Below are 72,089 nucleotides of genomic sequence, written 5' to 3' on the forward strand. Positions count from 1 at the left end.
CAACTCACCGGAGCTGCTCCAACGACGAAACCGTCCATCACAGTGGAGCAGTACCTCGGGCTCCATCTCCAGACGCCTAAGATCTTCTTCCCCTCCTCCGACAGCAAAGTCAGCCGGAGCATCCTCACCGGCCAACCCAATCACGCTGAGATCGACATGGTTTTGTCAAAGAGGTTGTACACTTGTTGCATCTCTTTTTTACTCTACATGTTATATATATTGTCCACTGAGCACACGGATTTGTTCCTTTAGTGTCTCCTTGAATGAAAAAACGTAGGAATTTTAATTTTCACTTGTCCTCCTTTTCAAATTCCTATTCATGAAGCACAAGACTAAGAGATAGTAGCATACTAGCATTATAACCGTACATTTTCCTATGGTTTGACTTAATCTCACCATGCTTCTTTGCATCCTGTGATCTTCCAATTGTTGTGAATCAAACACCCAGATTGGCAGAAATCCTGTGTTTTTAAATTCCCTATTTTGCACGTGCATTCCTACCCTATTACTGTCTATTTCCTATCCCTGCATTGTTGGAACCCTCCAATTCAAACGAGCCCTTACAAAATTACTTCTCTTACAGATAGTTGTCAAAGAAAACCTTGTGTGGTTTGTACCGCTCCAGCTGCGCCGTCATCCACCCCAGCTCAGCTGCTCCAACGACAGAAGGGTCCAGCACAGCACGGGATCCGGCCTCCAGACTATCTTTCACCGCCTCAGATCTTCTTCCCCGCCGCTGGCAGCCATGAAAACTGCATTACCATCATCAACCGAGCAGATGACCTCGAGGACTACACGGGTCCGCAAGAGAGGTCGCACTCTTTCGTGTCTGCTTACGTTATGCATCGCTTAATATTACATGCTACTTTATCGTCCTGTTCACCGATTAGACTCTGAGTTAGCTCCAAACTAATGGTCAAACTTGAGTTTTTAAATGGTTGTGGGGTACATATCGGGGCCGTTATCAATAGTATCTATCTACTATCTGGTTAATCTCCGGTATCTACTATTAGTTTCATGTAGGGTGGGAAACAAATAGTAAAGAAGCCATTATCTGTATTTTTTAACTGAAGCCATTATCTGCCTGCTATTATTGGTTTTGGGTCTATCCACAAGTTGCTACCATCACTCTGGATTTCTGCATGCACTCCTTACATAATCTCACTATGTTTTATTCCTATGCATGACAGTTATTGTAAACAATGGAACTGAACATGTAGAGCAAAAGAGACGAGCCTTGCGTGGTAACAAAATTTCATGCAGACGTCGATCCATGGTAGGCGCAAAGGCAGCGCCCCTCCACGCATTTCGGATTGTAATCGAGAGAAAGATATCTGTTCTGAGGGGGATTCAGAAGGAGAAGATAACTCCTATTTACCCCTTGAGGTCTTTGCTCTAACTTGGCATGCTGATGTTGGTTATATCATGCATATGGTGTCTTGCATTGCTTACTTTATACATCAAATATGTCATCTGCTTAGTTTAGACATCCTTTGTGCGAATGCCATCTATTTAGTTTATTCATCATTTATGTGAATTATGCAACGCCATCTTATTTAGCCAGGCATCATATATGTGAATTTTGCAATGCCATCCTGCTTAGCCAGTCATCTTATATGTAAATTATATCAGGCCATCCTTTTTTTGTTACATATTACATTTGTCAACAATGTTAGTACATTCAACTGCTCTTCGTGTGCATCAGCCATTTGACACGGTGATGGCAAATTCTGGAGTGAAAACAAGGTCTTCAGAGCAGATTATGCTATCTGACGAAGCGCACATCTCGCTGGTTACGGGTAGCTCCTCAGAGGAGGATTCAGAGACAGATGGCCAGTCCTATCCCCCCCCGAGGTGTATGCTCTAACTTATCAGGGTTATGTTGCTCATATCGTGCGTATGGTGTCTCGCATTGCTATGTCATTTGATTAGTTTAGACATGCTGTGTGTGAATGCCACCTGTTCAGTGTCTAATTACCATATATGTGAATTATGCATTGCCATCTTGTTGCAAGACATTATATATGTGAATTATACAATGCTATCTTGTTGCAAAGGCATTATATATGTGAATTATGCAATGCCATGCTGTTTAGCCAATCATCATGTATGTGAATTATATCATGCTATCATTTTTTATGTATCACGTGTTCCATTTGTCGACAACGTTTGTATATTCAACTACTCTTCCTATGCATCAGCCATTTGAAGCGGTGATGGAAGTATCTGGAGTGAAAACAAGGTATTCAGAGCAGACAATGCTACCTACTGAAGCAGACATCTTGCTGGTTACAGAGAGCTCCTCAGAGGAGGATTCATAGACTGATGACCAGTCCTATTTCCCCCCTGAGGTCTATGCTCAAACTTGGCAGGGTTATATTACCCATGTCATGCATGTTGTCTTGCATTGCTTAGTTTTTACATGATATATGGATTGCCATCTGCTTACTTGCTTACTATATAAATCATATATTTGAATTATATCATGCCATCATGTTTACATAGTACATACACATCATCTATCTGAATTATGGCATGGCAACCCATTTAATAAAGACATCATATAGTTATATCATCTCATCCTGTTTAGTGTTTATAGTCATCATATTTAGAATTATGGCATTCTATCCATGAATGTATGTGAATTATGGCATGCCAACCTATTTAATAAACACATTATATAGTTATGTCATGTCATCCTGTTTACATAGTCTCATATTTTGAACTATGTCTTTCCATCTTTTTTAGTTAGCCATCATAATGTGAAATTGTGTCATGCTATCCTGTTTGGTTAGCCATCATATATGTGAAATTGTGTCATGCTATCCTGTTTGGTTAGACAACATAAATATGAATTATTTCATGCCCTCTTTTATTCCCCACTATCCATTGCACCTATCTATCATACAATGTCTATACCTTCAATTACTTTTCTTGTTTATCAACCATTTGAATTGGACAGCGTGATGGCAGTATCTAAGGGAGTAACAACACGATCTTTAGAAAAGATAGTGCTAGCAGTTGATGCAGATAGAACCACGGTTGTACTTGCCCAAGGACCAGATCCACCACACATAACCCAGACTCTCGCAGATTGTACCCCTACCCAGTTGGACAGAGAACCAGCTACACCCCTTCTAACCCCAACCCCGGCAGATAGTAACCCAGTTCTAGTTGACACAACACCGTCTCCACCACAGAGCACCCAAACACGAGCAGTTAGTAAGGGAAATGCAGTGCCCAAAGCACGAGAACCACCACTCTGAATCCCAACTCAACGCTTAAAGGATAAGAAGATTTGTTCTCAGGTTAGGTTCTGTAGCTATGGTTCATACTCCTTTGCTCTTGCATTACTGTATTTACTCATACCAACTATTTTCAAATTTGAAGGATGGAATTGAAACTCCAATGGTGCAACAGGTATGTTTTAAACCTGTTTCTTTAACTGGTTTGCTGTTGTAACCTGCTCTATGTTGATTTCAGTTTCAATTGAATAAATAGTTATGTTCTCAGGTCATGCACATTACAAGTGTTGTTATTGCTCTATAGTTACCCACACTTATATTCTGTCTATTCTGCTTTGTCTTGAACAAATATTATTTGAACTATGTCTCTATCTTGATTTGGCAACAAAAACTAGAATGATATAGACCATAAAGTGACCATGGTACATAGATATATGTTTGTTTCATGCTGTTATCCTGTCCACTTTACTACTGAACTCATTTACCAAAATGAGTTTCATATACAACATGGTAAACATGTGATGTGTCTGCTTGTTTCTCTTTTAGAATGCAGACAAAATATTGGAGAACAGTACCGCGTTATCCAATGGTAAAGGAAGTAATGGAGATAAGGTTCAAGATAGTGAGACATCCCTGTTGGTCTCCAAGAAAGCTGATAAAAACTATCTTGACGACAGTGAGGGAACCCAAAAGTCCTATCTTGATGTAGTGTTTGAGTTAGTGGCCACTACTGCTGGCACAAGCTCTTCGAACTCGCTGCCTGAATCTGTTCGTCTTCTTGAGTCTCAACTGCAACTTGAAAGACATCGATTAGATGTGCTGCGACAGGAAGCTGAAGGACTGAGGAAGTACCTACAGAATTCAGATGCATATTTTCTGGTGCAACAACAAGCGCTGGAGGATTTAAGCGCCAAACAAGAGAAAGTTAATATGCTTGCCAAGCATCTTGGCAGCATTATGGGTACCCAGGATATTGTTTCTTGAGATCTTCTGAAGTGGTTTCAGTTCTACATTTGTTTTGCTCCGGCATTTTTTTGCGCTGGTCCCCAACTTTGACAACCAGTGTATATGATATCCTACTTTGTTCCCTATATTTGCACTGGTGGAGAACTTTGATGCCCAGTGGATGTAATATGTGTAATAGCCGTGATAGCCTAGCATGAGTTGCTCGCTTATTTATTTCCTTGTTGTCTTGTTTATTTGTTTGCTTGTAGTCAGTGCAGTTATTTTTCCGCGGTTTGCTAGTGGCTGCAATAACCTATTTTATAAAACTAGGCCACAAAACCATGGGCTAATATTTACTGTAGTGACAGTGGGCCTCCTACGGGCCGTAGAAATAGTGGGCCTTCTACGGGCCATAGAAACAGTATGCCTTCTATGGGCCGTAGAAACAATGGGCCTTCTATGGGCCGTATCATCAATGGGCCTTATACGGGCCGTATGACCATAACGGGCCATCGTTAATAGGCCGTATTTGATGACACTATGAAAACGGCCCAATGTATTAACGGACCACAAACGGGCTGATGTAACAACGGGCTGAATTTGGCCCACAAGCAGAAAATGACAGTAATGGGCCATAAGTAAACGAATGCTGGAAATGAGCCCAAGAATAAATGGGCTCTGAGAAGGCCGAAAGATAACATTTGCTGGAAACGGCCCAACTGAATAACGGGCCCTTAATGGGTATAAAGTGATATATTGTTCATTACGGGCCAGTTTCACCACGGGCCATTAATGGGTGTAAAGTGATACACTGTTCATTGTGGGCCTGTTTCACCATGGGCCGTTAATAGGCCAAGAGTTACATAGGGCCTCATATGGGCCGAAAGACGTCATGGGCCATACATGGGCCAGAAGTGAAAACGGGCTGGAATCATATTGATTGGCCCATATGACGCTACTGGGCCTAATTCGGATAGGGCGTAATGGGCCTTAGGTTTGCGGGCTGAAAATGGGCTATATGCGAACATGCCATTAACATGCTTTCCATGGGCTGGCCCGCCACCTTTTGACCAAGTCAAACGGGCCGGCCTTTTCACAGGAATGGGCCTCTGTTGGGCCGTGCCACGTGTTGACGTATCATAGGCGCATTCTGTCCAATGAGTGGATGACATCTGTCCCAACGATGAGTCGACACGTGTTTCCTCCAGCCAATGATGATTTTACACGTGGAAAATCCCCATTTGTCGGGGCTGTTAACGGTTTATCGGATCCAAAACCCGACCCGATATCTTAATAATGTTCCGTTATGGTGGATGCCACGTGTCGGTCACCCTTGACGAAAGCACTTCTGTGACGCGCGATTTATCGTCATGGAAGTGGACACTTCCGTGATGATAATTTTGGTAATGTCATGGAACACTTCTACGACAACACAAGTATGACTATCTTGATTCTGTCATAAAATCGTCATGGATGTACATGCATGACAAAAAACGCGACCTACTGTGACAAACACGTATCATCACGGAAGTGTATTTTTCTGTAGTGTCTCTTGTATCCAATCTTGTATCAAAACCACAAATTGGTACCTGTGAGTTGCTAGTAGTGTTGATTACTCCTTGTAGTTGATGCTAATTGGTTTACTTGGTGGAAGATCATATGTTCAGATCCTTTATGCATATTATTACTCCTGTGATTATGAACATGAATATTCTTTGTGAGTAGTTACGTTTGTTCCTGAGGACATGGGTGAAGTCTTGCTATTAGTAGTCATGTGAATTTGGTTTTCGTTCGATATTTTGATGAGATTTATGTTGTCTTTTCTTCTAGTGGTGTTATGTGAACGTCGACTACATGACACTTCACCATTATTTGGGCCTAGAGGAAGGCATGGGGAAGTAATAAGTAGATGATGGGTTGCTAGAGTGGCAGAAGCTAAAACCCTAGTTTATGCGTTGCTTCATTAGGGGCTGATATGGATCCATATGTTTAATGCTGTGGTTAGGTTTACCTTAATACTTATTTTGTTGTTGCGGACGCTTGCAATAGGGGTTAATCATAAGTGGGATGCTTGTCCAAGAAAGGGCAGTACCCAAGTACCGGTCCATCCACATATCAAATTATCAAAGTACCGAACACGAATCATATGAATGTGATGAAAACTAGCTTGACGATAATTCCCATGTGTCCTCGGGAGCTCCTTTCTCATTATTAGAAATTGTCCAGGCTTATCCTTTGCTACATAAAGGATTGGGCCACCTTGATGCACTTTATTTACTTTATTACTCGTTACTCGTTTCCATTTATCTTATCACAAAACTATCTATCACCTACAGTTTCAGTGCTTGTAGAGAAAACCTTACTGAAAACCGCTTACCATTTCCTTCTGCTCCTTGTTGGGTTCAACACTCTTACTTATCGAAAGGACTATGATTGATCCCCTACACTTGTGGGTCATCAGCCAGTGCTGGAGGTCGAGGCCGGCGGAGGCCTGTGGGGGTGACGGGGCCGGGGCCGCTGGAGGCCGGCGGGGGCGACGAGGCACGAAGGCTGCCGGGGACAACAAGCGACGGGTCGTGGAGGCCGCCGGCAGTGATGAGCGACCAGGCCGGGGCCGAGAGGCGATGAGTCCGGGGCCGGCGGGCAAGATGGCGGCCAACAAGGTCGAGGCCGGCTGACGAGGTGGTGACGGGCGCCGGCGGGCAAGATGGCGGCAACGAGGTCCGAGCCAGCCGACGAGGTGGTGACGGGCGCCGGCGGGCCTACGGTGGCAACAAGGAATGTGCAGGCGTCGGTGGTGCTGGGGGCGAAGTGGTGAGTGGCCGCGGCCGCGTGGGCAAAGTGGTGGTCAGCGAGGCCAGGACAGGGGGAGACGTGTTGGCCGGGGCCGGGGGTCGAGGTGGTGGCAGGCACCTGCCGGCGTGGTAGATTTGGGAGCGAGAGGGAGAGGTACGCGAGGGAGAGAAACAAGAGAGAGAGATAGAGAGAAACGAACGGCGGGGGTGGGGATAAGGGAAACAGGCATGGGGCGCATGGGTTCTGCCCTCGGGGCACGTGCATCATGGGTGGGTGGGTGGGGCACTACAAAAAAGACACATCTGTGACATTTTGGGCCGAACGAATTTTTTTCTGTCATACTTATGACACTTCTATGATGATAAGTGTGACAAAACCCGGTATCATCATAGATGTGGTGGGCTCCTACTTCTATGACAAAAAATCATGACAGAAAATGGGCTTTTCGTCCTGGGCGGGCTAGAGACGCAACTGCATGACATTCTTTGGGCCGTCCACGACAGAAAAAACTATGGTAGAAGCGAGGGCGAGGAAAATATCTGGATGTTCCCGATTACGTGGGTGGTCGGGCCGAGCGATGCGCGTTTCTCTTGTACACGTACGTGCGTATGTGCGAGGCATTGGGCTCTAAATGAACCCGAGCGAGGCGTTGGGCTGTAACTGAACCCGAGCGATTGCACTGCAGGCTACGCGTTACTGAACCCGAGTGATCGATCGATGGCTGTTAACTGAACCCGATCGAGTGATTCCTTCGCTACTGTTGCTAACTGAAGCCGATCGATGCTGCCTCTGGATGACCAGTGAGCGTTGCTGGGGGGGGGGTGGATGAACAGTTCCCGGTGGGGGTGGATGAACAGGACCCCGTTGATACGTCTCCAACGTATCTACTTTTCCAAACACTTTTACCCGTGTTTTGGACTCTAACGTCCATGATTTGAATGAAACTAACCCGGACTGACGCTGTTTTCAGCAGAACTGCCATGATGTTGTTTTTATGTGTAGAAAAGAAAAGTTCTCGGAATGTCCTGAAAATCCACGGAGGCACTTTTTGGAATTAATAAGAATTTCTGGGCGAAAGAAATACACCAGGGGGCCCACGGCCTGTCCACGAGACAGGGGGCGCCCCCCCATAGGGCGCGCCCCCTATCTCATGGGCCCCCTGGACCTCCACCAACCTCAATTCCAACTCCACATATTCACGTTCGGGGAGAAAAAAATTGGGGAGAAAGTTTCATCGCGTTTTACGACACGAAGCCGCCGCCAAGCCCTAATCTCTCTCGGGAGGGCTGATCTGGAGTCCGTTCGGGGCTACGGAGAGGGGGATTCGTCGCCGTCGTCATCATCAACCATCCTCCATCACCAATTTCATGATGCTCACCACCGTGTGTGAGTAATTCCATCGTAGGCCTACTAGACGGTGATGGGTTGGATGAGATTTACCATGTAATCAAGTTAGTTTTGTTAGGGTTTGATCCCTAGTATCCACTATGTTCTGAGATTGATGTTGCTATGACTTAGCCATGCTTAATGCTTGTCACTAGGGCCCGAGTGCCATGATTTCAGATCTGAACCTATTATGTTTTCATGAATATATGTGTGTTCTTGATCCTATCTTGCAAGTCTATAGTCACCTATTATGTGTTATGATCCGATAACCCCGAAGTGACAATAATCGGGATACTTCTCGGTGATGACCGTAATGTGAGGAGTTCATGTATTAACTATGTGCTAATGCTTTGTTCCAGTTCTCTATTAAAAGGAGGCCTTAATATCCCTTATTTTTCGCTAGGACCCGCTGCCACGGGAGGGTAGGACAAAAGATGTCATGCAAGTTCTTTTCCATAAGCACGCATGACTATTTACAGAATACATGCCTACATTACATTGATGAACTGGAGCTAGTTCTATATCACCCTATGTTATAGCTATTACATGAGGAATCGCATTCGGCATAATTATCCATCACTGATCCATTGCCTACGAGCTTTTCATATATTGTTCTTCGCTTATTTACTTTTCCATTGCTACTGTTACAATCACTACAAAAACCCAAAAACATTTATCTTTACCTTTGCTACCGTTACCTTTATTATCATACTACTTTGCTACTAAATACTTTGCTGCAGATACTAAGTTATCCAGGTGTGGTTGAATTGACAACTCAACTACTAATACTCAAGAATATTCTTTGGCTCCCCTTGTGTCGAATCAATAAATTTGGGTTGAATACTTTACCCTCGGAAGCTGTTGTGATCCCCTACACTTGTGGGTTATCAAGACTAATTTCTGGTGCCATTGCCGGGGAGCACAACTCTATTCTTTGAGTCACTTCAAATTTATATCTGTTGATCACTATGAAGAACTTGAAAGACACAGAACTACTATTTTGCCCTCAACTACGAGGGGAGGTAAGGAACTGCCATCTAGCTCCGCACTAGATTCTCCTTCCGTTATTAGTAAGCTTGCGACACCTAAACTTGCTACTGCTACGAATTATGATATGTCGCATGTTATTGATGATGCCACTTCTGCTATGCATGATGAAACTACTTCTGTGCGTGATACTACTTTGCCATTAGGTGAATTTCTTGATGAACAACTTGCTAGAGTTAGGGGGAATGACATTATTGAAGATGCTATTATTGATGATAGTGATGATGAAGGTTCTCCCAATGATTATGTATTGCTTGTTGTTCCTGAGGGTTATGTTATGAATGAAGAAGCCGCTAGAGCTATCTTTGCTTGCAATGATAGATATGATCTTAAAAAATTATTGGCTAAATGGAAGCAGCAGTCTCTTAATGCTAGAATGAAACCTGACCCTGCTTTTGCTACTTCACCTATCTGTGTTACTGATAAGGATTATGAATTCTCTGTTGATCCTGAAATTATTACTTTAGTTGAATCTGATCCTTTTTATGGCCTTGAATCTGAAACTGTCGTGGCACATCTTACCAAGTTGAATGATATATGTCGGATTTCGGGTTCCGGCAGACCCTTGAGGTTCGAACTCTGGGGTGCGCACGAAGATCTATCCCCTACCAACTCACGTCTCGAAGCTTCGCAAAGAATCTAGGCAAGGAAGAAGAACACACAATGGACACAAGGTTTATACTGGTTCAGGCCACCTTTGTGGTGTAATACACTACTCCAGTGTGTGGTGTGGTGGATTGCCTCAGGGACTGATGATGAACAATACAAAGGGAGAACAGCCTCGCGAGGGGCTGTTCTTGAGCTGGTGCAATGAACTACTTGGGTGAGTTCAGTCGCCTCTCTCTCCCTCTCTCTAGTCTATGCGCAATCTCGACCCCTCCCCCTCTGTTGTGGTGGCTAGTCCTTTTTACTGAGGGAGGCCCTGGGTCTCTTCCCAAATAATGAGTGGGAAGGGTGCCAAGAATTGGCCATTTTGAAGGGGAACATCTTGTACACTTATCCTTACTAAAGTTGGTCTTCGACTGGTAAAGACTCTGGCGGTGATGCCGTCTGGGCTCCATGATGACTTCCATCCTGCTGCCGTGCTGGTCTTGGTCTTGTTGCACAAAAACAGTAACCTTTGCCTGATGCCTTGGCCTGTGCTTGCCCCCTTTGAACCAAAGGGGAAACAAGGACAGTGCACAGGCCGACGCCCGCCTGGCACCCGCCTGGTCTTGGTCATCATGGTTTGTGTCACGGGCTCCTCGCGAGGTGCCCTGCCTTGATCTCTCCGCCTCCTCGCGAGCCTGCCTGATGAGGCTGCTCCTGAGGAAGCTTCCTGTCGTCCGCGTGGCTTGGCCCCTCACGAGGGTCTTGAGGTTGACTGTTGAAGCTGGGCTGCACTGGGCCTCCGCTTGAGCCACGTCGCAGGTAGGCAAGTCTGGGGACCCCCATTCCCAGAACACCGACAGTAGCCCCTGGGCCCAAGGCGCACTCGGACTTGGCTTAGCAGAGAAGCGAAGGGGCAAGTGCGAAGCGCCGCGGGCCCCAATAGCCTACGGCCATGGACGCCGCGTGGCGATTGATTGGACGTGGGCGTCTCCGCTTCCCCATGACGCCTCGGCAACCGCACGACTTAACAAGTCCCTGCATGTAAAAATGAGTCATGATTACCTGCGATCGTGGAGGCCGGCGGTTGGCCTTCTCCGGCTATAAGTACGGAATGGTGCGAGCCCTTTCAGTCCATTCCTTCCTGCTACTCCTTTCTCTCCATCCCTGCTACTCGCCATCCCCATGGCACCGCCGAAGAGGTTCTTGGCCGTGGAGAAGGGAAAGGCTCGTCGGGAAGGGCCTGACTCTCCTCCGACCAAGCGCGGCCGGGGCCGCCCTCGCAAGCATCATGTGGCCCCCATAGTGGCTTCCCGTGGTTGTGGAGGCGGTCCCCTGCGCGGCGAGCCCCCGGTTGTCGTTGGGAGGCACGCCGTGGCTGTGCGACCCCCCAGGCCGCGCTTCCACTCGGCGGAGGTGTTGCCGGAGTTCGTCGTGTGGTCGGCGGACCCGACCGGCACCTGGCTCCAGCTTCCCCGCTTCTTTGTAGGTAAACTTCCGGCTGGCGCACCGGGCGGCCTCTAGCTTCAGGCGGACGATTGCTGCAGTAGGGCCTCCTGGGTTTCGTTGGAGGTCTACGTCGCCAGGAATGCGGCCCTAACCCATCGCTAGCAAACGTTTGCCCGCGCGCGTGGCCTGAGCCAGCGGTGCACCCTGCACTTCAAGTTTGACGGTGATGCCACCCTCTACGTGAGGGTATTTGGGGAAGACAGTCGCCGTGCTGGGTGCTGCCCCGAAGACAATGACAGCGGCCGTGTACCCAGCCCCGGCATTGATCGGGATGAAGATGGCGGCAGGCGCGTGCTCAGCAGCACTCGGGGCTCGCCAAGCTTTGGCGACTCTCCTTCAGATAGCAGCTCCTCCAGCGGTGGCCGCGACCAGCCCCCGCGCCGTCGCGCCCGCCTGGGGGAAGGTAGCGGGCCAGTCCACCGTCGCACCACAGTGAAGCGCGAGGAGGAATCTGACTGACGTCCGGAGGAAGTACGAGCCCTCGCCGCGAGTTGGTGCTGAGCAAGTCGTGCCTATTTTGTTTTTCTTCCTTTCCTGTGCAAAGAGAAAGTAGTATAGGGCCCCGCGGGGGCGTGTTGAACTATTGCTGTTAATTATCATGTTGTTTCCGCTATTTCTGTGCTATGTTCCTGTGCCGCATACCCATGTGCGGGAATTACTTAGCTCGGGGAGGCTTGTTGCGGTCCTCGCCTCTTGAGGCTGAGGCATCGCCGTGGGCTTCATGCCCTGCAAGGATTAGTCAGGAGGGGTAGCTTCCGGTCTCGGTTGTGGGGGCGACCGACCCAGGTCCTGTGCTCGCGTTGCGACGCCCGTGGGGCACGGACTGGGAGGGGTGCTCCCGTAGCGGACTCGGATAGGAAAGCTACAAACATCTGGGGCAGAAAACACTCGCGAGGGTGCCCGCGTAACTCCCTCATGAGACTTGCACGAGAGAAAATAAGGCAAGTGAGCGAAAAAGACAAAGAGTCACAAGCTAGGGACGGCAATAGCTCCAATAAAACTTCAAATAGGAACGAACAAGCCAACTGCAGAAAGCAAATGGAAAAGCCATGTCCGGCACCTAATCTAGTCTTCGACATCTTCTCACCAGCGCGGAGCTAAGTGCTGCCACTGGGCATGGGCGGGAGCCCCCGAGGCCCGAGGGCGGCACTCCGGAGACTCCGGGGCGTGTACAGCCCCACTCATTATTACGTGAGAGTGTCACGGGCGGTGAGCTTCACAGGCATTGGCCTTCTTCACAGGCACCGGGCCTTTTCCAAAAAGTGGCAGCTTCACAGGCATTGGCCTTCTTCACAGGCACCGGGCCTTTTCTAAAAAGTGACAGCTTCACAGGCATTAGCCTTCTTCACAGGCACCGAGCCTTTTCCAAAAAGCGGCAGCTTCACAGGCATTGGCCTTCTTCACAGGCACCAGGCCTTTTCCAAAAAGCGGCAGCTTCACAGGCATTGGCCTTCTTCACAGGCACCGGGCCTTTTCCGTAGGCACTGGGCCTTGCTCAGGGGTAGAACCTTCGGAGATGTTGAATGTTCCACGCATTCTGGATGGGTACCCCCTCCTGGGTCTCCAAGCGCACGGAGTCGGGCCTGGAAACATGAACAACCTTGAATGGGCCCTCCCACATGGGAGAGAGCTTGTGCAGCCCCTCCCTAGAGAGGACCCGCCTGAGCGTGAGGTCCCCTACCTCAAGAGTTCTGGGGTGGATGTTGCGGCAGTGGTATCATCGCAGCGCCTGTTGATACCTTGCCGCCCGCAGCGCGGCCTCTCGACGGCGTTCCTCCCCGCACGAGATCTGTCCCCCGCATGGCGTCTTGCTGCGTCTTGTCGGACGCCAAGCCCCGTGTGGAACGACGCCTGACCTCGTGAGGGAGGACAACCTCAGCTCCGTAGACGAGGAAGAACGGGGTTTCACCAGTCGACTTGGTCGTGGTCGTGCGGATAGACCACAGCACAGACTGGAGCTCGTCATACCAGCCCCTGCCGCAGGCCTCCAGCTTCTTCTTGAAGGTCCGGGTTTTGAGGCCCCTTAGGACTTCCGCGTTGGCTCGCTCAGCTTGGCCATTGCTCCGGGGGTGTGCTACCGAAGCGTAGCATGTCTACGTTCCAAGGTTAGCATAGTACGTTTTGAAGAGATTGCCGGTGAATTGCGAACTGTTGTCGGTGATGATGCGGTTAGGCACCCTGAATCGGCTCACGAGGCCCCTGATGAACTTGAATGTGGAGCCTGCTGGAATGGTGCGGACAACTTCCACCTCAGCCCACTTGGTGAACTTATCCACAGCAACATAGAGGTAATGATAGCCCCCTGGTGCCCGAGGGAACGGGCCCAGGATGTCCAGCCCCCAAACCGCGAACGGCCATGAGAGGGGTATGGTCTGCAGGCCCTGAGCTGGCTGATGGATCTGCTTGGCGTGGAATTGGCAGGCTTCACAAGCCTTCACCAGCTCGACGACATCGTTGAGTGTCGTGGGCCAGTAGAACCCGCTGCGGAACACCTTCTCAACAAGGGTTCGTGATGATGAGTGGTGCCCACAGTCTCCACCATGTATGTCTGCCAACAGCTCCCTTCCTTGCTCCCTGGAAATGCAACATAAGGACACGTCATTTGGTCGCTTCCGGTAGAGCTCTCCGTCCTTGATGCAGTAGGCCGTGGCCTACCGCGCCACATGCTCAGCATCCTCCTCCCTCTCCAGTAGGGTCCCTTGCATCAAGTAGTCCTTGAACTCTGCGGTCCAGCATCCTTCCCGAGGTTCCAACGCTAGGAGCAAGCGTGCCCCTGAGGCCGGGCCACATGCCGGGGCTCCTGAGGCAGGCGACTGTGGGAGCTCCTCCCTAGGTTGTGTCGTGCTTGATAGCGATGGTGCCGCCGAAGGTTTGAAGAGTCGCTCCTCGAAGACGCCAGGCTCCTAAGGCAGCCGCCTGGATTCCCTCTTGGCAATGTCATCAGCCTCTTGGTTGGTGCTACGGGGCACGTGCTATAACTCCAACCCCCAAAACTGTTTCTCCATCCTGCGGACCTCCACGAGGTACGTTCCATGTGCTCGTTCTTCGGCTCGTATACTTTGTTGGAGAAGTTGACGAGGAGTTGCGAATCGCCCTTGATAGTGATTCGCTTTACCCCCAAGGCGATGGTAGCCTTCAAGCCCGCTATCAGGCCCTTGTATTCTGCTATGTTGTTGGAGACCTTCTCCCCATGCTGGAAGTAGAGCTGGATGGCATAGTAATGCTTGTCTTGAGTGGGGGATATGAGCACTGCACTAGCCCCCGCGCCTTGTCGTGAGAATGCTCCATCGAAGTACATGACCCAGCCGTCCGGCGCTTCACTTCCCGGGGAAAGCGACCGGTCCTCGCCCGTTTTGAGCCCCAGTGCCTCTATCCATTCCGCCACGAAATCTGCAAGCGCAGCTCCCTTAATGACCCTGGTCGTGCTAAATTCTAGCTGGAACGCTTGCAGTTCAATGTTCCATTCGGCGACCCTCCCAGCTGTGTTGGGGCTCCTGAGTACCCTTTCCAGGGGGTAGGCTGAGACGACCTTGATGGGATGGCCTTGAAAGTAGTGCCGCAGCTTGTCCGAGGCCACTAATAGTGCGAGGAGTTTTTGGGGCATGGGGTACCGCGCCCTCGCGTCCCGCAGCACCGTGCTGACGAAGTATACCGGGTGCTCGACGAGATTGAGGGTGCTGGCGTGGACCGCGTGCTCTGGAGGTTGAGGTACCTCTTGAGACGACGTAGCCCCCAGCGCTTGGTCGCCTGAGGGGGCCTCCTCCGCTTCGGGTGCGTTCCCCTGATGAGGCAGATCCTTTTCTGCCGAGGTCGTGGTCTTCGCGAGGCCTTCCTGGCCTTGCTCCGCTTCGGCCGGGACTGTGACTGCGGCCGTGGTCCGGCGCTCTTCTCTAACTGCCACCAGGGCTGCGCTGGTGGAATAGGGGGTGGCTGCAAGGTAGAGCACCAAGGGCTCCCGAGGGCGCGGAGCTACCATCACCGTAGGTCCGGTAAGGTACCTCTTGAGATCTTGGAATGCCTTGTCGGCCTCTTCCATCCATTCGAAGGGGCCTTTCTTCTTCATCAGCTTGAAGAAGGGCAGTGCTCGCTCCCCCAGCTTGGAGATGAAACGTCCAAATGCGGTTACACACCCGGTGAGCTTCTGCATTTCTCTGAGGGTCTTCGGCGGCCTCATGTCTTCGACTACCTTGACCTTCTCTGGGTTGGCCTTGATGCCCCTGTGGGACACGAGGAAGCCCAGGAGCTTGCTCGAGGGGACTCCAAACACACACTTCTCCGGGTTGAGCTGCAGGTCCACTTCATTGAGGCTCTCAAAGGTTTCTTCCAAATCCTGTATCAGGGTTTTCTCCTCCCAAGACTTCACCACAATGTCATCGACGTAAGCTTCAGTGTTCCTCCCGAGCTGTCAGCCTAGGGCGATGTGCATCAGCCGCTGAAAGGTTGCGCCTGCGTTGCGCAACCCAAAAGACATGCAGGTATAGCAGTACACTCCACACGGGGTCAGGAAGGCCATCTTCTCCACGTCCTCTACCGCCATCTTGATCTGATGATAGCCCGAGAAGGCATCCAGGAAGCACAATAGGTTACATTCAGCTGTAGAGTCAATGATCTGGTCAATGCGAGGGAGCGGGAATGGATCCTGCTGGCAGGCTTTGTTGAGGTTGGTGAAGTCTACACACATGCATTCCTTTTCCTCCCTTTTTTGGCACAACAACAGGGTTGGCCAGCCAATCAGGGTAGCGGACCTCGCGAATGACTCCCGCTGCTTCTAACTTGCGGGTCTCTTGGATGATGAAGGCCTGCTTTTCAATGGACTGCCGCCTTGCCTTCTGCTTCACGGGGCGCACATTGGGGCACACGTTGAGATGATGTTCAATTACATCCCTTGGGACCCCTGCCAGCTGATTAGGCTCCCATGCGAACACCTTCTTGTTCGCGCGCAGGAACCTGACCAGGGCCTCCTCCTGCTCTGGCTCAAGGTTGGCACCTATGGTGAAGGTAGCGCCAGTGGGTCCATCCTCGTCGACTGGTACCTCCTTGGTCTCCGCCTTGTCTTGGCTGAATAGATGCTTCTTTTTAGCTGGCGCAGCCCCCTTGGGCTCGAGGACATCTGTGCTGGCGGGTTGCGCCACCGCGGCCGTCTTTAAAGCGAGCTTGAGCGCCTGCAATGCATCCCCGGTGTCTCCGGAGACGGTAAGGACGCCGTTGCTCCCGGGCATCGTCATGAGGCTGTACGTCGGGTGAGTCGCAGCGATGAACTGGGCCAAGGCTGGGTAGCCGAGGATGGTGTTGTATGGGAGACCGATGGGGGCAATGTCAAAGTCGATCAACTCCGTGCGGAAGTTGTTGTGGGTGCCGAAGGTCACCGGGAGGCGGATCTATCCCAAGGAGCCGGTGGAAGCGCCTCCGACGCCCGAGAAGGGCCTGCTGGCCTGAAGCCGCTCTGGCGGCACGTGGAAGAGGCTGAAGGCTTCCACCGAGAGCATGTTGAGGCCAGCACCACCGTCGATGAGGGTCCTGGTGACGACCACTTGGCAGATGGTGGGGGTGCATAGCATCGGGAGCGCGCCCGAATAGGCTGGGTTGGAGGGGTGATCATTCGAGCTGAAGGTCAGATTGGCCTTGGGCGCCACCCAGCCCGGGAGGGTTTCTAGGCGCTTGGAGGCGGTGCCGATCTGGCTGGTGAACGGCTTGACATGGCGGCTCGAAGGTGGTGCCTGTGAGCCGCCTAGGAGAGCTGCGACGATCGGGGGCACTAGCGCGGCGCAATGGGCGAGGAAGAGGTCGTGCAGCTCCCCCCAGGAGGTCACAGAAGCCGTCGGTAGGTGGAGCAGCCACATGCGCGGAACGCCGACGAGGGCCATGGGAAACCATTTGGCCATCACCCTGTCGTCGCCCCCGGCCTTGAGGACGGCCTCCTCGTACACCAGCAGGAAAGCAAGCGGACCCGTTGTGCCATTGTAGCGCGGCGGCATCTCTGGCTTGAACTTGCGCGGCCACTGCACCTGTCGCAAGGCGGGGGCCAAGGCTCGGAGCGCCCTGGCCCCAGTGCATCGGCTGCTTGAGCGGGCGGCGCGGTGTCGCCCATGAGGGCGAAGCGTCATGTCGGTGGAGAGCGGGTCGATGGAAGGAAGATTCTAGCGCACCCCTACCTGGCGCGCCAAATGTCGGATTTCGGGTTCCAGCAGACCCTCGAGGTTCGAACTTTGGGGTGCGCACGAAGATCTTTCCCCTACCAACTCACGTCTCGAAGCTTCACAAGGAATCTAGGCTAGGAAGAAGAACACACAAGGGACACGAGGTTTATACTGGTTCAGGCCACTATTGTGGTGTAATACCCTACTCCAGTGTGTGGTGTGGTGGATTACCTCAGGGACTGATGATGAACAATACAAAGGGAGAACAGCCTCGCGAGGGGTTGTTCTTGAGCTGGTGCGATGAATTGCTTGGGTGAGTTCAGTCGCCTCTCTCCCTCTCTCTCTAGTCTATGCGCAATCTCGATCCCCCTCCCCCTCTGCTGTGGTGGCTAGTCCTATTTACTGATGGAGGCCCTAGGTCTCTTCCCAAATAATGAGTGGGAAGGGTGCCAACAATTGGCCATTTTGAAGGGGAACATCTAGTACACTTATCCTAACTAAAGTTGGTCTTCGACTGGTAAAGACTCTGGCGGTGACGCCATCCTAGGCTCCATGATGACTTCCATCCTGCCGTCCTGCTGGTCTTGGTCTTGTTGCACCGAAATGGTAACCTTTGCCTGATGCCTTGGCCTGTGCTTGCCCCCTTTGCACCAAAGGGGAAACAAGGACACTGCGGAGGCCGGCGCCCGCCTGGCGCCCGCCTGGTCTCGGTCGTCATGGCTTGCTTCACGGGCTCCTCGCGAGGTGCCCTGCCTTGATCTCTCCGCCTCCTCGCGAACCTGCCTGATGAAGCTACTCCTGAGAAGCTTCCTGTCGTACGCCCCGCGAGGCTTGGCCCCTCGCGAGGGTCTTGAGCTTGAGCTGTTGAAGCTGGGCTGCACCGGGCCTCCGCTTGAGCCACGCCGCAGGCTGCAGGCAGGCAAGTCTGGGGACCCCCGTTCCCATAACGCCGACAATATGGCTACCCTGTTTACTAATGATGAGAAGTCTCGCTATTTTTATGTCCTTAAGATATTTCCGTTCTCATTAAACGGTGATGCTAAGACTTTGTATAATTCTCTTGCTCCTAGTTGTGTGCGTAGTCCCCAGGATATGATTTATTACTTCTCTGCTAAATATTTCCCTGCTCATAAGAAACAAGCTGCCTTGCGGGAAATATGTAATTTTGTGCAAATCAAAGAAGAGAGTCTCCCACAAGCTTGGGGGAGGCTTCTCCAGTTACTTAATGCTTTGCCTGATCATCCTCTTAAGAAAAATGAAATACTTGATATCTTTTATAATGGACTAACCGATGCTTCCAAGGACTACTTGGATAGTTGTGTTGGTTGTGTTTTTAGGGAAAGAACAGTCGACGAAGCTGAAATATTATTGAATAATATGTTGACTAATGAAAATAATTGGACTCTTCCTAAGCCAATTCCTAAGGCAATTGCTGAACCAATTGAGCCAACTCCTGAGCCTATTCCTAAACCCACTCCAAAGAAGAGAGGTGTTTTATTTCTCTGTCCTGAAGATATGCAAGAGGCAAAGAAATCAATGAAAGAAAAAGGTATTAAAGCTGATGATGTTTAGAATTTACCTCCTATTGAAGAAATACATGGTCTTAATATACCGCCTATTGAAGAACCACATTGTCTTGATAACCCGACACAGGTAGTAAAGGTAAATTCTCTCTATAGATATGATAAAGTTGAAATCCCCTCTACTAAATTTCATAGCCCGTGCTTAGATGAATTTGATGACTTTATGGCTAGCCAAGAAAGTTTTAATGCTTATGTTGGTAGAGAGTTAAAGAATAATGCTTTCGAGATAGGATGTGTGAGCGATAATATGGATAGAGTTAACTGTGAACTTCAACTCGTTAGCAAATATGCTTCTATGGTTGCTACTCAAGCTGAGCAAGTACTTAAAGCTCAAAATGATTTGCTTGATGAATTAAATAATAAAAATGTCTTTGCTATTAGAGTGGCTACTAGAACTGGTAGAATGACTCAGGAACCTTTGTATCCTCAAGGCCACCCTAAGAGAATCGAGCAAGATTCTCAGAGAAATATTTTAGAGGCACCTAGTTCTTCTAAAAATAAGAAAAAGAAAAATGATAGAACTTTGCATGCTTCTAGTGAACCTACTGTAGACATACCTAAGAATCCCAATGATATTTCTACTTTTGATGCTGAAACACAATCAGGTGATGAACATGAACCTAGTGATAATGATAATGATAATGTTCATGATGATGCTCAACCTAGCAAAAACAATGAAGTAGAGATTGAACCTTTTGTTGGTCTTGATAACCCACAATCAAAGAACCAACGTTATGATAAGAGAGATTTTGTTGCTAGGAAGCATGGTAGAGAGAGAGAACCATGGGTTCAGAAACCCATGCCCTTTCCTCCTAAACCATCCAAGTCAAAGGATGATGAGGATTTTGAGCGCTTTGCTGAAATGATTAGACCTATCTTCTTACGTATGTGCTTAACTGATATGCTGAAAGTAAATCCTTATGCTAAGTATATGAAAGATATCATCACAAATAAAAGAACGATATCGGAAGCTGAAATTTCCACCATGCTTGCTAATTACACTTTTAAGGGTGGAATACCAAAGAAACTTGGAGATTCGGGTTTGCCAACTATACCATGCTCCATTAAAAGAAATTATGTTGGAACTGCTTTATGTGATCTTGGAGCCGGTGTTAGTGTTATGCCTCTCTCTTTATATCGTAGACTTGAATTGAATAAGTTGACACCTACTGAAATATCTTTGCAAATGGCTGATAAATCAACTGCTATACTTGTCGGTATTTGTGAGGATGTGCCTATTGTGGTTGCAAATGTCACTATCTTAACGAACTTTGTTAATCTTATTATTCCCGAGGACGATAGTATGTCTATTATCCTTGGTAGTCCTTTTCTTAATACCGCAGGGGCTGTTATTGATTGCAACAAAGGCAATGTCACTTTTCATGTTAATGGTAATGAGCATATGGTACACTTTCCGAGGAAACAATCTCAAGTTCATAGCATCAATTCTATTGGAAAAGTTCCAACTATCATTATTGGAGGTTTTGAATTTCCTCTTCCTACTGTCAACAAAAAGTATGATATTCTTATTGTTGGGGATTTTCATATCCCCATTGAAGTAACTTAGTGTTATTCGAAATTTCTCTGGTTCCGTGTTATTCGGAATGAGTTTGTTAACAAGACTTGATCAACCTTGTTAGTGGTTTCATTTTGATGATCATGAGATGGATGAAACTAAAAGGCATAACCTTCTGTACCCTCTTTTTACTTTCTATTATTTAGAATAAATAAAGGAAAAATAGTATTATCCATCTGTTTTCTGAATTATCCGTGCAATAAAAAATAGTCCAAAAATAAAAGTGCTCCAAATGCCCCGCAAATTTAGTATGATTTTTTCTAGAATATTTGAGGATTTTAGGCACTGAAAACACTGCAGGAGGGGCAAGCACTAGGCCACAAGAGTGGAGGGCGCGCCCCCCTATAGGGCGCCCTCCTGTCTCGTGGGCCCCTGGTGGCCCCCCTTCACTTATGCCAGCACCCACACACTTCATCTTCTACCCCAAAAAATCCCCATCCAGCTTAAGCACGAGTTCTAGCTCGTTTTGCTGCGATTTTCGATCTCCTTGCTCAAAGCTCCATTCACAAAACTGCTTTGGAAGATTGTTGCTTGGTATGTGACTCCTCCATTGGTCCAATTAGTTTTTGTTCTAGTGCTTTATTCATTGCAAATTTTTGCTGCATAGGTGACCATGTTCTTGAGCTTGCATGTTAAATTTATGAGGTCCCAAGCAATTCTAATGCATGATATAGGCTCTAGGCACTTGTAGGAGTACTTGCTACCAATCTTGTTTAGCTTTATTCACTTTTATTTTGAAGTTACTAAAATTTCAGAAATTTTTCAGAAAATGTTAAGGAAACTTTTGAGGGGCTCTTCTAGCCAAAGGTCTCAAGAAAAAGAAGCCAAAGAGAAGGAAAAAGCCAAGTATAATCTTCCTCGCTTAGTGGAAGTAAGGTCGTGTGAATGGCCATTTGAGGATTTCTTGAAAGAAGGTGGAATTCATGAAGATTTTTATTCTTTGATAGAGACTGCAGGCCTCACCGGTTTCATCAACGATCGGACCGATCAGTATCTCTTACTCGCCAATACTTTCGTGCAAAACTTTTATTATTATCCTAACAAGTCACCGTCTGCAGTATCATTTCACTTATATGATGAATTCAAAGAAATGTCTTTACGTAATTTTTTGCAGTGTGTAGGATACCTTATGAGGGAGAATTAGAGGAACCCCATCGTGAAGATGTGGATGGCTTTGTTAAAATTATAGCTGTAGAGGAGCCAAAGAAGAGCTCTGAGGCAAAAGTCTAGCATACACTTTCCTATTTTACGCTACTTTGCCATATTTGCTAGTAGATGCTTGATTGGTCATGGAAATAGTGGAAACTTAAGTGTTCCTGATATTATCATTCTTCAACATGCCTTGCGTGGAGACAATACTTTTAGTATGGGTGTCGTCGTTGCTAAACGGCTAGCCCTAAATCGTACAAAAGGCCCCATATTTGGAGGTATCTATGCTGCACGTCTTGCTAAACATTTTCAGATACCCATTAGGCACCATGAGAAGGAGGAGATAACATTTTAGATTACAAGAGCATGGTAGCACACAAGTTTATTGTTGACAATGAAGAAAAGATGCTCTTGTATAAACTTAGATTCAATAAGAGACACTTTGAGATTATTATTTTGCCTGCGCCTTTGTTGTTTGATTTGCTTGCAGAAAATTTTCTTGTCACACCGGAAGCGGTGAACAATCATCGAGCTCAAGCTTTTACTCCAGAACCTGAACCTGAGCCGGAACCTAAACTGGACCCTTATCGTGCATCATCTGTCCAATGGGATCCGTAGATGACCAGCCGGTGGTATCCTGGTTACACCTCCCATTACACCGGGGAGAGTAGCGGCGGTCCTTGGTATTAAACCAACTTAGGCAAAAAGCCTGAGCTTGGGGGAGTACGTATTTCTCACCGACTTTACATTCATGTTCACACACTAGTTGTCAGTGCTCATACTCTTTCATTGTATTATCCATGCTAGTTTAAATTTCTTTTTCTAGTTTTCTTCTTTTGTGTTTGATAAACCTTAAGAAAAAGCAAAAAAAATAGTTATTTTAATTTCCATGCTTGTAGTAGAAATTAAAATGAAAACCCAAAAAGATTTCTAGTTCTTCTTCTTACTTGTTGGGAGCTTTCCTGTGTAAACAATTTTATTTTCTTTTCCTTCCTTTGGGGGTCGAGAAGACCATATTGAAAATGCTTAGTGGCTCTCATATGCTTGATTGTTTATTTAACTTAGAGCCCATGTTACTTGTCTTCTCTCTTGAGTTGAATGCTTGCAGATTCCAGCTTAGTCCAATGCACGTGCACTCTTATTATTATACACATCGTTCGGTCATGCAAGTGAAAGGCAATAATGACGATATATGATGGACTTATTGGGATGAGAAAAGCTGGTATGAACTCGACCTCTCTTGTTTTTGTAAATATGATGAGTTCATCATTTCTGAGTCAGCTTATTATGAAGTAAACATATTTGCAATGACATTTAGAGATTATAGTTGCTTGTGCCATGCTTGATTAGCTATGAGTTATAATGGTTTACCTTGCATGCCAACATGCTATTAGAATGATTATGATGTGATATGATGGGATGGTATCATCCTTTGAATGAATGGAGTGACTCGACTTGGCACATGTTCACGCATGTAGTTCAATCAAATCAACATAGCCTTCATGGTATTTATGTTCATGGTGGATTATATCCTACTCATGCTTGTACTCGGTGTGAATTAATTTTAATGCATGTTTATGACTGTTGTCGCTCTCTCAGTTGGTCGCTTCCCAGTCTTTTGCTAGCCTTCACCTGTACTAAGCGGGAATACTGCTTGTGCATCCAAACTCCTTAAACCCCAAAGTTGTCCCATATGAGTCCACTATACCTTCCTATATGCGGTATTTACCTGCCGTTCCAAGTAAATTTGTATGTGCCAAACTCCAAACCTTCAAATGAAATTTTGTTTTGTATGCTCGAGAAGCTCATGTTATAACTAGGGCTGCCTATATCTTCCATGCTAGGTGGGTTATTCTCAAGAGGAGTGGACTCCGCTCCTCATTCATGAGAAAGGGCCGGTAACCGGGATGCCCAGTCCCGTGATCCAGAAAGATCAAAGCAAATCAAAATAATTAAACAAAACTCCCCCAGGGCTGTTGTTAGTGGGAGGCACTCGTTGTTTCAAGCAAGCCATGGATTGATGCTTGTTGGTGGTTGGGGGAGTATAAACCTTTACCATTCTGTTTGGGAACTGCCTATAATGCATGTAGTATGGAAGATACAGCCATCTCATAGTTGTTGCGTTGACAGCGAAAGTATGCCGCTCAAAATGTTATTCAATCTCTATTTCAAAATCGAGCTCTGGCACCTCTACAAATCCCTGCTTCCCTCTGCGAAGGGCCTATCTATTTACTTTTATGTTGATTCATCACCCTTCTTATTAAAAAGCACCCGCTGGAGAGCACACTGCCATTTGCATTCATTACTATTGGTTTATATTGGGTATGACTTGACTGGATCTCTGTTACCATGAATTACAATGTTTAGTCAGTCCTTGATCTTTAAAGGTGCTTTGCATTTATGTTTTGCAGTCTCAGAAAGGGCTAGCGAGATACCATTTTGTTATATCATGTTATGATTGTTTTGAGAAAGTGTTGTCATCCGAGTTTTATTATTATGGCTCGCTAGCTGATTATGTTATTGATATGAGTAATTGTGAGACCTAAGTGTTATTGTGAGTATGGTTAGTTCATAATATTTGCTGAAACTTGAATGCTGGATTTTCATGTTTACAACAACAAGAGCAAATAGAGTTTGTAAAAGTTTTTCTTTATCACTTTCAGTTTATCAACTGAATTGCTTGAGGACAAGCAAAGGTTTAAGCTTGGGGGAGTTGATACGTCTCCAACGTATCAACTTTTCCAAACACTTTTGCCCTTGTTTTGGACTCTAACTTGCATGATTTGAATGAAACTAACCCGGACTAACACTATTTTCAGCAGAACTGCCATGATGTTGTTTTATGTGTAGAAAAGAAAAGTTCTCGGAATGTCCTGAAAATCCACGGAGGCACTTTTTAGAATTAATAAGAATTTCTGGGCGAAAGAAATACACCAGGGGGCCCACGGCCTATCCATGAGACGGGGGGGCGCCCCCCCCCTATAGGGCGCGCCCCCTATCTCGTGGGCCCCCTGGACCTCCACCGACCTCAACTCCAACTCCATATATTCATGTTCGGGGAGAAAAAAATTGGGGAGAAAGTTTCATCACGTCTTACGACACGGAGCCGCCACCAAGCCCTAATCTCTCTCAGGAGGGCTGATCTGGAGTCCGTTCGGGGCTCCGAAGAGGGGGATTCATCGCCATCGTCATCATCAACCATCCTCCATCACCAATTTCATGATGCTCACCGCCGTGCATGAGTAATTCCATCGTAGGCTTGCTGGACGGTGATGGGTTGGATGATATTTACCATGTAATCAAGTTAGTTTTGTTAGGGTTTGATCCCTAGTATCCACTATGTTCTGAGATTGAAGTTGCTATGACTTTCCCATGCTTAATGCTTGTCACTAGGGACCGAGTGCCATGATTTCAGATCTAAACCTATTATGTTTTCATGAATATATGTGTGTTCTTGATCCTATCTTGCAAGTCTATAGTCACCTATTATGTCTTATGATCCGACAATCCCGAAGTGACGATAATCGGGATACTTCTCGGTGATGATCGTAGTTTGAGGACTTCATGTATTCACTATGTGCTAATGCTTTGTTCCGGTTCTCTATCAAAAGGAGGCCTTAATATCCCTTAGTTTCCGCTAGGACCCCGCTGCCACAGGAGGGTAGGACAAAAGATGTCATGCAAGTTCTTTTCCATAAGCACATATGACTATTTACGGAATACATCCCTACATTACATTGATGAACTGGAGCTAGTTCTATATCACCCTATGTTATAGCTATTACATGAGGAATCGCATCCGGCATAATTATCCACCACTGATCCATTTCCTACGAGCTTTTCATATATATTGTTCTTCGCTTATTTACTTTTCTGTTGCTACTGTTACAATCACTACAAAAACCCAAAAACATTTATCTTTACCTTTGCTACCATTACCTTTATTATCATACTACTTTGCTACTAAATACTTTGCTGCAGATACTAAGTTATCCAGGTGTGGTTGAATTGACAACTCAACTGCTAATAATCAAGAATATTCTTTGGCTCCCCTTGTGTCGAATCAATAAATTTGGGTTGAATACTTTATCCACGAAAGCTGTTGCGATCCCCTACACTTGTGGGTTGTCACCCGTGGTGTTGCCTCTGGATGAACAGGACCTCGATCGGCCGAGCCGGTTGGGGCTGGATGAACAGGACCCCGTGGAGGGCTAGATGAACAGGGCGACCCCGTGGAGGGCTGGATGAACAGTAGACGGTGGAGGGGTGGATGCACAGTAGCCCATGGAGGGGTGGTTGAACAGGAGCCCGTGGAGAGGGGTGGTTGAATAGTAGCCGGTGGAGTAGCGCGCGGTGGAGGCTGGATGAACAGGAGCCCATGGATGAACAGTCATAGGTGGAGGCTGGAGGAGGTCAACGGTGGATGAACAGTTGCCCGTGGAGGCTGGAGGAGGTCGACGGTGGAGATGAACAGTATCCCGTGGAGTCCCGTTTTGTGGTACGCCACACCCCTCCCGATGAACAGGACCCCCGTTTCGACCGTAGCGCTCCAACACAAGTCTGTTTCCTCTCTTTTGCGCTATGCCACACCCCTCCCGATCAACATGACCCCGTTTAGACTGTAGGAGGTCCAACACAAGTCTGTTTCCTCCGTTTTGCGGTACGCCAGACCCCTCCTGATGAACAGGATCCCGTTTCGAATGTGGCCGGTCGAACACAAGGCCGTTTCCTCCATTCTACGGTACACCAGGCCTCGTTTCCATCGGCTGTTCTGTCCAAGCCCTCCCGATGAACACAATGACGCATTACGTTCTGACCCAGCCGGTTGGCTCCCCTTGAACACGATGACGGCGCTTGTTCTCCGTTCCAACCTAGCCATGTACACGAGCTCTGGCCCTACGTATGCGCGAGTAGGCGTTCGAGACCCCGCCCATATGTATGTATGTGTCCGTATTTAGTTTCCTGTACCCTGGCCGCTATACGTACATGTACATGCTACGTGCGCGCCTATACTACGACACGTGCACTCCTCTACTATGACACGTGCGCTCCTCTACATCGACTAGTATGTACGTACACGTTCGCGACCAGAATGACAATGCTACGTATGCTTCGACCAGGTGGGTCCCGACTGTCGGGCACTTCCTTGTGTGCGAAGATGTAGCTAGTGGGTCCCAGCAGTCAGGGGGAGAATCATTTTTTGCACGTAATATGGACGCACTTCCTTGCGCGTCAAGATGTAGCTGGTAGGTCCCAACAGTTAGGGGGGGGGGGCGTTTTTTTCGCGAAAGCGGCCCATCCAGTGGGTCCCTGCTGTCAGGTGGAGGAATCAATATTTTCCGCGTAATAAGGAGGCACTTCCTTGCTGTGGCCGTGGACCCAGCTGTCAGCCTCTCCACATACAGTCCACGTCTGATGGAAGTCGTTCCTTGACCACGTTGACCACGCCGCGCCGAGAGCACCACGGCGGTGGACGACGGCGAGGCCTAGGAAGGGGACGACGCGGAGCCGGGGAAGACGCGGTAGTGTATGCCCACGCGGAGAGGAGTACGAGGGTTCATTGGTTCGACTGCGGTACGAGGCTGCCGTCGCTGCAGAATAACAGGGGGTGTGGCTGAGTGGAGGGATGGCCTAGCCAGCGGTGGGAGTAGTATGGGGGCGATGAGGCCTCCGTGGAAGCACAGCCGGCCACGGGAGGCAGGAGCAGGCGGCACGACCGGTGCTGCTTTGGGTGGCTGGAGCAGGAAGACCAGAGGTTGAAGAAGCACTACGACCGTTGGATGGACATCATATGTTCACTGGAGCTAGAATCGTGCATATTGACTAAGTTGACAAAGCGCTCCGTCCCCGTCAACTTAGTAGGCCCACTATACTGGGTCCCAGCTAGCAGGGGGAGTATTCTTTTTCTTGTGCGTAATACGGAAGCACTTCCTTGCGTGTGAAGATGTAGCTGGTGGGTCGAGCTGTCAGCGGCGGTCATGTTTTTTTTCGCGAAATACAGAGGCCCTTTCGGTGGGTTCCAGATGTCAGGTGGAGGAATCATTATTTTGCACGTAATAAGGAGGCATTTCCTTGCGTGCGGCCGTGGACCCAGATATCAGCCTCTCCACGTACAGTCCACTTCAGATGCATGTCGGTCGTTGACCACGTTGACCATGCCACGCTGAGGGCACCAGGGCAGTGGACGACGGCGAGGCCTAGGAAGGGAATGACACGGAGCCAGGGAAGACTCAGCAGTTGTTTCCCACGCGGAGGGGAGTACGACTGGATGAGGGTTTACTGGTTCATCTATCATCGCTAGAGAATAATAGTAGGTGTGGGTGAGTAGAGGGATGGCTAGGCCAGCGATGGGAGTACGATGGGGCGGTGAGGCCTGCGCGGCAGCACAGCCGACCGCAGGGAGGAGGGAGCAGGCAGTCCCGCCGGCGCTTGTTTGAGCGGCTAGAGCAGGAAGAGCAGAGATTGAAGAAGCACGACGGCCGTTGGATGGACATCCAATAGTCACTGCTTGTGGGCCAATTTTTTTAGGAAAGCCTCAAATCTGTAGAAAACAGCATACATACCATCTGCCATTATTTCTAATAATTTACAACCCATTTGCTAATTCTTACAGTTTTTTTGGAGCCCATATTCTTTTTGTTGGCATTACAGCCCGTTGACACCCTGCTTCCGCCTCAAAAACAAATTAGATAAATGCCACTCCAATTATAGCGATTCATAAAAATGCCACTGCAATTTCCAAACTTTGCAAAATGCCACTGCAATTTTTGCAAACTTTGAAAAACACCACTGCAATTTGCAAACTTTGAAAAACACCACTCCAGACTTCGAAAAATGCCACCGGAAATGGCATGAAATGGCATTTTTCAAAGTTTGGAAATTGCAGTGGCATTTCTCGGAAACACCAGATTTGGTGTGGCATTTATCAAATTAACCCAAAACAAAAATAACTGGGCGAGCTGCTGGGTCCCTGGTGTCAGCCGCTCTTTGTGCAATTCTCTCGTTTATTGACTACGTTGACAATGGCATGGGACCCAGATGTCAGAAATCCATTAGGAGGCGCCCTTTTTTATTGGCTTGAAATAGGGAGGCACTTGCTTGCGTACTGCCATGACCTTGGCGGGTCCCTACTGTCATCCTCTCCACATACAATCATCTCCTGATTGTGTACGCGTCAACTTGGTAGGCCCACAAGTCAGCCTCTAAACCCGTGCAGGACAAATACAACCCATTTAAAAAAATAACAACCCATTCCATACATTCAAATGGAAAGTTCAACATTCGGAGCAAAGTAACAGGTCTGATCCACATATAGAGTACTGAACTTCCACGTTGACAACCATCATAGCCAACTTAACTATGTACTCCCACTAATACTCTAGTAGCGTACAAGTACTAACTTACTCTTAGCTACCTAGACGATGCCAGCCTCCATCCGCGGTACACACTAAATGCCGGCACCGGCGTCCTCCGCCTCGCCTCAGACTTGCCAGAGGTGTGATAGGGCACGTTGCTCGCTCGTGTTGGCCCTTTCCATGCCGGCGTTCTCCACCGAAGCTTCGGCTTCTAAGCGGGAAACCCACTTGACGAGCTGGTAGTAAAAATCGGCGTCGCAAACACGTGCATGCCCGAAAGCCTCCAGGGCTATTTGCCGGGCGCCGGCCTCCACGTAGTCGGCCCAGTTGCAGGCGCTCTGCTCACGACTCAAAGTGTCGGTGCGCTACTTCTCCATGTTCCGCTGGCAGCGCAAATCGGCGATAGCTGCTCCTCCGCCAGGCGGTCACGCTCCAACAACTCCTGCTCCTCCACCAGGCGGTCGCGCTCCAACAAGTCCTCGATGTCCGCATTGCCATCTAAAGACAGATACAATGCCTCCTCCCTCCGTCTGCCTTCCGGTGAAAAACCAAACACTAGTTCCGGCGGTGACCGCCTCCGGCCTCGCCTACCGTGGACGGGCAGGGGCATGGCAGACATGAGGATATGGTGAGTTGGGTCACGGTGCCACCGAAGAAGGCCGGGAAACAGTACTTATAGGCGGAAGGTAGCGCGACGGTCATCGGAATTCAATGCATGAGCAGGCATGGCTTAGCGCGCCATCTTTCCATGGAAAACTAGAGAAACTGAAATTATGACTCTGTCATCCCGTCCCGTCCGTGCTGGATCGCACGCCGGCATGATGGTCAAACGAGTGCACTCGAATCATCTCCCTCCTTGTCAATAATGATTCCACGGATTTAAAAGGCCTGCAACAATTAAAGCGCATTTTTTTTGCATCAGTTAGCTGCCTTAATTATGGCCAGCTGCATGCAGGCAATCATAATCGCTCGCAGCCAGTACGCAGAGCAGCATGCAACGAGTCACAGCCGAGGGCACGCATGCAGCCACTTAAATTGCTGGAATTAATTAGGCTTAAACTTCTCCATGCAGTTAATTATTCTCATGCCTTCGTCTTGCTATTTTCCTCACGGGACTAATAAACCCGGACGGAGGGAGTACCTTGGTTGGTGAGAGGTTTGAATTACGCCCTGCAAACTGGAAAGGAGGTACTAGTACGTGCATGATTTGCTATTCATTCATGTTGGATCGAGTAGGTCGTCTCTTGAATTGAGCCCTGCAAACTGGAAAGGAGGTAATACGTGTGTGATCTGCTATTTATCTGTGTAGGATCGAGTTGGTCGGGTAGTGTAGCTTGTCAGTTTCTTCAGAGGTAGGCATTTTTATTCAAGAAACTGCCACTTTGGATCTTGCATCGCAAATAAAACTGCCAGGAGCGCATTAGTAGGCTATCTAGTGATCGATGAATAACTTGTAAACACTGAGCGAACAAAAATAAGTAACTATTAATGCATGTCAATGATTCACAGATCATATACAAATATGTAGCTCCAAATTAAAGATCAGCCACTTCGGATCTTGCATCGCAACCAAAACCAACTAGTACGATTCCCATACTTAAGATCAACATGTTAATGCATCTCAATGATTCACAAATCATATACAAATATGTAGCTCCAAAAGCAAAGATCTAGAAAAAACATCTATTCTTCCTACTGACATGGATGCTTCTCTTGGCCAACATTCAGTATAGAATGAAAGACAAATTTGTTTGTGAAGTCTACAATTCCTCTTGCAAACGTAAGTTGTTTCACCAACAGTTGGAACCATGAGAACGAACCACACATGATCGAGGAACATCCACTGCAATATGATTTGGTCTTCTCTCGATCACACGACGAGACTATTTTCGGAATACAAACTTTAACTTAGGCAAAATGATGCCCATTGTATTATCAGACCAAAGCAATGAAGCACCTAGTGTTGGCCAACAAATAATACAGTACTACTTTTCTACAGTCCATGAAGTGACTATCCAATCTTTCTGTGTCTATTTTCAAATGGCACTGCATGCATTGACTATACTATTCTCTTGTGCAGTTCAACCAAAATTGCGGTCACTTTGTTTGTTTGCCAAATAGCAACGGGCAGACATCTTTGTCTGCACAAATATCAAGCAGCTAGTAAACATATACCACACCTTGTATTTTCGGTTTAAACATGTCTCTTCCGCTTAGCATCTGTCATATTCTGCGCTGGACAATTTGGCACAGTTATGTTTTGCCCTGGACAATTTCATACTGAATTGATTTGCTGATTCAGAGCAGAAATATAGCGCATATTCTTCATAAGACCAAGGATATCCATGTTCGCAGTGATGGAAGAGGTGAAATCTATACAACCGAAATTGAGCATCCAATCATTGAATCCTGTCCTACACCTCCAATGTAGGTCCACCATGCCAATAAATTCACATGCAAACCACTAGTATTACTATCTAATGACAGTACAAAAAGAGTAGCAAGATAGTAGCAAAGCATGTACCATCATAATGAACAACTCATAGTGCCACCAATTGGATATAAAGGTTTGGAAGAAAACATGCTCCTAATGTTGAACCAGTTGGACTTTTTGTGCAGTTCCACTAAAATCGAGCATCCGTGTTTGTATAGATATTGAAAGTGTGATTACTGTAAAAATGACACTAGTTGAATCATAGACTCACACATATAAGCATTCAAATTTCTTAATGGGAAAAGGTAGAAAGACTGTTTCTAACCACCTGTTTGAAGGAATAAATAAGGCAACAACGGCTGATGTCAGAAAGGCATATATAATTCTTTTTGAAAGAATGATCGACTCTTGACCTTTCCTCTTCTTTTAAGCATATTTTGTGCAGTTCAACTAAAATAAAATGCCATCACCGCCTTGACAATTCAGTGACACTGTACAAAAGGAAATGACTTAACATTAGATCATGATGTCAGGTATGTAGTCGACAGGCATTAGAGACAAACATACAAACCTCCTCCGATAACATAATGAACATTAATTTTAACAAAGGTGTGACTAGCTTTACCAGGATAATTTGAGTGAACTCTACACCCTCTGTTCCTTAATATAAGACGTTTTCGCAGTTCAATTTAAAGTACCCAAACATCTAGTATTTAGAAAAAACAGGTAGTAGTTTTCTTGAGCACATATCTGGGAAAGCTTGCCACACTTTATTTATGTCCATACGCTAATGCAACACCATTCGAATACTACAAATATACACTAATCCAGTGGCTAGTGCAACAGTAGAGTAGTTATTTTATTACAGGGTACAGTACAATGGTTTTACTGAACAGATTTCAATAAACTCTAGCACTGGAATATTTCTATAAGAATTAACAATACAAAATGTAAAGGTAACAAGTTTCAACATTGGTATACTAGATGTGCATGAGCATTAAACCAAATACAAAAGTCTGAAGGTAACTAGCATTATTAACTAATGACAGTATAAAAAATTTGTAAACATGTACCTCCAAGGTAAATATCATTTCGAACTCGGGGGGACCTTAAAAATTGCTATCCCAATCTTGATAATCGATCAAACATAAAAACTTGATTGAATGAATCAACAAAACAGCTGGAGGAGGAGGTGCCCACTCTTGACCTTTCCTCTTGTCTTCATAATTTTCTGTGTTGTTTAACCAAAATAAAAGGACATCAGCGCCTTGGCATTTTGGTGACACTGTACAAAAAAATTAACTTATCTCATGAAAGTGAGGTATGTAATCTATAAGCATTAACAGTGCAAAAATCTGGAGGTAGTAACAAGTTCCATCGTTGGTATACTGGCTGAGCAACAACATTAGAATGCCTTAGCTGAAAAATCTTTAATACATTCACAATCAATAGCTAACCCTGAAATAATCTAGTGATATTAAATGGCATTGATTAAATTTATTGGTGGCATTAGACTGAGTGCGGCATTAGTTAAATGTGGCATCACTTTAGCAGTAGCATTGCTTGACTTGACTACTGGCGTTATACTAACAGGAAAAAAGTGGCAATAAGAGCATGGGAGGCCCATTTGGACAGTGCGCGCACCAGTACAATGTACCTCCACGGACGTAGAGTGGTGAGGGAGGTATGGTTGCCCAGAGCAACAAATATCCAGGCATCGTATGTGGATTATGTCTCATTTTTGTTCTCTTTAGCCACCTTTTTCCTATGTCGGGACAACAAACCGATTGACCTGGTCATTCTCCATTCCGTTGTCATGCCTTTCTACCCTTCTTCAACCAAGAGACACGGCACTCGTTCCTTAGCTACTGATTTTCCCCTTTTCAACCTAGATGCGGGTTCGATGCCTACTCTCTAGGACAGTACAGTCTCCCTTCCTTTCCTTATTCAACCCGGACATGGATTAGTCTGTATGAAGTAGGGTTTCCCTTAATAGTGCAAATTAAGGTTTTCGTCTGCATGACCAGCAGAGCAGAGGATAGCAAATTGGGAAGATGGTGGAGTGAAAAGAGATCCACATGCAGCGACATGGCAGATGGGGCAATAGAACAAGGGTATGGTTCAAAAAGAGGTAGCATACCTGAGGGTCGGCGGGAAATGGCTTCGCTCATGGTCGTCGTCCTCCGCACACACTACGGCAGCGAGCTTGGGGACGGAGGCCATCCCGCGCGGGCGCTAGGTCTGAGAGGACGACCTTGTCATCAGTGTGTGACCTCGCTCGCCGATGACGAGTGCGTCAACGCTGCATGTCCTTTCCTTCCCCGGCGAATCTACGACCACCAGTGAGAAAGGAGAGAGAGGCCGTTTTTTTAGATCTGGAGAGAGGGTGATAGTGTGAGAAGCAAGTGGGCAGCCCTTAGCAAGAAAGCACTGAAGCTCCAGCCTATATATCTTTTTTATACTACTAGTACTAGAGGTGGAGTAGTGGTAGAGTAGTTTATATTTTCTCTGCATACAGTACCAGTTAGTCATGCTTCAAAACTGAATGGCACGCCATTAAAAAAAGGTCGATAACTAATGCGGCACCTCGGGCCAACACGGTCAGATCGCATTTTGCACGAGAAATTACACACCATGTTTCGTTGACATGTGGTCCCGTTCCAACATGTCAGTGAGACGACGGTGAGTTCTTTTCTACTAGTATTTCTGAAGGGACGTGTAGGCCGGGGCGCCTCTTCGTGTACCGTGGCAAACTGGCAACCATCCACCGACTCTTCGCCTTTCCCTCTCGATTTGGAACTGCTGTCGCACGCTCTTCCTGCCTCCTCCATTTGCCTTCACCCTTCCTTCTGCCATTGTTCGATCGTCTTCTCCATGGAGGGAATAGGCCGGAAATGACCCCATTATTTTTGCCCCAATCAGAAAGATGACATGGTGGAGGAACTCATTGATCAGTGTGACATCATCATCTCGGCTAGCATGGCAGGTCCGTTCAAGACCATTCTCGACTCAACTAATAACATCATTACAAGGAACCCAAGGGTCCAGAAGCGGCTTGATCTCCCCTATCTTCCTGATGACTGGCGTAGGGACGACGGAGGCCTCGCCTTGTGCAAGTTGATGCCGCTTGATAATGATACGTATGATGTTAAGATGCCATCGCTTGAGGGCAAGGCTTGGACAGGCGCAAATGGAGATTGGGTTGTTTATATTGGGTACAACTGCGAGTGGGAACTTGGGAATGTGTACACTCGTCACCGAGTTCTAGTTCCAAAAATCTCAGCAGACTGCCCAGAGGTTGAGCCACCGGTATTCTACGCACATTCAAATACGATCATGGTGACTGTCTTCTACGGAAGATAGCAATTTGTCGAGTTCCCAACCGCTCTTGGAATTACAGTAACTATGTAGTTGTTGCTATTTTCGATAAGCTTGTTGCCGTCCTTCGTGGTTCGATTGGATGGATATTGCTCAAAAATCAGTTTCTGTACACACATGTGTACTGTGATGCAATTCCATACGAGGGTCTTGTGTTTGCTTCCACCACTCATGGCACTGTTTTTGCATGGGATCCTCGTAGTTTCGGTACGTTTGTCTTCCACCATAATTATAATTGTTTCATCCACATGCATGCGGGTTAGCAAGTTTCCCTTTACTAATTAACCTTATTCTTGTGTTTCCAAGGTCCTGTGAACATTCCACCACCTATACTTGAAATTTTTTATAACCAAGGGGGAGATGACGATTGTCGTGGAATTAACACGTCAGATGTCCTAGCAGAAGGACTTAGTCGTGGAGCCATCGCGACGATATTAGCTTAAAGGGGTTAAACCGGAACAAAGGACACAGGGAGTTTATACTGGTTCGGCCCCTTAAGGTGAAGGTAAAAGCCTACGATCCAGTTGTTGTGGGATTGATTGATCTCGATGAGCAGGGAGCGAATCCGCTTTTCCTATCTCTCGAGCTGTTGCTTCTTCTCCTTGAACCGCCGCCGGGTCGTCCCTTTATATACACAGGTTGACACCCGGCCGGTTTACAGAATCCCAAGGCCGGCTCATACAAGTGTCTGGCTCGGTCTCTTCCCTTCCCTTACTTACAACACAAGTTACATAACTATGGCGGTTTACTACCATGGGCCCTAATCCGCTTTTGGGCTCTAGGCCTCTAAGCTTTAACAGTAGAGCGCCATACTCCTTGTCTTCGTGGGCTTCAATATAGATGAGCGTAAATCGGACCCTCCTGGGTGGTTTACACTCAGTAGTTATATCCCCAACATTAGGCCCCAGATTGATTTGAACCTGTTCATGTCAATCTTAGAAAAATTCTGATCTGAAACATCTTCATGTTAACCTTAAACCGCCATGGCAACAACTGTGCCCCATTTACCGCTTCGGGATCCTCGATTCCCGTGCTCCCTACTTATTCATTCGTCTTATAAATAGGCCTTGTGGTCTTTCTCTTTTCCCTTCCGCGCTTCTTCTTCTTCCTCTCGATGCTCAAGCCCGACAGCTCCGTCGTCGTCGTCGATCTTCAAGTGCTGCATCATCTCTGGCCGCTGCATCAACCTAAACGTACCAGAGATCCGCGGCTCTTCTCCGTCACTCCTGTGAATCCGGTAAGCCTCCTTCCCTCAACCCTAGATCTGCATTAGGGTTTCAGTGCTCATCTATGTTCATTAGTGTTCATCTGTGCTCATTGTTTCGCCCTTACTGTCTCATCGAATCTAGATCAACTTGACCTTTTTCTTCTGCGGCCGAAGCTATAGTTTATTTTGCCTCACCATAGTACCCTTTAGACTACGAATAGGCGCCATCTGGATCCTGTCTGTTCCGCTGTCGCCATTTTTAGGGCTTTGATTTTTTCTTTTCCTGAACTATGCTAGATCCATAATAATAATTCTTAGCTCGTGAAACTTGTTTGTGTAGCACTTAGCAATTTTCAGATCTGTTGTCCTTCATACCACTGTAGGCGGTTTAACCTGTAGAAAACGACAATCCGGCAGGTACCATTAGCCCTCACGTAAACCACTGTCTTATCTCAGACACCATATCCGGTTTAATGCACGCACACGCTTTGATTAAATTCTTCGGTTTGATACCGGTTTGTGCATATCAATCATGAACCATGAACGGGCGTTTGCACTTCCTTTACAGTTTGTCATCAAAAAATGGCCAAACAATTCTCTTTGTGCAATTCGGTTCCTTCCCGGATCACAGAAGAACAACTTAATGGATATGTTCTAACTGGCGCTTTGGCAAAGAAGGAAGTCATTCATTGGAGAGTCCCTGGTGCTGAAAACCCTCCTGAACCTCAAGATGGAGAAGTGGTTGTGTTTATGCAGCATCTGGACCGAGGGTTTAGCCCTCCCGGATCAAAAAAATTCCGTGATGTACTTACCAACTTCCAACTCCATCCTCAAGACATTGGACCGAACTCTGTGTCCAACATCTGCAATTTCCCAGTGTTCTGTGAAGTTTATCTACAAGAAGAACCGACTGTTGAACTCTTCAGAGACTTCTTCCACTTGAACTGCCACACTGAATTTTCTGACGGCCCCAATACTGAACTTGGTGGAGTGTCGATTCAGAAAAGGAAAGAAGTCAATTTTCCTCATGCCAAACATCACAGCCACCGCAAGGATTGGAATCAAACATGGTTCTATTGTCAGAACACCGCTCCTACTGATGAAAATCCTCTGCCGGGTTACCGTGCTTACTGACTCAGCAATGGACATCCACTGCCTCAATGGCTTACTGCCAAAGAACAACAAACATATGCACCACAACTTTCTAAGCTCCGGGCTCTTCTAGCAAATGGCTTAACGGGCATTGACCTCGTCCGTTGCTGGGTCTCATGGGGTATCTTGCCCTTAAGCCGCCGCACTAGGTTAATGCATGAATATACCGGGGATGTCCAAAACCCTCAACGGCACACTGAAATATAGATGAATGATGATGAAGTCACTGAGTCTGTCAAAAAGATGCTAGATGAACCGATTTCTGAGTGCAGCAAGACTGGGTTGCGTCCCTTTTATGCCTCCAACAAACCACCAGCGGTAAGAATTTATCCTTTTGCTTTTTAATCCATCTCCGCTTTAACATTTTTCTGATAGCCTTTTGTTTATTTTTACAGGCCAAAGATCCTTTGTGGAAGAGGAAAACTCAAGAAAAACCGGCAAAAACTCAAGACAAACCGGTGAGAGCTCCTCGTGGCAAGAGCAAGGCCACAAAGAGGCCAGCCAAGAAGAAAACTGCCGAGTCCTCTGATCCGCCCGAAGATGTTGATGACTCAGAACAAGACGTAGAACTTGACTCCCTTGGTTCATTTTTCATACATCTTATTGACAATGACCATTACCAGGATGATGCGGAAGCTAGCCGTGCTGACCATGTAGAGGTAATCTCCCTTTCCTCCAATTCTAATCTTGTGCCAGTAAGTAAACTCCGTCGTGCAGTCCAGAAAGTGAAACGTTCACATCCTTTCACTCATTTGGATCCACAACATCCTGAAGCTCGTCGCACAACCCGACATAGTGTCCAGCAAGTCACTTCCTCCAGTTTACCAGACACCCCAATCCAGAAGCGCCTGCAGAGGTCTCTTGTAATTCTAACAAGTCTTATCCCTTGGCGGGTTACTTCCGATACCCTCTTAATCCATCTAACTCAAATTATCAGGTAACTTCCAATTCATCCTCTAGCGATTCCTCAACCACACAGATGCCTCCCCTCAAGGCCATCCCTGGGTAAGCATAATAATTTTAGCTTTGCCTTCTTGCGTCGGTTTATCATATTAACCTCGGTTTGCCAATTTGGAGCGCCCAAGCCCGATTCAGCAAGAAAGCAAAAACAAATGCTCCCACTAATGAGATTGAACCAGAGAGGACCTCAGAAGGTGATGGTGGAAATGCTGATATTGCTATGGATGATCCCGTGTCACAAGGTCAAGACAATGATGTTGATCCATCGGAAGTTAACCCGGCTAGTCCTCATGTCGATCCACCAAGCCTGCATGCCAATCCTCCAAGTCCAACTGCTGATCCGCCAAGCCCGACCAAGGCTTCAGATAAACCGGCGAGCCCAAATAAAGCAACTGATGATGTTGTGATTACTGGGTTTGGCCATTCTTCTCCTGGGAATCCTGTCGCTTTGTTAAAGCACAGTGCCAAAGTGGAATCTGCTGCTGAAGAGAAACACAAATGGAAGACTGATCTGTCAAGCTGTGCTCATCTCACCTCTCAAGAACTTCACTCTGGATACGTAAACCGCCTATATGCAAGCCGTGACTATGAGGCCGGTTTAGTCAATCTGATGAAGGAGCGCTATGAGGTAACTTCCATTCCAAACACTATAAATTTTCGTTGCACTATATATCAACTCCATTGTAGCCCCCAAGGGCCGGTTTATCTCTTCAAGATGAACTGGGACTTTGGATAAAAAGACTTTAACTGTGTAGCCCCTAAGGGCCGATTTACTTCTTCGAGATGAACCGGACTTTCTGTTGCAAAACTTGTCCTTGTTGAAATCCTTCACCTCTGAGGTTTCTGATCAAGTATGCATTAGTTCCGAAGTGCCAAGATTAATACTTGTATTGCGGCTTGGGACTTCAAATAACAGTCAAAAAAGAAGCAATCCGCATTAGCCCCCGAGTGCCAAGTGTATAACTTGTTATGTGCTTGGGACTTTGAAAAAAATCTTAACATCTTCATCATCTTCTTTTGCAGGCTGACTTGAGCAACAAAGATTCCCAGATTGTCAATCTTCAAGAAAACATCAAGTCCCAGCAAGCAGAAACCTCCAAAGCCAAAGATGAACTGAAGGGCGCTTTAACTGCCATGGAGCAATTAAAGGATGGTTTCAAAAGCGAGCGGGCGGATTGGGAAACCGAGAAGGCTGCTCTATTAAAGCGGGCTGAAGAGGCCGAAGCAGCTCTTAAACCTGTGGCAGAAGAGCTAACTGGACTAAAGCATCAAGTCAATGCTATGACTTCTGCAATATTTGGTAAGTACTCTTTGTAAGAACCTTTCTTAAACATCTTTGAAGTTGTCAGTTTAACAGCAAATTTTTAAACCATCGTAGGTAGCCGTGTTGCTCATCTGGGCTCGGATATGCGGATGACGTTGAAAGCAGCCTATACGTTGATAGAACAATTGTATACTGGTGCTCAACGAGTCATTTGTGCGGCCTCCTACAACAAACCGGCACCAACATTGATCAAGGATACGCTGGCCAAATTATCTATGACCCCTGCCCAGATAGAAGAGGTAAAGCGATCTGCTGCTAGGGCTCGCGCTTTAATAGCGCTGACTCGGGCCAAAGCTTGGATTGCTGATCTTGATCCGGCAGATATCGCAATACGCTATCCTGGAAAACAAGAAGACGGGTCAGACTTTGATAATGAATCCCTCAAAGCCTTGACAAAGGAGATGCACCCGCTGGCAAGCCATTTGGCCGAAGAGGTTGACTTGTCTGTCCATCGGTCCAGCTATGATGCAGACAACAAACGGGTTGATGCAGTTGTGAAAGAAGCACAGAATCTTATCCCTCCAATTTGTAAGCACACCTATGCCCCTGACGTTGAACCATCAAATCTTATAAGCAACGAAGCTGTCTTCCAAGCCTTAACTAGGATTGATTGGGCCACCCTTGACTTCCATCCACTGGGTGAGGAGGAGGAGGTTGAACCGACGCGAGATGATCCTTCAACTTCACGTCAGGCTGGTGACGAATCATAATCCGGCCGCCAGTTTAATTTTCGCATAGAGCATTCTGGGCAACAAACAATTGTTCTTTTGGGCATCAAAGCGCCTTGTAATAGGCTAGTTGAAATACTTTGATCTTCTGCCATCGTGCACTGCTACCTGATATTCTAATCCGGCATGATTGTTGCTATGCTTGCTTTATGTGCCTTAGTATTTCTTATAAAATCATGCCTTCTGCATTTGAAAAACTTAAACATTTCCTGGCGGTTTACCGCCGGACGGGTTATGATACCCAATACAGAACCAGAATTCTCATAACCAAGGTTATAGAGTAATAAAATATGAAGTATATCATACCTGTGATATTAAATCACCTTTGTTGGTTTACCAACTTGTGTAGTAAGGGTAATAACCCAAATTTGAGTGTTTGAAAACTCCCAGCATGCTATGCTGGTGCATAATAAGCCGTGCCGGGTTATGACAAACACCGGATGATCATCCTGGCGACTTATAGCCAATGCCAGACCGGATTAAGAGATGCCAGTTCATAATTGATTATGTGCTAACAGCTGATAACTATAAGCCACGCTGGGTTAAGAAACACCGGGTTGATGTAATGACATATAGTCGGGCCGGGTCAGTAGACGCCGGTTTAACTTAGAACCTTATCAAAAGAGATAAAACTTTGCAAAAACAAAATCAAATAAAAACTTGTAGTCGAGGCTTTTCAAGGGCTGCCAGGCCCAAATACGAGGCTTTTCATGGGCTGTCAGGCCACTAAGTTAAACCATTTGACAAAGCCTTTTAAGATGGGCCTCCAACTAATCAATCCTCGTTTTAACTTTGACAAGCTCAGGGTCTGTATAAGATTGACTTGTCAAATGTTCGGGGGGTCATGCCAGGATTACCTGGATAGGAGTGGCTTACTAGATGAAGGCAGGTTAGCCCGGGGTTTTAGGTGAATACACCAGGCTTCCAAGCCGTGGCTTGATAGCCAATTACAAGGGTCCTTTCAAACTCTTTGTTGCATTGCACAAAGAGTCCCCACGTAACTTTGTGAGCTGTGCTCAATGGGTGCCTATGTTTGAGTTGTGCTTTTAGCAACAATACTCTCTTTGGCCCCTTGGGTGTGAAGCTCCCAAGTTTTATTGTGGCATGATAGCCGGTTTAATGGACAAATAGGACGTCGCTTTATAAGTAGAAGACCCCTTGTAACCAAGAAATATCGGAAGAATGGCAGAGGCCCTGCTTGTTGCAAGGATGCCAGTTTATTATATTGATCATAATATATACATTATCAAAATATGTACATAATGAGATGTTGGGGAACGTAGCAGAAATTCAAAATTTTCTATGCATCACCAAGATCAATCTATGGAGTAACTAGCAACGAGAGAGAGGGGAGTGCATCTTCATACCCTTGAAGATCACGATGCGGAAGCATTACAAGAACGCGGTCGGTGGAGTCGTTCACTAAGCGATTCAGGTCGCGGCCGAATCCGATCTAAGCACCGAACAATGGTGCCTCCGCGTTCAACACATGTACAGCCCGGGGACATCTCCTCCTTCTTGATCCAGCAATGGGAGAGGAGAAGTTGAGGGAGAGCTTCGGTAGCACGACGGCATGGCGGTGGAGCTTGCAGTTCTCTGGCAGAGCTTCGCCAAGCACTACGGTGGAGGAGGAGGTGTTGGGGAGGGAGAGGGCTGCGCCAGGGGAAGGGTGAAGCTCCCATGCGCCTCCCCACTATATATAGGGGTGGAGGGGGCTGGTTTCTTGCCCTCCAAGTCCATTTGGGCGTTGGCAAAGGTGGGAGGAAAGAAATCCCATCATTTCCTTCCCCACCGGTTGTTATCCCCCTTTTTTAGGGATCTTGATCGTATCCCTTCGGGATATGATCTTATTCCTTCTAAGGGGGGATCTTGGTGCGCCTTGACCAGGGGTGTGGGGCCTTGCCCCCACTACCCACGTTCATGTGGGTCCCCCCATGCAGGTGGGACCCACTCCAGAACCTTCTAGAACCTTCCCGGTACAATATCAAAAAATCCCGAACATTTTCCGGTGGCCAAAATAGGACTTCCCATATATAAATCTTTACCTCCGGACCATTATGGAACTCCTCGTGAAGTCCGGGATCTCATCCAGGACTCCGAACAAAATTCGGTAACTGCACACTAATTCCCATAACAACTCTAGCGTCACCGAACCTTAAGTGTGTAGACCCTACGGGTTCAGGAATCATGCAGACATGACTGAGACAGCTCTTTGGCCAATAACCAACAACGGGATCTGGATACCCATGTTGGCACCCACATGTTCCACGATGATCTCATCGGATGAACCACGATGTCAAGGATTCAAGCAATCCCGTATACAATTCCCTTTGTCAATCGGTACGTTACTTGCCCGAGATTCGATCGTCAGTATCCCAATACCTCGTTCAATCTCGTTACCGGCAAGTCACTTTACTCGTTCCGTAATGCATGATCCCGTGACTAACTATTTAGTCACATTGAGCTCATTATGATAATGCATTACCGAGTGGGCCCAGAGATACCTCTCCGTCACACGGAGTGACAAATCCCAGTCTTGATTCGTGCCAACCTAACAGACACTTTCGGAGATACCCGTAGTGCACCTTTATAGCCACCCAGTTACGTTGTGACGTTTGGCACACCCAAAGCATTCCTACAGTATCCGGGAGTTGCACAATCTCATGGCCTAAGGAAATGATACTTGACATTAGAAAAGCTTTTAGCAAACGAACTACACGATCTTGTGCTATGCTTAGGATTGGTCTTGTCCATCTCATCGTTCTCCTAATGATGTGATCCCGTTATCAATGACATCCAATGTCCATGGTCAGGAAACCATAACCATCTATTGATAAACGAGCTAGTCAACTAGAGGCTCACTAGGGACATCTTGTGGTCTATGTATTCACACATGTATTACGGTTTCCAGTTAATACAATTATAGCATGAACAATAGACAATTATCATGAACAAGGAAATATAATAATAACCATTTTATTATTGCCTCTAGGGAATATTTCCAACAGTCTCCCACTTGCACTAGAGTCAATAATCTAGTTCACATCACTATGTGATCGTAATGAATCCAACACCCATGGGGTTTGATCAAATCTCGCTTGTGAGAGAGGTTATTATTCAATGGGTCTGAACCTTTCAGATCCATGTGTGCTTTACAAATCTCTACGTCATCTTGTAGATGCAGCTACCACGCACTATTTGGAACTATTCCAAATAATTGTTCTACTATATGAATCCGGTTTACTATTCAGAGTCATCCAGATTAGTGTCAAAGTTTGCATCGACGTAACCCTTTACGACGAACTATTTTACCACCTCCATAATCGAGAAAAATTCCTTAGTCCACTAGTCACTAAGGATAACTTTGACCGCTTTCCCGTGATCCATTTCTGGATCACTCTTGTACCCCTTGACTGACTCATGCCAAGGCACACTTTAGGTGCAGTACACAACATAGCATACTGTAGAGCCTACGTCTAAAGCATAGGGAACGACCTTCGTCCTTTCTCTCTCTTCAGCCGTGGTTAGGTCTTGAGTCTTACTCAATACTCACACCTTATAACACAGCCAACAACTCCTTCTTTGCCGATCTATTTTGAACTCCTTCAAAATCTTGTCACGGTGCGTATTCATTTGAAAGTAATGTCAAGCGATTTTTGATCTATCCTTATAGATCTTGATGCTCAATGTTCAAGTATCTTAATCCAGGTTTTCCATTGAAAAAAACTTTTCAAATAACCCTATATGCTTTCTAGAAATTCTACATCATTTCCGATCAACAATATGTCAACAACATATACTCATCAGAAATGCTATAGTGCTCCCACTCACTTCTTTCGAAATACAAGTTTCCAATAAACTTCGTATAAACCCAAAATCTTTGATCATCTCATCAAAGCATATATTCCAACTCCGAGATGCTTACTCCAGTCCTTAGAAGGATTGCTGGAGCTTTGCATACTTGTTAGCATCTTTTAGGATTGACAAAACCTTCTGGTTTTATCACATACAACCTTTCCTCAAGAAAATCATTGAGGAAACAATGTTTTGACATCCTATGTGCAAGATTTCATAAATAATGCAGGAACTGCTAATATAATTTCAACAGACTCTTAGCATCGCTACGAGTGAGAAAGTCTCATCATAGTCAACTCCTTGAACTTGTCGGAAAACATCTTAATGACAAGTCGAGCTTTCTTAATGGTGATACTTATCATCATTGTCGTTCTTCCTTTTAAAATCCATCTGTACCCAACAGCCTTATGACCATCAAGTAGTTCTTCCAAGGTCTATACTTTGGTTTCATACTTGGATCCTCTCTCGGATTTTATGGCCTCGAGCCATTCGTCGGAATCCGGGCCCACCATTGCTTCTCCATAGCTCATAGGTTCATTGTTGTCTAGCAACATGACCTTCAAGATAGGATTACCGCACCACTCTGAAGCAGTACGCGTCCTTGTCGACCTACGAGGTTTGGTAGTGATTTGATTCGAAGTTTCATGATCACTATCATCAGCTTCCACTTCAACTGGTGTAGGCGCCACAAGAACAACATTTGTGCCCTGCTACACACTAGTTGAAGTGATGGTTCAATAACCTCATCAAGTCTCTACCATCCTCCCACTCAATTCTTTCGAGATAAACTTTTCCTCGAGAAAGGACCCGATTCTAGAAACAATCTCTTTTGCTTCTGGATCTGAGACATGAGGTATACCCAACTATTTTTGGGTGTCCTATGAAGATGCATTTATCCGCTTTGGGTTCGAGCTTATCAGCCTGAAACCTTTTCACATAAGTGTCGCAGCCCCAAATTTTTTAAGAAATGACAGCTTAGGTTTCTCTAAACCATAGTTCATACGGTGTCATCTCAACGGAATTACGTGGTGCCCTATTTAAAGTGAATGCAGTTGTCTCTAATGCCTAACCCATAAATGATAGTGGTAATTCGATAAGAGACATCATGGTATGCACCATATCCAATAGGGTGCATTTATGATGTTCGGACACACCATCACACTATGGTGTTCCAGGCGGTATTAGTTGTGAAACAATTTCCACAAGGTCTTAATTGTGTACCAAACTCGTAACTCAGATATTCATCTCTATGATCATATCATAGAGATTTTATCCTCTTGCCACGATGATCTTCAACTTCACTCTGAAATTGGTTGAACCTTTCAATAATTCAGACTCATGTTTCATCAAGTAAATATACTCAGAATCTACTCAAATCATCTGTGAAGTAAGAGCATAAGATATTCACTGTGTGCCTCAGCACTCATTGGATTGCACACATCAAATGTATTACTTCCAACAAGTTGCTCTCTTGTTTCATCTCACTGAAAAACGAGGCCTTTCAGTCATCTTGCCCATGTGGTATGATTTGCATGTCTCAAGTGATTCAAAATCAAGTGAGTCCAAATGATCCATATGTATGGAGTTTCTTCATGCATATATACCAACAAACATGGTTCACATGTCTCAATCTTTTCAAAATGAGTGAGTCCAAAGATCCATCAACATGGAGCTTCTTCATGTGTTTTATACCAGTATGACTCAAATGGCAGTGCCACAAGTATGTGGTACTATCATTACTATCTTATATCTTTTGGTATGAACATGTGTATCACTACGATCGAGATTCAATAAACCATTCATTTTAGGTGCAAGACCGTTGAAGGTATTATTCAAATGAACAGAGTAACCATTATTCTCGTTAAATGAATAACCGTATTGCGATAAACATAATCCAATCATGTTTATGCTCAACGCAAACACCAAATAACAATTATTTAGGTTTAACACCAATCTCGATGGTAGAGGGAGCAGGCGATGCTGGATCACATCAATCTTGGAAACACTTCCAACACACATCGTCATCTCACCTTTAGCTAGTCTCCATTTATTTCGTAGCTCTTTTATTTCAAGTTACTAACACTTAGCAACCGAACCAGTATCTTAATACCCTGGTGCTACTAGGAGTACTAGTAAAGTACACATTTAATACAATGTATATCCAATATACTTCTGTCAACCTTGCCAGCCTTCTCATCTACCAAGTATCTAGGGTAGTTCTGCTTCAGTGACCGTTCCCTCATTACAGCACTTAGTCTCGGGTTTGGGTTCAACCCTGGGTTTCTTCACTAGAGAAGCAACTGATTTGTCATCTCATGAAGTATGCCTTCTTGCCCTTGCCCTTCTTGAAACTAGTGGTTTTACTAACAATCAACAATTGATGCTCCTACTCGATTTCTACTTTCACGGTGTCAAACATCGCGAATTGCTCAAGGATCATCATGTCTATCCCTGATATGTTATAGTTCATCACGAAGCTCTAATAGCTTGGTGGCAGTGACTATGGAGAACTATCACTATCTCATCTGGAAGATTAACTCCCACTCGATTCAAGTGATTGTAGTACTCAGACAATCTGAGCACATGCTCAATGATTGAGCTTTTCTCCCTTAGTTTGCAGGTTAAGAAACTCGTCGGAGGTCTCATACCTATTGACGTGGGTACGAGCCTGACATCCTAATTTCAGCTCTTGGAATATCTCATATGTTCTGCGACGTTTCAAAAAATGTCTTCGCTGCCTCAATTCTAAACAGTTTAACATTACGCACTGAACTATCACGTAGTCATCAAAACGTGTGTGTCAGATGTTCGCAACATCCACAAATGACGCTCGAGGTTCAGCACACTGAGCAGTGCATTAAGGACATAAGCCTGCTGTGCAGCAATGAGGACAATCCTCAGTATATGGACCCAGTCCGCATAATTGCTACTGTCAACTTTCAACTAAATTTTCTCTAGGAGCATAACTAAAAACAGTAGAACTAAAGCGTAGGCTACGACATAATTTGCAAAGACCTTTTGACTATGTTCATGATAATTAAGTTCATCTGATTATTTCATGAACTCCCACTTAGATAGACATCCCTCTAGTCATCTAAGTGATACATGATCCGAGTCAACTAGGCCGTGTCCGATCATCAAGTGAGACGGACTAGTCATCATCGGTGAACATCTCCATGTTGATTGTATCTACTATACGACTCATGTTCGACCTTTTGGTCTCTTGTGTTCTGAGGCCATGTCTGTACATGCTAGGCTCGTCAAGTCAACCTAAGTGTTTTGCGTGTGTAAATCTGGCTTACACCCGTTGTATGTGAATGTTAGAATGTATCACACCCGATCATCACGTGGTGCTTCAAAACAACGAACTTTCGCAATGGTGCACAGTTAGGGGGAACACTTTCTTGAAATTTTAATGAGGGATCATCTTATTTATGCTACCGCCGTTCTAAGCAAATAAGATGTAAACATGACAAACATCACATGCAAATCATAAAGTGACATGATATGGCCAATATCATCTTGCGCCTTTGATCTCCATCTTGAGGCACGACATGATCACCTTCGTCACCGGCATGACACCATGATCTCCATCGTCGGGTCTTCATGAAGTTGTCTCGCCAACTATTACTTCTACTACTACGGCTAACGGTTTAGCAATAAAGTAAAGTAATTACATGGCGTTTTCAATGACACGCAGGTCATAGAATAAATTAAGACAACTCCTATGGCTCCTGCCGGTTGTCATACTCATCGACATGCAAGTCGTGATTCATATTACAAGAACATGATCAATCTCATACATCACATATATCATTCATCACATTCTTTTGGCCATATCACATCACATAGCATACCCTGCAAAAACAAGTTAGACGTCCTCTAATTGTTGTTGCATGTTTTACGTGGCTGCTATGGGTTTCTACAAGAATGTTTCTTACCTACGCAAAAGCCACAATAGTGATATGCCAATTGCTATTTACCCTTCATAAGGACCCTTTTCATTGAATCCGATCCGACTAAAGTGGGTGAGACTGGCACCCGCTAGCCACCTTTATGCAACAAGTGCATGTCAGTCGGTGGAACCTGTCTCACGTAAGCGTACGTGTAAGGTCGGTCCGGGCCGCTTCATCCCACGATGCCTCTGAATCAAGATAGGACTAGTAACAGTAAGCAAATTGAACAAACCAACGGCCACAACTACTTGTGTTCTACTCGTGCATAGAATCTATGCAATAGACCTAGCTCATGATGCCACTGTTGGGGAATGTAGCAGAAATTCAAAATTTTCTATGCATCACCAAGATTAATCTGTGGAGTAACTAGCAACGAGAGAGAGGGGAGTGCATCTTCATACCCTTGAAGATCGCTACGTGTAAGTATTGCAAGAACGCGGTCGGTGGAGTCATTCACTAAGCGATTCAGATCGCGGCCGAATCCGATCTAAGCACCGAACAATGGTGCCTCCGCGTTCAACACACGTACAGCCCGGGGACGTCTCCTCCTTCTTGATCCAGCAAGGGGAGAGGATAAGTTGAGGGAGAGCTCCGAAAGCACGACGGCATGGTGGTGGAGCGTGCAGTTCTCCGGCAGAGCTTCGCCAAGCACTACGGAGGAGGAGGAGGTGTTGGGGAGGGAGAGGGCTGCGCCAGGGGAAGGGTGAAGCTCACATGCACCTCCCCACTATATATAGGGGTGGAGGGGGCTGGTTTCTTGCCCTCCAAGTCCATTGGGGCATTGGCAAAGGTGGGAGGAAAGAAATCCCATCATTTCCTTCCCCACCGATTGTTATCCCCCTTTTGTAGGGATCTTGATCTTATCCGTTCGGGATATGATCTTATTCCTTCTAAGGGGGGTCTTGGTGCGCCTTGACCAGGGGTGTGGGGCATTTCCCACACTACCCAGGTTCATGTGGGTCCCCCCATGCAGGTGGGCCCCACTCCAGAACCTTCTAGAACCTTCCCCGTACAATACCAAAAAATCCCGAACATTTTTCGGTGGCCAAAATAGGACTTCCTGTATATAAATCTTTACCTCCGGACCATTCCGAAACTCCCCGTGACGTCCGGGATCTCATCCGGGACTCCGAACAACATTCGGTAACTGCACACTAATTCCCATAACAACTCTAGCGTCACCGAACCTTAAGTGTGTAGACCCTATGGGTTCGCGAATCATGCAGACATGACCGAGACACCTCTCTGGCCAATAACCAACAACGGGATCTGGATACCCATGTTGGCTCCCGCATGTTCCACGATGATCTCATCGGATGAACCACAATGCCAAGGATTCAAGCAATCCCATATACAATTCCCTTTGTCAATCTGTACGTTACTTGCCCAAGATTGGATCGTCGGTATCCCAATACCTCGTTCAATCTCATTACCGGCAAGTCACTTTACTCGTTCCGTAATGCATGATCCCGTGACTAACTATTTAGTCACATTGAGCTCATTATGATGATGCATTACCAAATGGGCCCAGAGATACCTCTCCGTCACACGGAGTGACAAATCCTACTCTCGATTCGTGCCAACCCAACAGACACTTTCGGAGATACCCGTAGTGCACCTTTATAGCCACCCAGTTACGTTGTGACGTTTGGCACACCCAAAGCATTCCTATGGTATCCGGGAGTTGCACAATCTCATGGTCTAAGGAAATGATACTTGACATTAGAAAAGCTTTTAGCAAACGAACTACACGATCTTGTGCTAAGCTTAGGATTGGGTCTTGTCCATCACATCATTCTCCTAATAATGTGATCCCATTATCAATGACATCCAATGTCCATGGTCAGGAAACCATAACCATCTATTGATCAACGAGCTAGTCAACTAGAGGCTCACTAGGGACATGTTGTGGTCTATGTATTCACACATGTATTACGGTTTCCAATTAATACAATTATAACATGAACAATAGAAAATTATCATGAACAAGGAAATATAATAATAACCATTTTATTATTGCCTCTATGGCATATTTCCAACATGAGAGCCTATGGCTCAGGTGTAGTAAGGCTGTAGATGAGCGATATTCCACGGTTGACGGGTCTCCTCCTTCGATTTGCTTGAGTCTTTGTGCTCTTGAACATCGATGAGGTAGTATGATCCGTTGTGAAGATTCTTGCTGACCACAAAGGGCCCTTCCCAAGGTGGGGATAACTTGTGCATATCGGTCTGATCATGGATGAGACGGAGCACTAAGTCGCCTTCTTGAAAGGTTCTTGTTTTAACCCGGCGGCTGTGATAACGCCGCAGGTCTTGTTGATAAACCGTCGAACGAGCCAACGTCATGTCCCGTTTTTCCTCCAACAGGTCCAGTGCTTCCTGACGTGCTTGCTCGTTGTCCGCTTCAACATAGTTGGCAACTCGGGGCGAGTCATGACGAATATCACTTGGGAGTACTATCTCTGCCTTGTAACCATTAAGAAAGGTGTATAACCCGTAGATTGATTTGGGGTGGTGTTTATGCTCCATAACACAGATGGTAATTCTTCCACCCAACAACCCGGCGTCCTCTTCAAAGGAACCAAAAGCCGAGGCTTGATACCCTTTAAAATTTCTTGATTAGCCCTCTCAGCTTGACCATTAGATTGGGGGTGAGCCACAGACGATACATCAAGAAGGATGTGTTCTCATTGACAAAAGTCCCCCATCTCGCCTTTGGAGAGGTTCGTGCCATTATCTGTGATGATACTGTGTGGAAAACCAAGACAGAAGATCACCTTTTTTATGAAGTGAACCGCCGTGGCTGCGTCACACTTGCTTACTGGCTCTGCTTCAACCCATTTAGTAAACTTGTCAACCGCCACCAACAGGTGGGTCTTCTTGTCTTTGGATCACTTGAAAGGCCCTACCATGTCAAGCCCCCAAGTAGCAAATGGCCAAGTGATGGGAATCATTCGTAGCTCCTGAGCCGGAACATGAGCTCGTCGTGAGAATTTCTGACAACCGTCGCACTGCCTCACCAAGTCTTCAGCATCAGCATGAGCCGTCAGCAAATAGAAGCCATGATGAAAAGCTTTAGCAACCAAGGATTTTGAACCGACGTGACGGCCACAGTCTCCTTCGTGGATCTCTCGTAGAACCTCTCGGCCTTCCTCAGGAGAAACACAGCGCTGGAACACACCAGAAACACTGCAACGGTGTAACTCGCCATTGTGAATAACCATGGACTTGGATCGTTGGACTATCTATCTGGCCAAAACTGCATCTTCTGGCAACTCGCCCCGGTTCATATACGCCAAGTATGGAACCGTCCAATCCGGACTAATGTGTAAAGCGGCCACCAATTGTGCCTTCGAATCAGGAATAGCGAGGTCCTCGTCTGTAGGCAACTGAACTGACAGGTTGTGCAAGACATCCAGAAAGGTATTGGGCGGCACCGGTTTATGCTGAGATCCCAGCCGGCTTAAAGCATCAGCTACCTCATTTTTGTGCCGATCAATGTGCTCCACTTGATAACCCTTGAAATGACCAGCGACAGTATCCACCTCTCGTTGGTAAGCCGCCATGAGTGGATCCTTAGAATCCCAAGTACCTGAAACTTGCTGGGCCATCAGGTCCGAGTCTCCAAAGCATCATACCCGGCTTAAGTTCATTTCCTTAACCACTCTAAGACCATGGAGTAAGGCCTTGTACTCAGCTGCATTGTTAGTACAAGGGAACATTAAGCGAAGAACATAATGAATTTTATCACCTCGAGGGGAAGTAAGGACAACTCCAGCCCCCGAGCCCTCCAATTGCCTGGACCCATCGAAGTGAATAGTCCAGTATGTGCTGTCCGGTTTGTCTTCCGGTGTCTGCAACTCTATCCAATCATTGATGAAATCCATAAGGGCCTGGGACATTATAGCTGTTCGAGGCATATACTTCAAACTGTGTGGTCCAAGCTCAATGGCCCACTTAGCAAGCCGGCCAGTTGCCTCCCTGTTCTGGATTATATCCCCAAAGGAGCGGAACTGACCACTGTGATGTATGGCCTTGAAAATATTGTTTAAGCTTTCGACTTGCCATGAAAACCCCATATACCAGCTTCTGCCAATGCGGATATCTTTGCTTTGACTCAATGAGCACTTCGCTGATATAACAAACCGGCCTTTGAACCGGGTACTCCTTCCCAGCCTCCTTGCGCACCACCACAATAGCTACGCTGACAGCCTGGGTATTAGCAGCCATGTATAACAACAGCGACTCCTTATCAACTGGAGCAGCAAGAACGGGCGGTTCAGTCAACTGCTTCTTTAAGTCCTCAAACATCGCATCAGCAGCATCGCTCCAAACAAAATTGTCTGTCTTCTTCAACATCTGATACAGAGGGATCGCCTTCTCTCCCAACCTGCTGATAAACCGGCTCAAATCCGCGATACGACCAGCCAAACGTTGAACATCATTGATACATGCCGGTTTAGCCAGGGATGTGATAACCATGGTCTTTTCCGGATTAGCCTCAATGCCCCGGTTGGATACCAGGAAACCCAAGAGTTGGCCAGCCGGTACACCAAAAACACACTTAGCCGGATTGAGCATCATTTTATAAACTCTCAGGTTATCAAAAGTTTCTTGCAAATTAGTTATGAGTGTCTTTGCTTTCCTGGACTTCACCACAATATCATGCACATAAGCATGAACATTGCGCCCAATCCGAGTATGAAGACAATTATGCACACAGGGCTGATAAGTTGCCTGGGCACTCTTGAGCCCAAAGGGCATAGACACATAATAGAAGGCTCCAAAGGGAGTGATGAAAGCTGTCTTCTCCTGGTCCTTAATTGCCATCTTGATCTGATGATAACCAGAATAAGCATCCAAGAAACTCAAATGCTCACAACCCGCTGTAGCATCAATGATTTGATCAAAACGAGGGAGGGCAAAGGGATCAGCTCGGCAAGCTTTGTTCAAATCTGTGTAATCCACACACATCCGCCAAGTGCTGTTTTTCTTAAGTACCAGCACCGGATTAGCCAACCACTCTGGGTGAAACACCTCCACAATAAACCCTGCTGCCAACAGCCGGGCTACCTCTTCACCAACGTCCTTGCGCCTCTCTTCATTAAAACGGCGAAGAAACTGTTTGACCGGTTTGAACTTCGGATCAATATTAAGAGTGTGCTCAGCGAATTCCCTCAGTACACCTGGCATGTCAGAAGGTTTCCATGCAAAGATGTCCCGATTCTCACAGATGAAGTCGATGAGCATGCTTTCCTATTTCGGATCCAAGTTGACGCTGATGCTGAACTGCCTGGATGAATCGCCAGGAACAAAATCAACCAATTTAGTCCCATCAGCCGATTTAAACTTCAAAGCCTGATCATGCTCTGTAGTGGGCTTCTTTAGAGAAGTGATATCTGTCGGATCAACATTGTCCTTATAAAACTTCAACTCCTCCATTGCACAAACCGACTTAGCATAAGCCGCATCACCTTCCTCACACTCCAGAGCAATCTTGCGGCTACCGTGAATCGTGATGGTCCCCTTATGACCCGACATCTTGAGCTGCAGATAAACATAACACGGCCTTGCCATGAATTTAGCATAAACCGGCCGTCCAAACAGGCATGGTACGGACTTCTGATTTTAACCACTTCAAAGGTCACCGTCTCTGATGTTGAATCATGATCATCACCAAAAACCACCTCCAGAGCTATCTTACCAACCGGGTAAGCCGATTTACCAGGCACCACACCGTGAAAAATGGTGTTGGACGGTTTAAGATTCTTATCTGTTAACCCCATATACAGGAAGGTTTCATAATACAAGATATTGATACTGCTCCCTCCGTCCATGAGCACCTTGGTAAACCTATAACCTCCAACCTGCAGTGCAACCACCAAAGCTAGGTGGCCCAGATTGTCAACCCGGGGTGGATGATCCTCCCGACTCCAAACAATAGGCTGTTCAGACCAGCGCAGATAACGGGGCACTACCAGCTCAACAGAGTTTACTGCCCTTTTATGGAGCTTCTAATCGCGCTTGCACATGCTGGTAGTGAAGACATGATACTATCCACCATTTAACTTCTTCGGGTTGCTCTGATAACCCGACTGCTGCTGATTCCCTTGATTACTCTGCTGATTGTGACCACCTTGGTTGTTCTGGTTACCCTGATTATTCTGAAATCCTGAGTTTGAACCGCCGCCACCGTAACCCAGCCCGTGAAACCCTGGACCGGAACCGCCAGATGGATCCTGATCATACTGGAAGAGATCAGAGTTTTTGAATTCCCTCATGATGAAACAATCCTTCCAGAGGTGCGTGGCCGGAACCTCCTTTGTCCCGTGCTTTGGGCAGGGCTGGTTTAACAAGCGTTCCAGATTCATGCCTCAACCGCGCTGGGGCGGTATACCCTTACGGTGCTGCATATTGGTGTTAGCCACAAAACCTGAATTGTCCGCTTTACGCTTACCATTGTTCCCGTGGCTCGCCTGGTTATGCTGTCCTTTTGTACAGGCATTCTTGTTCCCCTTCTCCTTCTTTTCTTCATCAGAATCGGGGTCCTTGGTATTATCAGAATCAGCATACTTAACCAGAGCTGCCATGAGCGTTCCCATATCATTGCTGTGACGCTTGAGCCGTCCCAACTTCATCTTCAATGACTTAAACCGGCAGTTACCCTCCAAGGTCAAAATTGCCGTATCAGGATTAATGCAACCTGATGAATGCAAAATTTCTGAAACCCAGCGCACCCAATGAGTTGTTGATTCGTTCTCCCCTTGAACACAAGCAGCCAGATCCACAATGGACATGGGTTTCTTGCATGTATCCTTGAAGTTCGCTATAAACCTGGCCTTCAACTTGTCCCATGAATTGAACGAGTTAATAGGCAGGCTCTTTAGCCAGGTATGAGCCGTTCCTTCTAACATCATGGTGAAGTATTTTGCACATGCCGCTTCATCCACATCCAGCATCTCCATTGCCATCTCATAGCTTTTAACCCATGCCTCGGAGGGTTGATCGGCGGTATAATTAGGCACTTTACGTGGACCCTTGAAATCCTTGGTCAGCCGCACATTACACAGAGCCGGGGTGAGGCACGGTAATCCCCAAGAGCTAAAAGCCAGACCACGTTCAACTGATGCCGCTGGTTGAACCGGAGCAGTTTGATGATTCTGGTACTGCGCTGCCAACTGCGCTGCTAACTCTGCTTCGCGCCGTGCTCTGCCGTTGTTCAGCACATCCTGAGCATTCAAACCGTTGTGCGCCGGATTAGGCCCTCAAGGGGCATCACGACGCCGTGCACTGCTTGACACGACCGGTTTGTCCATGTGCCTGCTATAACTCTTGCTCGGACGGGGGGTTGAATGTATTCTGTCTCGGCTGTAGGAATAAGCCTGTTGCTGCACAATAGCGGTTTGAAGAAGATCCCCGGCCCGTGTGTCTCAACCGCCGCCAGTGATTCACCCTCCATCAGAATAGCTGCCAAACGCAATGCTACAGCAATCATGTTATCCAAAGGGCTAGAGAAGTGACATGGTGGTGTTGTTACGTATTGCGGCAGGTTGTTCGTCCGTCAAGGCGGGTCCATTACCCGTGGCTGATCCTGGTGCCGCCCTAGGTGCCTCGGTCCAGTTTACCATTGCCGGATTACTAGGCTCGGCTCCTGGCGTATTGTAGAGATTCATTCCTTCGTAAACCGGTGGCAGACGAGACTGGTACTTCCTTCTCATTACTTTGTTTGACGCGTTCTGATCCAACATAAGCCGGTAATTCTGCGCCTGAATCTCCTACGATTGGGCATCTAAAGCGGCCCGTTCTTCAGTAATCCTGACCTCCTCAGCCGCCAAGTCTGCCTAGGTCTGGGTTATCTAATCCTTTAGTTTTGTAACATCCGCATTATGCTGATCTTGGGTCTCCGGGGTGACTGCCATGGTTAATAATGTCGTCAAAGCATCCAGCAAACCGGCAAGAACTTGAGCTAGCCGGCGCGTAGGGCCTCCTGCCCAGGCTGCTGATCCAAAAATCATTGCTGCTGCAGATGAAGATTGTACGATGGGGTGCGTACTGGCCATGAAGATTGCAACCCGGTTTGGCTGTTCAAAGGGGCCCAGAATACTGTCTCCATCGGAGTATCCCCCAATCTGGCCATCTTGCAATTGGTACAGCGACTTGGTTTCGACAGCGGATGATTCACCATCTGAGTAGATGGCCGTCTCACCATCGGACACCGGTTCAGATTCCGCACCATGGATGAATCCTACCAACGCACGCTTCATGGCAGGCTGAACCCGGGCAGGACTTGCACGCTGAGCCGTTTCGACGAGGTCGGTGGAGATGTTCGGCTCAGGGCCCGGTTCACCGATCTTGCCAATGAAAACGTGAATTTCGCCAAAGGGGACCCGGTACCCGTACTCGATTGAGCCGGCCTCGGTGCCCCAGCCTGCGTCGTCGATGTAGAGCTTGCCGCGATGACTCTTGGTCATTCGGCCAACCACATACCCTTTGAGCCCTTCAAAGTTGTCCTTTAAGAACTCGAAACCATCGTGCGATAGCCCCACGGTGGGTGCCAACTGTTGTGGAATTAACACGTCAGATTTCCTAGCAGAAGGACTTAGTCGTGGAGCCATCGCGACGAGATTAGCTTAAAGGGGTTAAACCGGAACAAAGGACAAAAGGAGTTTATACTGGTTCGGCCCCTTGCGGTGAAGGTAAAAGCCTACGATCCAGTTGTTGTGGGATTGATTGATCTCGATGAGCAGGGAGCGAATCCGCTTTACCTATATCTCAAGCTGTTGTTTCTTGTCCTTGAACCGCCACCGAGTCGTCCCTTTATATACACAGGTAGATGCCCGACCGGTTTACAGAATCCCGAGGCCAGCTCATACAAGTGTCCGGCTCGGTCTCTTCCCTTCCCTAACTTACAACACAAGTTACATAACTATGGCGGTTTACTACCATGGGCCCTAATCCACCTATAGGCTTTGGGCCTCTAAGCTTTAACAGCAGAGCGCCATGCTCCTTGTCTTCCTGGGCTTCAATATAGATGAGCATAAACCGGCCCCTCCTGGGCGGTTTACACTCAGTATTTATATCCCCAACAACGATGGTGATGATCACGAGCATGAGGACGAGTAGGGCCCATATACTCAGTGGCGCCTGGCACCTAATTCTGATGGATCACCCCTTCTTGTCTGTATACATCCCACTGCTGATGTTACTACTAAGGAAGCATGTGTTGTCTCCCATGGTTGCACTCTCCGGACCTATTCCAACACCCGTTACATGGTATTCGGGATGGACACTAGTGTGCTAGCGCCAACACCTTCTCCCTGGTACAGAATTGATAATCTTGGAGAAAACTCGCTCTTCCTTGGACAAAACTATCCAATGATGGTGAAAGGTGATCCAACTGCTGTTGACACAACATTACTGCCATTTATGAGAAGCAGCTGTATCTATACCTTGGACATTTTGGTGGTTCCCTACCCTGGTAGTGATATAGTAGGTCGCTTCATCCTGGATGATCAGTCCTGCGTTGGTCTTGGGATCGACAATGGATGGACCTTCCCTGAGAATCATTTGTGGTTCAAAGCAAGCGTTTCCAACGCCGAGGATTGGTTGAGTTGAAGTTCATTTCATTGCTTGTTATTTGTTGTGCGATGAAAACTTTAGTATTTATAATGTATCCTCATTGTCGATGTGGGTTGATGACCTATTGTATGTAATAAAATGATATGCCTGTGATAAACTTAGTAAATTTATGAATGGCTTTCGAGTCGCTTCCCTGAGTGAGTGCTGCGACGAGGCAAAAAAATATTTTCTGAATAAATAATCGTACGTGCATTGCAACAGGTTATCGGATGAGGCCAATCAACAATAGTAGTACACTATTTGTACTAGCTTCACATGCTTCGTGCGTCGGGCGGGTGTTTTTACTGTAGCCATATGTTAATGTGTTCGCTGTACGTAACCAGCACCTCGAATCTTCGATACTACTACTACTATATAAGTAGTAGGAGTAGTAGGGTGGCATGGGCCAGAACAAGAATTCACGTCCAGGAGTACGTCACACGCTGCCAGCACGACTTCCATCTGAAACCATATTTCTTGGAGTCCGTGCTAGAGCAATCTCTTTAACCTCGTCGTTTTTCTAACTCAGCCATCACGTGGCGGACAAGGTGGGGGTTTGCTGATAGTCGGTTTCCTCAACTGCGGTCCCACATGTAAGGCCAACTCCAACACATGACCCCAAATGGACCTCTGTTTTGCACGAACTCCAATGATAATTTTGACTAGAAAAGCAAGACCAAAGAAAACAAGAACCACAAGAATACGTTTTAGAAGATATCCAACTTCCATAACTGCTCCTGTAAGTTGGATTAGTGCCTTCTCGCTGCATTCATTGTTGATCTGCGGAGGCTCGATCTTGCGTGCTTCTTTCTTCTTCGAGTGTAAAGAAGTGGACGTTGCTTCCTCTCATCTAGTCTCATGTCTAGCCTCTATTCTATCAACAAGTGCACTAGTATCATCTCTAGGCTCTATGCTAGCTAAAATTGCTAGAACATCTACTAAGTTGTGCTCTATCAATATATCGATGTACTCTTCTTCCCAATACCAAAACTTGCATCCATTCTACACAATAAAATTTTAAGTTAGCACAACTAGTCTAATCCGAGAGCACAACCAAAGATTTGGTCGGGTTCTTCCTCCTTTTCCCGACACGTGGGACATCCAGCATCCAGATCGTGTCATGCAAGAAAATAGATTGGTAGTTGAGGTCATGTTATGTGCATCTTGGGTTAAACTGTAAATAGAATCTTACTACTCTTGAGTAACTCCAAAAGCGGCCACAAAAGATCTTTATTGGACTTGTTTTTCATCACCAGCATGTGGAGGTGAAAGATGTGCATGTTCAGTGGGTCCTCTTGCGTTTTCCCTGACATGTGGGACCGCATATGAGAAAACAGACGATGGGCTCCGTGCGTCCGCTAGCTAGCTGAGAAGAGAGACACAAGAGGGCTGAGCACGGACTCCAAGAAATTTGTTCTACATAACCAGCACCTCGGTATAGGCTCGATATAGTGGGATGGCATGGGCCATAACTAGCATTCATGTCCAGCAGTACGGCACGTGCCACTCACACGAGTACCATCCGACACTAATTTTCTTGGAGTCCATGCTACAGCCATCTCTTCTCCCTCCTGTTTTCTCAGCCATCGCGCGGTTGGCGGGGTGGGGTTTTGTGCTACCTCTTGAGCATGCGTTGGTTTTTCCCTTGAAGAGGAAAGGGTGATGCAGCAAAGTAGCGTAAGTATTTCCCTTAGTTTTTGAGAACCAAGGTATCAATCCAGTAGGAGGCTCCTCAAAAGTCACACGCACCTACACAAACAAACAAGAACCTTGCAACCAACGCGATAAAGGGGTTGTCAATCCCTTCACGGTAACTTGCAAAAGTGAGATCTGATAGAGATAATAAGATAAGATAAATATTTTTGGTATTTTTATGATATAGATTGGAAAATAAAAGATGCAAATAAAAGTAGATGGAAAACTTATATGATAAAAGATAGACCCAGGGGCCATAGGTTTCACTAGTGGCTTCTCTCAAGATAGCATAAGTATTACGGTGGGTGAACAAATTACTGTTGAGCAATTGATAGAAAAGCGCATAGTTATGAGATTATCTAGGCATGATCATGTATATAGGCATCACGTCCGCAACAAGTAGATCGAAACGATTCTGCATCTACTACTATTACTCCACACATCGACCGACTCCTGCCTACATCTAGAGTATTAAGTTCATGAAGAACAGAGTAACACATTAAGAAAGATGACATGATGTAGAGGGATAAACTCATGCAATATGATATAAACCCCATCTTTTTATCCTCGATGACAACAATACAATATGTGCCTTGCTGCCCCTGCTATCACTGGGAAAGGACACCGCAAGATTGAACCCAAAGCTAAGCACTTCTCCCATTGCAAGAAAGATCAATCTAGTAGGTCAAACCATACAGATAATTCGAAGAGACTTGCAAAGATAACCAATCACACATAAAAGAATTCAGAGAAGATTCAATTATTTCTCATAGATAAACTTGATCATAAACCCACAATTCATCGGATCTCGGCAAACACACCGCAAAAAGAGTTACATCGAATAGATCTCCTAGAAGATCGAGGAGAACTTTGTATTGAGATTCAAAGGGAGAGAAGAAGCCATCTAGCTAATAACTATGGACCCGAAGGTCTGAGGTAAACTACTCACAACTCATCGGAGAGGCCTCGGAGATGATGTAGAGGCCCTCCATGGTCGATTCTTCCTCCGGTGGAACGCGGACGAAGGCTCCAAGATGGGATCTCGCGGATACGGAAGGTTCCGGCGGTGGAACTAGGTTTTCGTGGTGCTCCTGGATGTTTTCGGGGTACGTGGATACATATAGGAGGAAGAAGTAGGTCGGTTGACGCTCGAGGGGCCCACGAGGGTGGGGGGCGCGCCCACCCCCAGGGGGCGTGCCGGGCACCCTCGTGGCCGCCTCATTTGTTGCTTGACGTCCACTCCAAGTCCCCTGGATTGCGTTTGTTCCAAAAAGATCGCTCCCGAAGGTTTAATTCTGTTTGGACTCCGTTTGATAATTCCTTTTCTTCGAAACACTAAAATAGGCAAAAGAAGCAATTCAGATTGGGCCTCAGGTTAGTAGGCTAGTCCCAAAAATGATATAAAAGTGTAAAGTAAAGCCCATAAACACCCAAAACAGGTAATATAATAGCATGGAACAATCAAAAATTGTAGATACGTTGGAGACGTATCAGTTTGCTGATAGTCGGTTTGCTCAACTGCGATCCCACTTGTAAGTAAAAATACAACACTGCACGCATTCCACCTTGAGCAGCGTGCCGGACCAACCGTGTGGGACTATGACGCGAACACATCAGGCTTTTCCTTTTGAACTTGTAACTTGTAAAATTTGGTTCTGCTCCATGGCGTGACCGATAGATAGAAATAAAGATTTTCCGTAGAGTAATGAGAAGTTTGGTTCTGGCGCCATTCATGCATGGAGTACGTACGAAAATTATGAAGTTGATGCAGAAGGTAAGATAATTACTAGTAGTACCATATACTACTACATGGATTTGACGGAAAAATAAAAATACATATGGATCCATCAACGACATCCTCACGCCCTTGTGCGCCGGGTCACCACACTATAAAAAAAGTACACTTCCGTGATGATACATGTTTGTCACAGTAGGTCGCGTTTTTTGTCATGCATGATCCATGACAATTTTATGACAGAATCAAGATAGTCATACTTGTGCTATCATAGAAGTGTTCCATGACATTACCAAAATTATCATCATGGAAGTGTCCACTTCCATGACGATAAATCGTGCGTCACAAAAGTTCTTTCGTCAAGGGTGACCGACACGTGGCATCCACCATAATGGAACGCCGTTAAGCTATCGGGTCCGGTTTTGGATCCGATAACCCGTTAATATCCCCGACCAATGGGGATTTCCACGTGTAAAATCATCATTGGCTAGAGGAAACACGTGTTGGCTCATTGTTGGGACAGATGTCATCCACTCATTGGACAGAAGGCGCCTATGATACGTCGACACATGGCATGGCCCAACAGATGCCCATTCCTGTGAAAAGGCCAGCCCGTTTGACTTGGTCAAAAGGTGGCGGGCCGGCCCATGGAAAGCCTGTTAACGGCCTATTCGCATATAGCCCATTTACAGCCCGCTAACACAAGGCCCGTTACGCCCTATCCGAATTAGGCCCAGTAGCGTCATCTGGGCCATCCAATATGATTCCAGCCCGTTTTCACTTCTGGCCCATGTATGGCCCATGACGTTTTTTCGGCCCATATGAGGCCCATTGTAAATCTTGGCCCATTAGCGGCCCGTGGTGAAACTGTCCTGTAATGAACAGTGTATCACTTTACACTCATTAACGGCCCGTAGTGAAACTGGCTCGTAATGAAGAGTGCATCACTTTATACCCATTAACGGCCCATTATTCCGTTGGGCCGTTTCCAGCCCATGTTATCTTTCGGCCTTCTCAGAGCCCATTAATTCTTGGGCTCATTTTTAGCATTCATTTACTTACGGCCCGTTACTGTCATTTTCTACTTGTGGGCCAAATTCAGCCCGTGGTTACAGTCGGCCCGTTTGTGGTCCGTTAATTCATTGGGCCGTTTTCATAGCGTCATCAAATACGGCCTCTTAATGATGGCCCGTTATGGTCGGCCCATGAACGGTCGATTCCAACTCTAGCCCTTTTGCAGCCATAATGCGATTTGTTATTGGCGCATGTTTGGTCAATCGATTATACGACCCGTATAAGGCCCATTGATGATACGGCCCATAGAAGGCCCATTGTTTCTACGGCCTGTAGAAGGCCCATTGTTTCTACGGCCCGTAGAAGGCCCACTGTTTCTACGACCCGTAGAAGGCCCACTGTTTCTACGTCCTGTAGGAGGCCAAGTGTCACTACACTAAATATTAGCCCATGGTTATTGTGGCCTAGTTCTAAAAAATAGGTTATTGTAGCCACTAGCAAACCGCGGAAAAAGAACTGCACTGACTACAAGCAAACAAATAAATAAGACAACAAGGAAATAAATAAGCAAGCAATTTATGCTAGGCTATCATGGCTATTACACATATTACATCCATTGGGCATCAAAGTTCGCCACCAGTTTAAGTATAGGGAACAAAGCATCATATAAACGCCGCAGCAAAACAAGTCCAGAACTGAAACCACTTCAAAAGAGCTCAAGAAATAATATCTTGGGTACCCATAATGCTGGCAAGATGCTTAGCGAGCTTATTAACTTTCTCTTGTTTGGCGCTTAAATCCTCCAGCGCTTGTTGTTGCACAAGAAAGTACGCATCTGAATTCTGCAGGGACTTCCTCAGTCCTTCAGCTTCTTGCCGTAGCACAGCTGACTGATGCCTTTCAGCTTGTAGCTGAGACTGAAGAAGCCGAAGTGATTCAGGTAGCGAGTTCGAAGAGCTTGTGCCAGCAGTACTGGCCAGTAACTCGAACACTACATCAACGCAGGACTATGGGGTTTTCTCACTGTCTACAAGATCGTTTTTATCACCTTTCTTGGAGACCAACAGGGTTGTTTCACTATCTTGAACCTTATCTGCATTACTTTCTCTACCATTGCATAGTGGGGCGCTCTTCTCCAATATTCTTTTTGCATACTACAAGAGAAACAAGCAGACACATCACAGGTTTAGCTTGTAGTATACGAAACTTATTTTGGTAAACCAGTTCAGTAGTAAGGTGGACAGGATAACAACATGAAACAAACATATATCTATGTACTATGGTCATTGTATTGTCCATATCATTCTAGTTTATGTTGCCTAATCAAGATAGAGACACAGTTCAACTCATATATTTTTAAGACACAGCAGCATAGACAGAATATAAGTGTGAGAAAACTACACAACATTGGCAGCACTTGTAATGTGCATTGATGACCCACAAGTATAGGGCATCTATCGTAGTCCTTTCAATAAGTAAGAGTGTCGAACCCAACGAGGAGCAGAAGGAAATGACAAGCGGTTTTCAGTAAGGTAACAGGTAGTTTTGTGATAAGGTAAATTGTAACGAGTAACAAGCAATGATAGTAAATAAAGTACAGCAAGGTGGCCCAATCCTTTTTGTAGCAAAGGACAAGCCTGGACAATTTCTTATAATGAGAAAAGAGCTCCCGAGGACACATGGGAATTATTGTCAAGCTAGTTTTCATCACGCTCATATGATTCGGGTTCGGTACTTTGATAATTTGATATGTGGGTGGACCGGTGCTTGGGTACTGCCCTTACTTGGACAAGCATCCCACTTATGATTAACCCCTATTGCAAGCATCCGCAACTACAAAAGAAGTATTAAGGTAAACCTAACCACAACATTAGACATATATATGGATCCAAATCAGCCCCTTACGAAGCAACGCATAAACTAGGGTTTAAGCTTCTGTCACTCTAGCAACCCATCATCTACTTATTACTTCCCAATGCCTTCCTCTAGGCCCAAATAATGGTGAAGTGTCATGTAGTCGACATTCACATAACACCACTAGAGGAAAGACAACCTACATCTCATCAAAATATCAAACGAATACCAAATTCACATGACTACTAATAGCAAGACTTCACCCATGTCCTCAGGAACAAACATAACTACTCACAAAGCATATTCATGTCCAAAATCAGAGGAGTAATAATATGCATTAAGGATCTGAACATATGATCTTCGACCAAGTAAACCAATTAGCATCAATTACAAAGAGTAATCAACACTACTAGCAACCCACATGTACCAATTTGTGGTTTTGATACAAGATTGGATGTATGAGATGAACTGGGGTTTTGAGAGGAGATGGTGTTGGTGAAGATGTTGATGGAGATTGACCCCCTCTCGATGAGAGGATCGTTGGTGATGACGATGTTGATGATTTCTCCCTCCCGGAGGGAAGTTTCCCCGGCAGAACAGCTCCGCCGAAGCACTAGATTGATTCCGCCAAGGTTCCGCCTCGTGGCGGCGGAGTTTCATCTCGTAAGCTTGCCTCTGATTTTTTTTCCAGGGTAAAAGCCTTCATATAGCAGAAGATGGGCGCCGGAGGGCCACCAGGGGGCCTAGGAGACAGGGGGCGCGCCTAGTAGGGGTGGGCGCGCCCCCCACCCTCCTGGCCAGGGTGTGGGCACCCTCTGGTGTTTTCTTCGCTCAATAATTCTTATTAATTTCAAAAGTGACTTCCGTGGAATTTTAGGATTTTTGGAGCTGTGCAGAATAGGTTTCCAATATTTTCTCCTTTTCCAGCCAGAATTCCAACTGCCGGCATTCCCCTTTTTCATGGTAAACCTTGTAAAATAAGAGAGAATAGCCATAAGTATCGAGATATAATGTGTAATAACAGCCCATAATGCAATAAACATTGATATAAAAGCATGATGCAAAATGGACGTATCAACTCCCCCAAGCTTAGAGCCCGCTTGTCCTCTAGCGGAAGCCGAAATCAAAAAATATGTCCACATGTTTAGAGATAGAGGTGTCGATAAAAATAAAATACAAACATGAGGGCATCATGATCATTCTTATAACAGCAACATATATAGATTTTGTCATATGATTTATTATGCTCAAGTAACAATCAATTCACATGTCAAGTATGGTTCAGAAACTTCATTGGGAACTGACGGTGTCTTGGACTAGGGGGTACTCACCACGTCGTCTCCCGATCAGTTGGATTGGGCCGAGGACCCCCATGGCCGTATACTCAAGGGCCAGTTCGGACAACCCCTGATGCATACAAGGAAGACTCCACAAGACTTGGCACCCAAGACAAGGACTCTCCTAAACCCTAGGCCTCCGGTGTCTTATATAAACTGAGGCCAGGCTAGTCAATAGATAATCTCATATTCATTACTAAAATCTCATGGTAGATACATGTACTCTGTACTATCCCCATATGAATACAATCAAAAGTAGGACGTAGGGTTTTACCTCCATCAAGAGGGCCCGAAACTGGGTAAAATCCGTGCCCGTGTTACCATTGCTCCAAGACGCCTAGCTTACGACCCCTACTACGAGATATGCCGGATATTGAACCAACATTGGTGCTTTCATTGAGAGACTGCTGGGCGGTCGCCTCGGATCGATGCGATGATCAGGTGATATTTTTTCAATTAGATTTGATCTGCATATGTCAATCCTTTGGTAAATTTTCTGCTGTCGGACTATGTAATTTTATCCGGATGTACTCTAGATCGAAACAGAAAGAACCGGAGGCAACGTATTGAGATCGGCAGCGTGCGCCTGTCCGAAGACAATTCGTCTAAATCGGTTCCATGTATACGCACACTGGGTATACGCATCACGGCAACACAGCTGACGGTGCCATGCGTGCGGACGCTAAAAGTCTCAGCGAAGCCCTAGCAAAGTCAATGGAGCAGGGCGCAGGGCATGTCCACACGGTGTTTTTTTCATCATCCAAAGGGAATCCCACGTTGATGGTATGACAACTATTCCTCTCGTGATGATCACTTCAAGTGCTAGCACTATTAGTTTAGTGCTAATTGGTGCACAGACTACAAGGCGTACATTATTCAATTTAACCTAAATTGCTAGTTGATGCACTACCACCTTTTTTGATCAGATTGGTCGTTCCGTATATCTTGATCAGCCCAATCTGGAGTCACTCCGGCAGGGCGTCCCTCGTTGAATCCTGGCGTTTTATGATGTCTCCTCTACCATCAGTTTAGCGTCAAATTATCAGGTGCAATTGTTCTAGTTATTCGCGCTGCGTCTATTAATAATATTTCAAATAGTATTTTCTTGTCATTAACGATATTTTTGGTGCGGCAGGTTTTGCACTCTGGTCTACGCTAAGTCCGGCGTTGTCCCGCGCACGTAGTGTCCGTAACTCGGGCGACCTTGCGAATTCGGATTTTGTCACCCCTCATGCCGACGCCCTGTGTTGACATCAGCCTCACGCCATGCCATATTTCTTTTATTACTCACTTTGCATAAAATTATTAATTATGCAATGATTTTTTATAATTTATTATTATTACTATTATCTCCGGCTTGCACTATTTTCTGTGCACAGATAAATGATCCGGATTGGCAGTGCTGTCACCTCGGCTGGACCGGGGCTTCGTCATAACTTCATTAACCCACGCTGGAGACTTCGGCGTCACAATGCTGGCCTACTCCGTCGCCTCGGGCATACTGGGGTTCCACCTCGCCAGACTGGTCGTACTATGTCACCTCTTGGGATTGCCGAGCTCTTCGCTCGACCACCTCGGGACCGACTTGGGGGTTGGGACCTCGTCGCGCCGTAAGCTCGGGCCACATCATCTACACCGAACACATTAACCATCTAAGTTGCTTTTATGCTCAGCTTTTTCAATTTTTTACTCTCATTCGGTTCGACCAAGCATTATACTTTTTTGGCAAAAAGTTGTTTGCGAAAAAAACTCCTTGTCACAACTTTGTTTATGGCACACAAATTCAAATACCCCGTTTACTTGGGGGCTCCCTTGCTGGAGCTTTTCCTCTTGCATATGATTATACTTGTACGGCTTCGTTCCTTGTTCGTGTATTATGCCACAATATGCACCATATTGACCTAAGTGATTTGCAAGCTTGGTTGCCTTGCTCCTATGTATACGCCTACGTTCCCGATTGTTCGGCTAGGGAGTAAAGGGAGCACCTCTGCGAATGTCACGATCGGGTCACCCGAGCCGGACCTCAGACTAGGTGAAGCCGAAAGCTAGCCCTCTTACTATTTTCAATAATGGTCGGCACACAACGGAGCTCATGAGTACAAAAAATCTATTGCACAAGTCTCATAGTGAGCAACCGAAGAAAGGTATCGGTGCAGGTACAATCTTCTTCGAAGATGCTTCTTACACTTCATCGGTAATATAGCATAAGTTCCCTGAGCGCGCTTTGTCTGTTACAGCCTTATGGCCTGATTGCCTGGTTATCGGAAACACCATCGATATTCTCGACAGGGGGAGTACATAACACTTTTCGGGCCTTGACCAAAGAGGGAGAAGCCGACGGTCGGTTAAGACGCGTATAATGGTCGGGTGAACATAGATATGATATAAGTACTTCGGTACGTACAATCATTATACATAAAGTTCTTTTACCCAAGTCACTCGGGGGCTCTTAAATTTATGTGAGCTGTTTTATAATAAGTGTTCTTCTTCTTAGTCGTTGCAAAGTCTTTTTTCTATCACTCCTTTTTTCGACGCGAGTGTGCGGTCAATAGCCGTGGAGCCTAATTTCTCTCCAAAGCTGCTAAAGTTTGCTAAACTGGCCTAACGAGAAGTACTCCATCTTCGGGATAGGAGGTTGAAGCCGTAGGCTGACCTGCTTGAAGTCTTGAGATAGGATGTGTCATGTTAAAGCACGACAGAAGCACAATTTTTTTCTAACCCAATTTTCTGATTGGCACCGAACAATTGATTTAGTTCGGACGTCGAGTTTTTCGTGACGTTTTTTTGGTTTTCCAAGCCTGTGGCACTTTTAAAGTCTTTGTGTGTTTTCCGCATAAGTCTCGCAGTGCAACGCTAGACACCTTTAGAGATTCGGCAAAAATTCTTGGATATTGCTATATATGCATCAGTTTCGAATTGTGTCTTCAGTCAATAGTTGGGTTGCCCGGCTCCTGTGCTTGCCTCCTACGTTCCGCTTTGTTCGGCTTGGTGTGCAAAGGGAGAACCACTGCGATTGTGCTTCCAGCTCGCATGGTTAAGCACCTCAGTGGAGAAAGCCGAAAACTGACTATCACAATAAGCGTAAACTGGTCAGCGGTCCGATGACTGTATTAAATGACGGGCCCTTCATAACATCGGCTGAAATGTTTACGGCTTGACCTTGGCTGTTGCCGAACACTAACCGGGGAGCTACTTGCTGGACTCCCAACTTTAAGCTCCTATGACTAAGTGAAAGTTATAAAGCTCGCATATCTGATTGCCTCGTTTCCGCCAACACAGCCGCCATCGGGCACCGAGACATCGGCTAAGGGTTGTTTTGTTATTAGAGAAACACCCTGCGTAGCATCTACAAGGGGGTAGAAGCTGACGATGGGCCACTTTCAGATTATAAACGGTTGCAACGGAAGTGAAAATTTGGGTTCATTTAGACCACAGAGTTTGGAAGCTTTCCCCCGAACTAAATCCTTAGTATTTTCCTCCCACATTGATCGGAGCTGAGATTTCATGATCATGCTTAGCCAAGGAGGTTGAAGCCGATGGTCGGTCAACAAAGTTGTGTACAATGCGGATCCGAGCATTAATGACGTAATGTACTTGGGTACATGGAGTCATTTTACTATGGATATCGATCCTTAATTTGGCCTCACGTGCCCGCATTAAGGCTCGAGGGTTACTGGGCTTCGGGCTCATTATTTACAAATATTAAAGGGGTACATCGATCCCCTGATTTGGTGTTGCCACCCGACCAGTGTCTCGGGGGCTACTGCATTGACAATCCAATGCAAAAAAATTTAAAGTGCAATATAGTTTTTTAGGAGATTATTATCCTCAGGTTGGTCGGCCGCACCCAACCTGAGTCTCGAGGACTTTGCACACCGCGTTTCTATTCTTGAGTATGCTGCCGAGGTGGGAATTGATCCTCAGGATGATTTTATTAATCAACCTGAGTCTCAGGGGCTACTAGGGTCAGCGGTTTGATTTTTTCCTTCAGGTGCATCCCGGATATTAGGCCAACACGCACCTTGAGGGCTACTGGCTATACATATCGTCAGAGATTACATTACACAATTCGGAAATAAATTCATAAAAATCAGCCCATGGCCAAGGTGGTTCACCACCTCGGAAGTAGTCCAGCATAAAGCTCGGGTGCTAGTGGCTGGCTCCATAGAGGGCATTTCCGGCATTAAGCTCGGCTAAACTCCTACAACTTTTTTTAACCAAGGTGATCTATGACACCTCGGATACAATCCGGCATAGGAGCTTGGACATAGTCCGGTGATGGAGCTTGGACATAGTCCGACATTGGAGCTCGGTTGCAGTTCAGCATTAGAGCTCGGCTGTAACAATTCTCCTCAGATACATTCCGGCGGTGGAACTCGGATACAGTCCAGTGTTGGAGCTCGGAAGCGGTCCGGCGTTGGTGCTCGGCTGCAAGATACCTCGAATGCAGTCTGGCGTTGGAGCTCGGACGCAAGAGGACACTGCCGCCCGGGGACGACTTCAAACCCGAGGCATGGCATAAAAATAACAAGGCATTGGTAAAGGCCAGAAACTTAGAGGGGCTCCTCGAATACCCGACGTGTAAACTCTTCGGATTAACTTTTGTGATCCTCAAGATCGAAGATGGAAAGATTTGTTGAACCGGTTTTCAAGACCGACGACCAAAGATGAAGAACAGTTCGGAAGAATCGAGGAGCGTCCCCAACTTGAAGACCGGTTCAGGGGGCTACTGATGGTGTCCTGGACTAGGGGGTACTCACCACGTCGTCTCCCGATCAGTTGAATTGGGCCGAGGACCCCCATGGACGTATACTCATGGGCTAGTTCGGACAACCCCTGCCGCATACAAGGAACACTCCACAAGACTTGGCACCCAAGACAAGGACTCTCCTAAACCCTAGGCCTCCGGTGTCTTATATAAACCGAGGCCAGGCTAGTCAATAGATAATCTCATATTCATTACTACAATCTCATGGTAGATACATGTAGTCTGTACTATCCCCATATGAATACAATCAAAAGCAGGACGTAGGGTTTTACCTCCATCAAGAGGGCCCGAACCTGGGTAAAATTCGTGTCCGTGTTACCATCGCTCTAAGACGCCTAGCTTAGGACCCGTACTACGAGATACGCCGGATATTGAACCGACAGGAACTAACAAACTATAATCTCAGTCATTGAAGCAATTGAAATTTATCATAACATCAGAAAGAGTCAAGAATAGAGCTTTTCAGCAAGTCCACATACTCAACTATCATGTAGTCTTCTACAATTGCTAACACTCACATAGTACTTGTGGTTATGGAGTCTCAACAGGACACTAAGAAAGATAGGGGCTTATTGTGTTGCCTCCCAACGTATTCACCTTTAGGTGATGTCAAAAATAATGGTCCATGACAACTTACATCCAATTGGATATATATATATGTATATATCAAGATCTTTCAACCATGAGGAGCTTGCCAAAGGATAAAATGAAAAAAGGAAAGGTGAGGATCACCTTGACTCAAGCATAAAGTAAAAACATAAAGTAAAAGATAGGCCCTTCGTAGAGGGAAGCAGAGGTTGTCATGTGCTTTTAGGGTTGGATGCACAAAATCTTAATGCAAAAGAACGTCACTTTATATTGCCACTTGTATATGGACCTTTATTATGCAGTTCGTCGCTTTTATTGCTTCCATAACAAGATCGTATAAAGCTTATTTTCTCTGCACTAATAAGTCATACATATTTAGAGAGCAATCTTTATTGCCTGCAACATGACAACTTACTTGAAGGATCTTAGTCAATCCATAGGTAGGTATGGTGGACTCTCATGGCAAAAACTGGGTTTAAGGATATTTGGAAGCACAAGTAGTATCTCTACTTGGTGCAAGGAATTTGGCTAGCATGAGGGGGAAAGGCAAGCTCAACATGATGGGAAGATCAATGACAATATACTTTAACTGAGATGTGAGAAAACATAAACCATTACATTGTCTTCCTTGTCCAACATCAACTTTTTTAGCATGCCATACTTAACGAGTGCTCACAATCATAAAAGATGTCCAAGATAGTATATTTGTATGTGAAAACCTCTCTTTCCTTATTACTTCCTATTAATTGCAACGATGACCAAAACTATGTTTGTTAACTCTCAACAACCTTTATGCCTCATACTTTCTATGTGTGAAGTCATTACTATCCATAAGATCAATATGAAATCTTTCATTCTTTTTGTTCTTTCTTGTTTCTCAAGATCATGGCAAGATAGCAAAGCCCTTGACTCAACACTAATCTTTAACATAGATAGCTCACAGATTAGATTACATAAAGAAATCACAAAGCAAAACTCAAAACTAATTGATACTAAAACTTCAGTCTACTAGATCAAGATACTACTAAAAGGATCGAACTAAATAAAACGGTAAAGATAGGAGTGTGATGGTGATACGATACCGGGGCACCCCCCCCCCCCAAGCTTGGCAGTTGCCAAGGGGAGTGCCCATACCCATGTGATGTCTCCTTCTTCATAGTTGGTGTTGTA

The sequence above is a fragment of the Triticum aestivum genome, chromosome 7B (genome assembly GCF_018294505.1).
Source record: "Triticum aestivum cultivar Chinese Spring chromosome 7B, IWGSC CS RefSeq v2.1, whole genome shotgun sequence".
Classification (NCBI taxonomy): domain Eukaryota; kingdom Viridiplantae; phylum Streptophyta; class Magnoliopsida; order Poales; family Poaceae; genus Triticum; species Triticum aestivum.